Source organism: Musca vetustissima, unplaced genomic scaffold (assembly GCF_032173495.1).
Source record: "Musca vetustissima isolate MV318-11 ecotype Yass unplaced genomic scaffold, APGP_CSIRO_Mvet_v1 utg3943, whole genome shotgun sequence".
NCBI lineage: Eukaryota > Metazoa > Arthropoda > Insecta > Diptera > Muscidae > Musca > Musca vetustissima.
Genome location: NW_026878407.1, coordinates 106,856 through 178,944, shown reverse-complemented (window position 1 = coordinate 178,944; position 72,089 = coordinate 106,856). Strand labels below are relative to the sequence as shown.

At 33.3% G+C, this 72,089-nt stretch overlaps 2 protein-coding genes across 2 annotated transcripts; both read right to left on the bottom strand.

The window, feature by feature from the left end:
* Positions 1-35,684: 35,684 nt before the first annotated feature.
* On the bottom strand, positions 35,685-36,346 carry LOC133323174 (uncharacterized). The gene has a single exon (XM_061532129.1). The coding sequence runs from the start codon at positions 36,336-36,338 to the stop codon at positions 35,685-35,687; it is 654 nt and encodes a 217-aa protein (XP_061388113.1). The 5' UTR covers positions 36,339-36,346.
* Positions 36,347-48,197: 11,851 nt separating this feature from the next.
* LOC133323173 (uncharacterized) lies at positions 48,198-48,851 on the bottom strand. The gene has a single exon (XM_061532128.1). The coding sequence runs from the start codon at positions 48,849-48,851 to the stop codon at positions 48,198-48,200; it is 654 nt and encodes a 217-aa protein (XP_061388112.1).
* Positions 48,852-72,089: the final 23,238 nt, after the last annotated feature.

The window sequence follows — 72,089 nt, the reverse complement described above, 5'->3', positions numbered from 1 at the left end:
GCTGAGGATATATAGGGGAGACTGGGGCACCTTCGCAATCGCGTTTTTGATGTGAAGCTCTCACCGTACATAACTAGTTTCGATACATAGGTATCGAATATCGAAATAAATAACTGACACAAAGTTTGAAATTTTTAGCTTATAAGCTTATTGAGATACGAGGGGTTTTGTATTTTTATAGGTGTTTCTGTAATATTTCAATTCCATTTCGTAAGTATTTCGTGTATAAAACTTTTTAAATTTTTAAGACAATATTATTAAAAAGTAGTTAACTACGATGTGTATTATTATAGAAATATTTAAAAATATAATGTTTTTACAAAACTGATCGAAAAAATGAAAAAAGTCCATTCGGGGTACATTCGGCATTTTAATGTGGGCACATTCGGCCATATACAAATTGTGCAATATTATTTCCTTAAAATGTTTTTGAGTTTGTCTTTAAAACTAATCCTTTAATATAGTTCGAAATTGCATATATAAGATCAAGATAGAAACCCCCTATTTCTGATGGTGTGTGCGACCTTGAGATGTAAACGTCCGCCGCTAGAAAATAAAGCCCTATAATTCAAACATTAGGTGGCGTATTAAAACCAAATAGAACCTTTAGAGGATCAGAATGTCAACCAGACTGATAGCGATGGCAATTACCTGGCTATGACTATGGTGCCGAATGTGTCCCATCAAATGCCGAAGCTACCCCGGGTTGGGGCACATTCGGCGAATTTGACTTTTTTTACAAAACTGTAAAATTTTTTAACTAATACTATTTTTTATATCTTTTTAGTACTATTTTTTATAATAAGGTGTCAGAGGACAATAATCAGCCATAAAGTTGTTATATATGTTGAATAAGTACTGAGATATAGAGCTCTAAAAATAGTGCCGAAGGTGCCCCAGTCTCCCCTATGTATTTGTCGGCAACATCGACCGACACCTTTTTACTTGTTTGAAAAAATGTGTCCTCGTATTCCTTACTTTTATTATGAAAGACCCCTAATCATGCACAATGGGTGACTAGTCAAGACTTTAGAAAATTGGAGTGAATTGAAATTTTTTGTTGGCATATAAAAACTTCTTCACAGAAAATTGTCAGTCGGTGTTGCCGACAGATACATATATACCCTAAGCCTATGTTCTACGGTTTGCCGAGGTCTACGGAATAAGACATAGGTTTTATTATTCGATTTATATTAGGTATATATTCTGAGAGTTGAGAACCTTTGGAGAGATACCAGAAGGGGCAGCCCTGAACAAATTTCCAAAATGTTGACACTTTTTGGGGAAGGTGCCAGAGGGAGTGAACCAACGGATTCCATATTTTATCTTGATCTATGTGCAACGTTTGTATGAATTTAGATATGCTGTTCGCTCTATATGGAATTTACAAGTATTCAAAATGTAAACCCTTTTGTGGGAAGTTCTAGAAGAAGCGTATCGATAAGTCCCACCTTACAAAATTATAGAGACATGGATATACTAGCCGAAAACATATTTGCACAAAAATTTTAATTTAGCTATATATTTTGACATAGCCTATTGTTCAGACCAAATTTACATATTGTGAATGTTATTTGAAAAATAAGCCTACAAAAGAAATTGCTGTAGATTGGAATTCTGACCTTTTAGTACATAACATATTTTTTCACAGAAAAATTTCAATATATCTACATAGGTCCACGTTTTGACAAATACGCCATATAATGGTCGCTCTTCATTCTCCGTATTTTGATGTTAAAATGACAGCGTATGTATATCTTTATGTAATTGTCAATTATGGAAAATTCTCAAAATATGTTAATTTTCTACAATCAATTGGATAGTCATTGACTTGAAAAAAATTGATTTTCGTTACTCTCGCTAAAACTCGAGAACGACTGAACGGAATTTTCTTATCTTAGTCTTCAAATGTTCGTGGAGCTTCAGGAAAGGTTTAAAAGGTGAGAAAAAATTTAACACCGGAAAAAATTTGCGAAAAAATATTATGAAGCATATTTGCATTTCCACGAATTTAGTATCGAGCTATTATGATTGCCCCACGTCGTAATTGTTATTTTGAGATATTTGGGCAAAAATTGATAGCGTATCAATCCTTTAAGCCTTCATTTGTCAATTATTGAAATTTTTGATTTTTTTCAATTTGATTGACATTGTATTGAATTTTTTTTATGAAAATTCAAAAAATAATTCAGAATATATCATTGAATGTACACGCGATCATTGTATGTACACGTTGTCCAGGGATGAAAATCAGAAGATATTCGCAATAGTTTTGATTCTAAGATCCATTCCCTAGATCATTTTTCTTAAAATAAGAATAGTAATAGTTCAATAAAGACACGTTGTTCTTTAAAGTATGTTGCTATAGCACGGGAAATATCAAATCAGGTGGTACCATTATATGGTGGTTATATGCCTAATCGTTGGTCAATGCCTTTGAACTTATAAACACAACACCTCGCATATATCCGATACCACAAATGTGTATCACAGAAAACTAATATACGATGCCATTTTCTCTGCAAAATTCGTATTGAACCTGTGACTATAAAATTTGCAAATACTTTAATATATCAACTAAACTTAAGCATAAATCTAACTTTTCATATCTTCTAATATGTAGATTCCTTAAATCGGTCGGGACATTTATATGGGAACAATGTTACAACACTATGTGATAGTAGGTTGCCCATGCTCTTTAAAAATAATGTACAGACACTCAGGTTGGAAAAAGGTGGTAAGAACTTCAAATATGTATGGCGCCTTTTTAATACGTTAGGCCAACTCTATGATTGGGTACCGTTATATGGGAGCTAACTCAAAGAGTGGACCAATACAGATACTTTTAGTACGATTCATTCTACCAAATAAAACAACCAAACACCAAATTATAGCCGATTAGATTTAAAAATTTTATGAGGAATTTTTGGATGCTTGGGCGAATAAAAAATTTTAGCCAAATACCGAATATTAAGGGATACCGTTATATGGGAGCTATCCGAATACTTGGGTCAATATTAAAATTATTAATTAGGGAGAGTATTCCCCCTATTAAATTAGAAGCAATTCTGTTGAATATAAACATTTTCAATATCAACTACCATATAAGTAGTAGAAATGTATGTGCAAATTTCTAAGTTGTATCTTAAATCGTGGAGGTTACAAAAAACTAGCTTTATATTGCGCTAACGTTATATGGAAGTCTTATAAATATACTGAAAAAAATGAATTATATTCGAGAGCCAAACTTATATGTGCATTTAAATTTACTTTCCACGAATTCAATAATTCATAAACTTTTATCCAACGAAACTGTAGAAGACAAAAATAGCAAAATGACTCGCTCATTAACCTCAAATTGTAGATTTTCAGTACTGTAATGTTACTTTAAGTGTGATCTGATAAATACCAAGGTATTACAAAAATTTGTACAATCCACCTTATGGTGGAGGGTATAAAAACAAACCTAGAACGCCGAAAACGATGCATCAACAATATTGCTAGGCAAGACAACGTTTGCCGGGCCCGCTAGTTAATAATATAGGACTAGCATTCGCTAGAACATAATTCCAAAGCTTCCTAGCTTTCTGGATGGTAAAGTTCAGACATGGCCGAACTCCAAACTGTACTTTTTATTTGCCCTAATTATAAAATATTTAAATATTTATTTATTTGTTTTTAAGATATATTAATATTATTAATGAATCGTATTTTCTTTTCTTTTTTCAGGTGGCTTATTATATCTGACGTGGGTCACTACATTTGGCAATGAATAAAGACCGACAATTTGATATAAGGAGTTGATATTACTAAAATGTCTGGCAAATTATAATTCTGTCATTAGTAATGAGACATGCTAACTAATGAGAGATATGATGTTGTCATAAAAATATCGGCAACAACTAGAGAGAGTTCCACAATTGAGCTGCACTTCTAGATCCAATTTTGTTAAGAAATTTTAGAAAATATGACATTCATAAGAATTATTGTTCTCGGATATAAACTCATATACCATGGATTCTGGATGGATTTGGAGTCTTTGCTTTATAAAAAAAATTCTCAGCAAATGGCAATCCATCCCAATTAGACTTTCTTCCTTATTTGTTCACCATTGTTCTTCAATATCTACAATGTGTTGATTTTAACTTTGAATCAAAGTAAAAACAATTGTCTTTTTAAATACAATTATTCCACTACTATTATATTACATATAAAATTTATTTTTATCTAAACAATTTTTTGCTTACAAAAAAAGAACTTTCTAAAATCTCCACTTATCACTAATCATTTGCATACTTTTTAAAAATGAATTATTCCACTATCAAATTGTTATGTGTCAACATGCACCAGAAGATTTTTTCCGTAACAAAAATACAATTTTCATGCATATGAATTGAATATTTATCATAATTGTACATCCGGGTTCTATTTAAAACCTTTTCTTCGAAAATTGGTAACTGTGAAGAAAAGAGAAATGTCCTGAAAGGACATTTTTTGAAATTTATTGCTTATTATTATATAAAGAAATGTATATCTTTAAAAAATTTAACAAATATTTAAATCATTTTATTTTTTATCGGATTTTGTTATGCTTTTTTAAAATCCGATTTTCTTGTTTTATTATAAAAATAAATAATACAAATTTTTAAGCAATGTGTTTTATTACATTTTATAAATAATAACTTTGGTGGTTTTAATATTTAGTTAATTTTTATCCAATATTTAGTTCCACATTATTTAACGAAATTGCACGATTTTGACATGTTGCTCGGGATATGATTATGGCGTAGAAATTAATGCTCATGATCAAACTGAGGCCAGAAAGAAAGGCCGTCTATACCCTTAGACCCTAAGCAAATGTAGGGTAAGGGTATACAGCCAAAATCGCATATAACAACGGCCAAAGGCGCGGCAAAATCGGTCGCTATAAAAGATATCAAATAAAGGGCAGAACCTTTCTCGAGACTTTGGATACAATCGTTATAAATGGTGTCGTTGTAAACTATTTCGACTTACATACATACAGATGTGCCAGCCCGCAACCTATGGTTTGCGAAGATCTACGGAATAACACATAGGTTGTATAATTCGATTTTTAAAGGTATATGTTCTATCAAAATATTGACCATCATCTTTGGAGAGGAACCAGAAGTGGCTGTCCTATATACCCCATCTTAGAATTTAATGTAAGTGTGGACAAATATTACGATTGGCAAAGTTTGAATCAAATCAAATATTCCATTATCTTGATATTAGATTATATGTTGACACTTTGTTGGAAGAGTACCAGAAGGTGTGTACCAATGGGTCCCATATATTAACACTTGCAAAGTTTAGATGAAATTGTATATTCCGTTCGCTCCATATGGGAATTTCAAAATTTTAACCCTTTTGTTAAAATGGTGCAATGCCATGGTGGCAGGTACCAGAAGGAGTGGGTTGACCTCTCCATCTTCAGACTTAATCTTGATGTGTAAAGATAGCAGGTTGTACAAAGTTTAGCTCAAACCGCATAGTCCGCTCGATTGATATTATAAAACCAGTGAGCGGAGCAGTATAGTCGGACGGGGCCGACCATATGATACCCCACTTGATATAAGTTTGGAAGTCATATTGCGATGTTCAAAGTTTGGAAGAAATCGATTACTCCCTTCGAGAGTTATCGGGTGAAATTAAATGTGTGATCTACATAGATATTTTCACCAATTTAAAAATCTATACACTTACCATTCTGAGTAAAATTATGGGGGCTTAATGAAAACATGGACCGAATTGTGCAACCGTTGCATAATATATATGGGAGCTATATCTAAATCTGAATCGATTTCAACAAAACTCGCATACATAAGTATGGATGTAATTCAGTGCACTGTGCAAAATTTTGTAGCAATCGGGTTTGGTGCACTATTCAGATAAAATCGGACGAAACTATACCTAATCTGAACCGATTTTATTCAATTTCAGTAAGGTTCGTCCCTGGGCCAAATAAGTGACCTATGCCAAATTTTATCCAAATCACATCATAAATGCGACCTGTATTTGTTCACAAAAATACATGGCAGACGAACAAGCGCAAATTGACTCAGAAAGTGATTCTATGCATATTCTCAAAAGGAACCATTTATCTAACTCGTTTCCTGTTGCCTGTTACAAACATATGCACAAAGACATAATACCCAGTACCACAATGTGGTGAAGGGTATAATTAGTCTCTACGGAGCATCTGTTAAAGTTATCTATAGATAGAAAATTTTCAAAACACCAACTGTTGCAACCACTGTGGTTGAGGAATTCTCTTTATCGGCGGCATCGTTGTCTTCTTTCTCCATATCTTCATTCTCCTCATCTTCGGGGTTTAATAATCACGTGTACTTTGGCCATTTAACTTGGATAATTATTGGCATGGCCATATGTTCAAAATCCTCGCCCATAGCTATGGAAATTGCAGGATCTACATAATCCACCTCCTCCATCAGACTCACAGAGGGAACCTTCTATTATCAATTAACTACGGCTAAATTTATTTCCACACTGATTATTCTGTCATATAATTCATATCATCCTAAAAGTATGCTTTATTTTTTAAATATTCTAATAATACAGCCGAATAGTTACTGTTATTCGGTTTACATTGACTACTTTCTTAATGACACGAATTGTTTGGTTGAATGTGAAATAAAAGAAGACAACGAATTGAAAATGTTGAACTTTAGGGAAAATAATAAAAATTAGACGAGTCACCCATCCTTCTGGTCTGTGACAAGAACAGAACAATAATTCCTTTTTACCATTCTATAGGAAGATTTTCTGATATTTTATAAGAAGACCGTCTGGTCTTGTATAAGAAAACCTTCAGAAGACAACGAATTGAAAATGTTGAACTTTAGGGAAAATAATAAAAATTAGACGAGTCACCCATCCTTCTGGTCTGTGACAAGAACAGAACAATAATTCCTTTTTACCATTCTATAGGAAGATTTTCTGATATTTTATAAGAAGACCGTCTGGTCTTGTATAAGAAAACCTTCAGAAGACAACGAATTGAAAATGTTGAACTTTAGGGAAAATAATAAAAATTAGACGAGTCACCCATCCTTCTGGTCTGTGACAAGAACAGAACAATAATTCCTTTTTACCATTCTATAGGAAGATTTTCTGATATTTTATAAGAAGACCATCTGGTCTTGTATAAGAAAACCTTCAGGTCTTCAAAAAGAATACCTTCTGGTCATCTATAAAACGTCCTTCTGGGCTTCTATAAGAAGACCTTCTGGTCTTCTTTAAGTTTCTATAAGAAGACCTTCTGTCTTCAAGAACGTCTTCCTATAGAAGAACACAAGTTCTTATAGAAGAACTGGAGGTCTTCCTATAGAAGAAGGTCTTCTTATATAACTTCAGTTCTTCTATAAGAAGCCCTTCTGTTCTTCTACAAGAAGCCCTTCTGTTCTTCTACAAGAAGACCTTCTGTTCTTCTATATGAAGACCTTCTGCTCCTCTATAAGAAGCCCTTCTGTTCTTCTACAAGAAGACCTTCTGTTCTTCTATAAGAAGACCTTCCGTTCTTCTGTTCTTCTATAAAAAGACTTTCTGTTCTTCTATAAGAAGACCTTCTGTTCTTCTATAAGAAGACCTTCTGTTCTTCTATAAAAAGACCCTCTGGTCTTATCTTGAGGTCTCTTCTCTTATAGAAAAAGGTCTGCTATAAAATGACCTTCAGGTCTCTCTGGTCTTCTATAAGAAGACCTTCTGGTTTTCTATAAGAAGACTTCCTTGTCCTCTATTAGAATACATTTTGGTCTCCTATAAGAAGAAGGTTTTCAAATAAGAAGACTTTCTGGTTTTCTATGAGAGGAAATTCTTGTTCTCTATAAGTAGACCAGATAGTTCTCTATAAAAAAAAGAACTCTGATAAGAATGTCATCTGGTTTTCTATTGAGAGGCCTTATGGGGAGAATCTTCTAGCTTTTTATAAAATAGACTTTTTGTCTTTTATAAGAAAACCTTATTATCTTCTCTTAGACACCCATTCCGCTATAGGGGAGAGGGGGGCACCTTTGAACTCTTTTTTCTTTCAAGCCTTATAAAATTTTTTTTATTTTATAATTTTTGGTTTCTTATAAATTTTAACTAATAGGTACATATGTAGCATTTAAAATGAATATACATATGACATACTTTAAGCTTGATAAATATGTTTTATTACTGTTTTAATGGACGAAGTCAAAGAGTTCAATACTAACCCCCCCCCCCCCCAAGGGGGTCAGCTTTGAACAAGGGTTGGCATTTTTGAACAAAATGGTTTTTTACAGTGTTTATGTTCAAATATGTATGTATTTTATTCATACATATCAGAAATGCATTTATTCATTAAAAAATATATAAAAAATGTTAAAAATTTAAAAAATTTAGATAGACCATTTGAAATTTTGAGAAATCGAAGCCAAAAGATAAAAACTCCGTTTTTTACTCGAGTTTAATAAGCATGTTCAAAGGTGCCCCACCCATGGCATTTTTCGGAAATTTATAATAACTTTTTTTGTAATAAATATATATGAAAGAAATTACATTAGCTATGTTTGAAATGATTGTTGGAATGCAAAAAATTTGTTTGACGAAAGAAAACCATCACAGAATTCTTCCTGCGGCCTTACAACCAAATGAATAAAAGTTTACAATGGCACTGCGAAAACATGGTCACCCATGCACAATTTGTCGACAACTGAAAAAGCAAGCCAAAGTGGTTTACGCAGATAGAGAACAAGATTGCCATATACAAAAATGTGGTTGCGGGTCGGAAAAATTTTAAACCAAGATTTTATGAGCGATGTTAAAAGGTGCCCCCCTCTCCCCTATATATTAATTTATTTCGTTCCAAAAATTATCCCTTAAAAATAATTATTAATCCCAAAATAAAATGCAATATATTTTTCAATTTATTTCAGTAGTTTTTTATTTCAATTTAGTTTGAAATATGAAATAAAACATAAAAAACTTAATACTAATGAGATTATTTTTTATTGCGGCTGTGTGTATAATTTAATGATTAAAGTACACATTTTAATTATGTTGATCTATAATTATAATGTGCACTAAAGAGGTACTAGTTATTCCTGAATACATAATTGTGTGTGTGTGTTTGTAAGTAAGTACATTTGTATACATATTTCTATAAGTACACGTAGTTTTAAGTTAATAGATAATAAATAAGTAATCGATATATATTTTGAAAATCATTTGCTCCATTAATCCAGATTAAGAAATCCAATTATTGAAGGTATCTGCAATGAAAAAGTGAAGGAAAATTGAAACATTAATAATTAGATTTGAAATTTGAAGGTGATATATAAGGCACGTAGTTAGTTAGGGTATTTGTAACAATTTAAAATAAGGGCAATAAAAGCAAAATTAAAATCATTTAAAAATAAGGGAATTAGTTGAAAATACTCTATACAATATGTTACAACAGAGTTTAATAAAAAATATAAAAAAATGTCAGTCACTAAGCGGCTTAGGAAATACTAAACAATATATGGAGTGACCCAACAATAGATGAAGTAACCAAACAATAAATTAAGTGACATAAATAAAAGGGTATGTTTTAAGGGAACCCCACCCATTTTCGATTTTAATTTTTCAAGATTTTCAATGGACTGGTAAATCAATACCAATGCTTTTTAAGGTCTGTAACTTTGCACATATATATTTGAAGATTTAAAAGAGAAGAAAAATAATTTACAAAAAATTTGGTTATTGATTTTTTGTTGTTTTTTGTAATTAAAGGAAAGTCCTTATTTTTGATGGCGGGCATGATAACTCCTCACTGGAACATCGGAATCCGAAGATTCCAACGGTGTTAGAAAGAGTACATGACTGGCTTTCGTATGAACTACGATTATTGACTTCGCTTAAAAATTAACAAAATGGCGGACCTTTGAAAAAATATTTTTGGAAAATCGCCAATCTTTGACCACAAACCATGTTAAAAAATAAAGAAGATCTTCACAGATTGGCTTTATCCTAGTTCATACGATAGCTATATACTCACAGAGAAACGTCCCAAAATTTGAAATCGATTGGGTTAATAGTTTTTCAGTTATCGCAAAACAATGTTTGAAGAAAAACGCGTTTATAGTTTGAGAAGCCCTTCAGTCGTCACTTGATGCTGACACAATAAATCATCCATATCTTCAAGAGTTCTTGAGATTTTCACTTGAAATTTTGTAGGGACATTCTTGAATTAGGGTAGATTCGAATAAAATCAAAAAAAAAAATTTGACACCGAGAATGGGGTGGTCCCCTTAAGTGACATAAATAAAAGGTATGTTTTTAATGTTGTTACCAAATTTTTACAGTTTGACCAATATTTAAAATCTTGTGTTGAGCATCAAAAATTCTGCTGTATGTCAGAAACTCTTACTGGTCAACGTAGTCGTTTATCTCTGTTAATTTTGTTGTGACATATATACTTTTTGATAAAATATATTCTGTACTATTCGAATAACCGATTTGAAATAATAAATGTCAATATTAACCCTTTGAGCCTCGATTTTTTTCACAATCTTAGAACAAATTTCTTTTCACAGATTTAATGCATATATACATAATTTGACATCGCTACATCCTTGCATTCGGGAGATACAGTACATTCTTTCGAAAATATTAAAGTCTAATATCAGAAAAACCAAATGCAAAATCGACAGAAAAATAATTTTAAATTTAAATATCAATAGAAAAATCAAACAAATTCAAAGTTTTGGTAATGTTATGAGCTTTTCAATATAGAGAAGAGAGTAAATTTGTGTACAGTACTAATTTGTGTATACAGTCCAAAATATTTAAATCGCTTCGTATTTAAATTGTACGAATTCTGCCATCAGAATTATTTTCGATTCTGGTAAAAGTGAATATAGAGAATAATTTAAAATGACATTTCTGTCTATTTTGCATTTGGTTTTCTTGATATTGGACTTTAATTTTTCCGAAAGAATGTACTGTATCTCCCGAATGCAAGGATGTAGCGATGTTAATTTTCGTGCATATTCTATTTAGGATAGTTGCATTAAGAGTCTAAACGCAACCATAGAGTCTAGAGTCAGCGACAGTCGTTTGTCGTGTGTTTCTTATTGGCAACGGGAAATAGCGACGGCTGACGTTCGCGTCTAGCGGCTTGACGGTAGAATAGATTTTATTCATTTTTGCTCAGCGTCATACTCAAATTTTCTCTCTTGCTCTCAATTGAGTTGCCATTTTTAGGTAAAAATCAACAGTGCTACCAAATTTCAATGAGAATTTATATCAAAACATATGGCAGTTCTGTTAAAAAAAAAAAACAAATATTTTCAAAGATTGTGGACGTTTTTTTACGAATTAATAATAAAATGGAAGAAAAATTATTTTTTCAATAATTTTCCCCAAGTTCCTTGACATTATTGTTTATTAAATATTGATTTTGGTTTGCACAACGTATAATATTCTGTCAGAAAAGGAAAACAAATAATTGACATTTTGTGCCGCCAGCCGCTAACTCTTTCGTTTGGTTTTCACGCCGGCGAAAACGTATGACGCTGACTCGTGACTCTCTGGTTGCGTTTAAACTCTAAATCTGTGAACAGAAATCTTTTCTAAGATTGCGGAAATTTGGGGCTCAAAGGGTTAAGGATGATGTTTTTTCATAAAAAACCGTTATTTATGGAAAATTGCATACAATAATTTTCTATTTTCACACTAAATCTATTAAGTTCAGTATATCTTAGTGTTCTGAATTAAAAAAAAATAAAAATACTTCCAACGAATCGAGGGCTGATCAGAAAATATTTACCACAGTAAATGTTTTAATTACGGGACCACCACTGTATATATTCATGTCCGATTTTAGGTATATGGTGCACCAAACTCCCATTATTTGTTCAAATGAGACGAAATTTTGCATAAAGTATCAGTTCGGATTTATATATAACACTCCTATATATTTCGTGCGATTTTAACTAAATGGTGCACCGAAGAACGCAAGTGTTTTTGGATTTACATGCAATTTTGCAGAGGGTATTGAATTGAGATTAGAATGATGTGTGTTAGGGTTTGCAACAGGCAAAAATAATCGAGATAGACCCACGGTTCCTTTTGGGAATATGCATAGAATCACTTTCTGAGTCGATTTATGAATGCCCGACCGTCTGTCCATGTTAAATTGTAAACAGGTCGCATTTATGATCCGAATTTGTTGAAATTTGGCACAGCTCATTTGTTTGGCTCAAGGACGAACCCTATTGAAATTGGGAAAAATCGGTTCAGATTTAGATATAGCTCCCATATATATTTTCGTCCGATTTAAGGTAAATGGTATACCAAAGTCCCTATATATCTTTCGATTTGAACGAAATTTGGCATAGCGTACTGAATTAAGTCTAGAATGATGTTTGCAAAGTTTCGTGAAAATCGGTTCAGATTTAGATATAGCTCCCATATATAGTTTAGCCCGATTTTTGGTAAATAGTCCACTAAAGTCCCTATATATCTTTTGACTTGCACGAAATTTGGCACAGCGTAATGAATAAGGTCTGGAATGAAGTGTGTTAAGTTTCGTGAAAATCGGTTCAGATTTAGATATAGCTCCCATATATAGTTTTGCCCGATTTTAGGTAAATAGTCCACTAAAGTCCCTATATATCTTTCGATTTGCACGAAATTTGGCACAGCGTAATGAATAAGGTCTAGAATGAAGTGTGTTAAGTTTCGTGAAAATCGGTTCAGATTTAGGTATAGCTCCCATATATAGCTTCGTCCGATTTTATGTAAATTGTGTACCAATGTCTCTATATATCTTTCTATTTGCACGAAATTTGGCATAGCTTACTGAATTAAGTATAGAATGATGTGTGCAAAGTTTCGCGAAAATCGGTTCAGATTTAGATGTAGCTCCCATACATATTTTCGTCCGATTTTATGTAATTATTACACCAGAATCCCTTTATATCTTTCGATTTGCAAGAATTTTAGTATAGGGTACTGAATTAACTCTAGAATGATGTTGCTAGGCCAATTGACACAACGTACTGAAGTAATATAAATTTGTCTCTGGCAAGTTTCCCTGTTAGGATACATATGTAGAATATACCCAAAGTGGTGAAGGGTATCATATAGTCGGCCCAGTCCGACTTTACTACTTTCCTTACTGGTTTTTATATGAATTATAGGACTTTATTTAACATGCTTCGGAATGTCCGATATGCACCGTTTTGTTGTGTGATTTGTTGTCATTTTAAAGGTAGCTTCATAATGCCTCTCTCGTAGAAGTCCTGCTCTCTATTTGCAAAAAAACTCTAATAGTCGATTTTCACAATCCTCCCTAGATTTCAATTTCTTATCATTAAAGAATTTTTGCAATACAAGAAAAATATGATAATCGCTTGGTGCCAAGTCCAAGTCTGTATGGTGGATGCATTAAAACCTCCCAACCAAGCTCCTGAAATTTCTGGCGAGCCACTGTAGATGTGTAGAGCCTAGCGTTGTCCTGGTGGAACACGACAACTCTCCTGTAAATTAATTCTGGCCGTTTCTGGTCAATTGATATCTTCAAACGGTCCAGTTGTTGACAGTAGAGATCAGAATTTAGCGTTTGGCCATATGGAACCAACTCATAATAAATAATCCCCTTCTAGTCCCATGTATAGCAGAACCTACCAGGTTGTTAGTCCTGGTTTGGCCAACGCTTGAGGTGCTTCACCACTCTTTGACCACGATCGCTTTCGCACAGGGTTATCGTATGTGATCCATTTCTCATCTTCAGTCACCATCGGTTTGGCCAAGACTTCGAAGATGGAAATTCGTTCCATCCAATTTTTTTTCTGTTAATAATAATTTAAATCCTGCCTTGCGTAAATGGTTTAAAATAGTTTTATTTTTAGCTCCTGGGCTATATTACGACTGCTAACATGCCGGTCAACTTTGATAATTTCTCCGATTTTATCGACATTTGATTTTTCCCCAATCTAATATTTTCGCATGAGTTCATCGAGATTGAATTTTTAACATTGCACTGTGCAGCGAGGATTATTTCCATCTTATCATAGTGTACCCCCAATTGATTTGATTATGTCCTATAATATGAATCCAAAGACCCCTTTAGCACCATCCAACTTTGGTCATTTCCACACAGGTGTCAATCACATTCCACTACGTCAACTCAACTTAACATGCAACAAAATTTAATATCAGATACATACAATTTGTATATCTGTACCAATGTATTTCGTGTTTACATTTCCCTGTTTAATGTACATTATAGTCATACTTCAAGTTCAGGTTCAAGTTCAACAAATTTCACTTCAAAGTACATAAACACACATGTTTGTGTATGTGAGTGTGTATGTTTTATTATTCATAATCACAATTATCTATGTATGCCATACAAGTGCTATTGTCTGGTTAATTGCTCTGCGGATTTATGGTATAGCTTAACCGTCCACTTTTTCAATACAATCACTACAACAACATTAATCGTAATACTACATGTAACATTTATCAGCATTTGTTTTTAGTATTGCATTGAACTTGAAAGTTTGGATTAATCGCCGTATTTATTGACAGATGCAAAAGCATTTGATTACAATTTTTATAGGTTTTAAATGCTTGCTAACTGGTTTGTTGAATAATCATCCCAAATATTACATCGTAAAAATCGTCAATTCTTCATAATCAAATATCGGAAGAGAACATTAAAAGAATCAATAAATTAACCAATTCTAATCTATTCAAATTCGATTTGAACCTATTTCCGCATTAACCGGTATGTATTAACAGTTAATAAATAGGGACACACACATATGTACGTAACTTTAAACCAATCGAATTTTGTGTGTATTGTAAAATATTTACCAAACAAATACAATAATTTGAATATTATGATTTTTTTTAAGAAATTTCAATATTTATGGGCAACCGCAACAAATACTTCCGTGTTTCTCTGTTACTTTTTGTCGGTGACTCTTGACTCATGGGTTCAACCATTCATTGAGACTGGTTAATTTATGTTGTTTTGTTTTGATTTTTATTTCTGTTTTTTTCGCCTCTCATTAGATTGCCATGATCTCGATATACTATCATAGTGTGTATGTAATAATTTATTCTTCTTTCATGTTTCTGAATGTTGCGTGAGATATCAGATAAGATGATAGATGTTAAATAATTACCATTACTATTTGTTTTAATAATTTTGAATTTGAATTGAAATGCGGAAGTACTTTTGTAAAAGAAAATTGTGCCAAATTATTAATAATTGATTTTTTTAATAAGCCGAAATATATAATTTTTCTCTTAGAATGAAAGAGACCTACAAAACATATCAGTTATCTTGAGATTCTACAAATTATTATATAAATTTGCGGTGCCAAATAATAACAAAGACCAAATGTAAAAACTTCTTTATACCCTCCACATTCAAAATCCGTCGGAACCTATTGTATGGGGGCTATTTCATTGTAAATTCTCTCTCACGAAATACGAAATTATAGCCACTTCGGATGGAGTTATATATGAGATTGCCTGCTAATATTTTTATACCATTCATCAAAAGGTGGAGTGTTTATTAAATTTGTTAGTACATTTGCCACACTCAATATATTCACCGGAGACCCATAAAGTATAAAATGTCTTGCTCCGAATAAAATTTTATTTCGATTTTGCCATGCTTGTCTGACTGTTAAAATCTCGACAGAGATCGCAATGTTTAAGATACAACTTTGAAATGTTGCAAATTACTCATATGATGTTTGGTATTGAAAATGGGATATATCGGTCCACATTTCCGTATTGCCCCCATATCACCCCTCAAACCCTCAAATATCCAGTATTTTAGGGATTTTCGGTACATTAGGCAACCGAATTGGTTGTAATTAATTCTTTCAGCTTTCATTGTATATCAAATCATCCTACTGAAAGTGTTAAATATCAACCGAATTGGCAGTATTCAATATTGGACCCCTTCTTACGATAGCCTCCATATACCGATACCTCCCAAATTTCGATATTTTGAGGAGTAAAGGTACGTTTTTCAACAGAATTGTATCTTGGTATTTTGACTTCACATTGTGTAGCAAATCTACCTACTACAAATCACCAGTATTGGTCTACTTTGGTCAACGATAGCCTCAATATGACAGAATAATAACTGATATTATTCTGTATTTTTGTGATTATGGGACCGTTTTTAACCGAATAGATTATAAATTGGTTCCTACAAAAAACCGCGATATATAAGGTCGGGGAAAAAGAAATCCATTAGGCCATCGTGGAAATTGTCGATAAAATCGGAGAAAATATCAAAAGTTGACCGACATGTTAGGAGTCGTAACATTGCCCAAGAGCAAAAAATCGACCATAAAACTGTTTTGAACCATTTAAATAAAGCTGGATTCAGAAAGAACCTCGAAGTTTGGGTGCCACACCAATTAAATTAAATTAAAAAAATTGGATGGATCGAATTTCCATCTGCGAAGTCTTGGACAAACGGAATGAAATATGTCAATTTTTTAAACGGACGGTGACTGGAGATGAGAAATGGATCAAAGAGCGGTGAAGCACCTCAAACGGTGACCAAACCAAGATTATCGGCCAGAAAGGTTCTGCTGTGCGTTTTACGGGACTGGAAGGGGATTATTTATTATGAGTTGCTCCCATATGGCCAAACGCTAAATTCTGATCTCTACTGTCAATAACATGACCGTTTGAAGATTGCAATTGACCAGAAACGGCCAGAATTTGTCAACAGGAGAGTTGTCGTGTTCCACCAGGACAACGCTAGGCCACACACATCTACAGTGGCTCGCCAGAAATTTCAGGAGCTTGGTTGGGAAATTTTAATGCATCCGCCATACAGTCCGGACTTGTCACCAAGCGATTATCATATTTTTCTGGCAATGTAAAATTTCTTTAGCCCTTTGTGGCCCAATGTTGCCCACAGGCAACAAAATGGTGTAGAGCTTATATTTTATATGCAGCTAGTAAATATATCGTCACCTAAAATGCAAAAAGGCGTAACTAACAAAATCATAATTGTGTAGGAGAAGCAAGAAACTGTTTTTAATGAAAACTATAAACATGTCATGTGAAATGAAAAGGTATGCCCGGCAGGGTGATATTGCATATGACGAATAATAGACTATAAATTTTTAACAAATTTAGTTATTTAGTTTAATGGCAGTCATAACAATTAAGTAAAACGTGAATTTTTTGTTAGTTACGCCTTTTTGCATTTATCAAATAAACCCACTTGTAGCTACGCCTTTTTGTTTTTTGTTAATATAAGCTCCTTTTTTGACCGCAGACGTGTAAAACTTTGTCAACACATGCAGTTTATTGACATTCACAATATTCATTCAAAAAGTCAATTTTCAATTTTTTGTTAGTTACGCCTTTTTGCATTTTAGCTAACGATATATTACTTGGATTTCATATGTTAAGACCTGATGAAGGAGAACACATATCAAAAGAAAAAACAAAAAAAATCAAAATTTTGGTAAAGTTATGAGCTATTCAATATAGAGAAGAGAGTAAATTTGTGTACAGTACTAATTTTTTATACAGCCCAAATTATATAAATCGCTTCGTATTCAAATTGTACGAATCTTGCCTTCAGAATTATTTTTGATTCTTGTAAAAATGAATTTAAAATGATATTTCTGTCGATTTTGCATTTGGTTTTCTTGATATTGGACTTTAATTTTTCCGAAAGAATGCACTGTATTTTCCGAATGCAAGGGTGTAGCGATGTAAACTTTTGTGTATATCCTATTTAGGATAGTTGCATTAAATCTGTGAACAGAAATTTGTTCTAAGATTGCGGAAAAAAAATTCGGGGCTCAAAGGGTTAATGATAAAAAATTGGTATCTAGGGAGAATTGTGAAAATCGAATACTAGCGTTTTTTTATGCAAATAGAGAACAGGACATCTATGAGAGAGACAGTGTTTTAAATGTCGACCTCATGGTGGATGGTATACAAAGTTCGGACGGATCGACGTTTTTACTTATATGGACCAATGACAAAAAAATAAACCAATATTGGGAAAATTAAATTTAAAAACATCTTTCACCCTTTCAAGAACCCGAAACCCGGCTAAATTATTCAAAATACAGAAAAATGTAGCGGTACTAATATAGGAGGCCAAGGTTGTATAGTTGATATATTATTGAAATGTTATCAATCAAGAACCTGGCATACGCAATTACAGGCACTTGTAGTCAAGGCACCGACTATATTCCAAAGGAACCGCGTTGATATCTTAGTTGCCAAGTCCTTATGTTGTGGATACCTAGGAGCCCCAACAAGTTTTCAGGCTACTATGGCTGACATCAAATCCCTACACGTATGGAACCCTTTTTATCGTCATTCTTCTAAAAACATCAACAACTGCATTATTGTGGAAACTCCATTATTTACATACTGACTTCAATTTCATGCGTTCATCACTGTTATTATTGATTTTGACATAATTTCAATTGTTTCAATTCTTTATTATTAAGAGCACTCCATATGTAAATTTACTTTAAAGTCACCGCTCAGAAGTTAATGACATGTTCACAAATAAATATTCAACAACAACCATTTGCAACATCAAATGATTTGTTTGTTTTTTTTTTTAACTTTTTTAAGTTCATTTACCTCTTTTTTTGGTTGGAGAACGCTTCACTTGAGTTTAACTTCAAGTGTTTGAAGTTCCAACCGCATTTAGGTTCTCAAATATGTCTCGTCTTAAATTTTGACTGTGTCAACAGCATTTATGCTCGTGATTGCAATAATGGGGTGTAATTTAGTTCCAACCAAGCATAGAAATAATGAAAGGTTCTAAACGGTCTAAAATTGTGTAAAATTCGAAAACTATTTTTTATTCAAAATAATGACAAAACAAGTATGATTTTTGATTTGCCAATATTGTAGACAGTATTATTTTTTCCTGAGAATAAATAATGATAGGCGATAACCTCCGAGCCAAAATATATTTAAAATAACTACTTCTTAACAAATTAACATAAAATAAAAATTTCCGCACTATAAACAAAGTATATTAGGCATAGAACCAGTTAAAGAAGTTAGGTGCGTATCTATGCAGTGTATCTAATTTGAATTTTTAATTTGTTCTGTTCGTGGAATCATCGCTATTCGATTGTTCTGCAATGATTTATCGATCAAAAATTTTAACTGCCTATGATTTTGTTTTTTATTTTTTTTTATTATTACGTCATATAATATGCGTATGAAATAAACAACTCAAAAAGTTTCGAAAATGCTAAATTTTGTTTTTTAATTCCAAAAAGAAAAGTCCCCATAATTATTATTTTTATTTGTTTATTATTAGCCACCTCTGTTATTACAAAAATTAAATTGTTTTTCATCTGCCAACGTTGTTAGTTCAATGAACGATAACACAAAGCATTTAATTTTATTTCGTATTTATTTATTTTTTTATCATCAAAACAAAATACACTTGAGTAAACACCTTTAGCCCAGTGTGGAAATATGCCGACTCTTGGATTGTGCTCCCTCAAAATTTAATAACAGGGTACAAGATAATACATTTATATTTTAGTAACTGCCAATATTTTGAAATCTAATAAACGTTAACATTGTTGTAACACAATTTTTTTCATTTTGGAGAAAATTACAAATATTACAGTATTTCGCTAGGTAATAGAGATTTTGTAAGTAACACTGTGTCAAAAAACCGATGTAATGGTATGGGTGTGGAAAATTGCTTATGAAGATGAAAGCCATATATATATATATATATTAAAAACCCAAAAGAAAAAAATCACAAAAAAATGTCCATACGAAAAAAAAATTGCTTTTGGCCCTATAATTTTTTCTATACGCACAAATAGTCCCTACGGACATAATTATACCCATCACCACACTGTCGTACAGGGTATTATGTCTTTGTGCATATGTTTGTAACAGGTAAAAGGAAACAAGATAAACACATGGTTCCTTTTGAGAATATACAAAGAATCACTTTCTGAGTCGATTTATGTATGTCCGTCCGTCCGTCTGTCCGTCTGTAGATGTTAAATTGTTAACAAAGTACAGGTCGCATTTATGACCCGATTTGGATGAAATTTGGTACAAGCCACTTACTAGGCCCAAGGACGAAACGAATTCAAGAAAATCGGTTCAGATTTAGATATAGCTCCCATATATATTTTCGCCCGATATAAGCTAAAGGGGGAGCCAAAGTTCCTATATATCTTTCGATTTGTACGAAATTTGGCATAAAGTACTCAATTAGGTCCAGAATGATGTGTGCTAAGTTTCGTGAAAATGGGTACAGATTTAGATATAGCTCCCACATATAGTTTCGTCCGATTTTATGTGAATGATGCACCCAACTCCCAATATTTGTCCGATTGGCACACAATTTTGCACAGAATACTGAATTAGGTCCAGACTAATGTATGCGAAGTTTTGTTAAAATCGGCTCAGGTTTAGATATACCTTCCATATATAGTTTCTTCCGATTTTATGTGAATGATGAACCAAACTCCCAATATTTGTCCGATTGAGTATTGTTTTGCAGGAATTAAATTCAATATAGTGATTAAAAAAAAAAAAAAATAGTGTATACAACGGTTACTCAATTAGGTCTATGTGTTTATATATGGCTCCCATACATAATTTGACTCGATTTCATACAAATAGTACACCAAAGAATCCAAGTCTGTCCGTTTGACATGCAATTTTTCATTAATTTCAGAATGGTATGTGTATGGTTTTTTTCAATTGGTTCAAATATTTATCTTTCTAATTTCGACCGATTACATCTAAATCGTCCTCCAAAGATTCTAGGGCCGTTCTATCTACAGGATTTTGAAAATATTAACATGTCTTGCATGTACCCAAAGTGGTGAAGGGTATCATATAGTCGGCCCCGTCCGACATTTGATCTTTCCTTACTGGTTTTTCTATACAAAAAAAAATTGTCGTTTGGCTTTGTGAATTTTTTTCTATACGAAAATCATAGTCTCTACATCCCTGTGATTTTTCTATACGAAAAATAGTCCATACGGTGCTGTGATTTTTTTTCAAAAAATTTGGGACCTAATTTTTTTAGAAAAATTTAAGGGACGCTAGTCCTATTTTTTCGGAAATTGTTCTAAAAAATTGGGACATATTGAAGTTCTTGAAGTTCTATGAATTCAAATAAATCCAGTTCCAAAAAATTCTATTTCTAAGTTTGCTAGTTTTTATATTAAAAAAATGGATTATTCAAAAATATTTTTGGTCAAGGACTAAATTTATTAATTATACCCTACACAACTATGTTGTCAGGGTATTATAGCTTTGTGCAGCCCCAAAAGTTTGTAACGCCGCGAAATATTGGTCCTAGACCCACCTTTAAGTATACCGATCGTCATATCTCGACTAGCTGAGTTGATCTAGACATGTGTGTCCGTCCGTCCGTCTGTCCATTATAATTTGTAAACACGATACAGGCCACAGTTATGGACCAATCTTCACGAAATTTTGCATGTAGGATGGGTTCTGGCCAATGAAGACCCCTATTGATTTTGGAAAAGATCGGTTAATATTTAGGGGATGAAATGGACCAAAAACTAAATTTTTGTCTGATTTTCTGGTCGCTCCAGACGCCACAATTATGGCCCAAACATCGCGAATTTTTGCATGGAGAAGGGGATCGGGTCAAAGAATAAGCATGCGTGTTTTGATAAAGATCGGTCAATATTTAGCGGGTCAAATGGACCCTAACTTTTGTGTGAAAAATTACAAAATTTGTATTATATAGCGTATATATTTACGACTGAAGGACATAGATCCGAGAAGTTGATAGTATATCCAAGAGGAGTGGTTGACCTTTAAATTGATACCAATTATGTTGTCGTAGGTACACGGATGCGGGAGTTACACTTAAATATTTACAGGTGCTTACGTATTCATATATTATTTAGTAACCTATTACCACACTGGAGGGCGGAAATATAGCGCTGATCGCTTTGAAATGTTCCATGAGGTTCCAGTTATGGTCAAGGACAACGCCTAAAATGTTAGGTGATGATCAGATAATAACTTTTCGGATGAAGTGGACCGAAAATTTAATTATTTGTACTTTTCGAGTCGAAAGCCGAACATCACAACACAACCCACGGCGAAGGGAATCTGGACAAGTAATTACAGGGGCTGTACTGATTATTAGTAACATTTGCTGACCTCTAGCCAGTCAAAAGTGTGCAAAGATCGCGAAATATTGCCAAATCTCAGAATATAGAACCACAAAAAGTTAGATTTTCATGGAAGTTGTGTAGGGTATCGTATGGTCGGCCCCGTCCGACTATACTGCTCCGCTCACTGGTTTTAATATTTACATTCGTCTTTTTTTGCACACCTTACAGATGATCCTCTCTTCTCCGTTATCGCCGGCATGTTGAAGGTATTCCTGTAATGTTTTCTTCGTCCACTTCTACCTTATCCATGCCAAGAAAACTCTGTTATCTACGAACACGATTAAATTTTCAATAATGTGTACATTATGAAAAACTGTCCGATTAGACTGAAATATTTACTATGACCCCTATAAATTGGTACTAACCTAATTTCGATATTTTGGGGAATTCGGACTATTTTTTAAGCTAATGGACTATAATTTAAATTTTTTAATTAAATAGAAAATCTACATACAAAATATTATCACTATTGGCCTTATAACGGTACCTCCATTATTCTGTATTTTATGGGTTTTGAGTAAACATCCGCAACATTTCTAATTTTATATTTAGCGTTCTTAATGCATAAAAACTAATTTTATTTTTTGAAGAACCGACCGATAAGTCCCACTTTTGGCATAAGCATTTTATGGGGGACTTTTTAAAATCTACATCTGGTAAAAAATAAATATAATAAAAAATAAATCGGTAAAATCTACAGTAAATAATCGAAAGATATGTTTATGGACCTTATATGTTATAATGTCCACAAACATATCTCTCTGGTAGAAAAACTTCCACAATTCAGGATACCTCTCAAATTAGCTAACCTCTGCCATTATTGGAATTTGTATTTATACATAGCAACCGAAAAGATAATATTTATGTTGTGTATACCAAAAGCAATATTTTAATCATTTTTAGTTCAACCCATTTAACCGTTATTTATTATTTCATTCATTTGTATTCTAATTTCAATGATGCACAGACAAGTTCTTTTCCGGATTCTTGGTCTAGAATAAATCTAATAGAATATTTTTCTCTTTTTCACTCTACGAAAATGATTAGCAACGTCACGCTAATGATCCAAAATGGCTAGTCAAAATTAATATTCACCCAACGAAAAATCAAGTTCACAGTCTATTCGATTATCACAAAAAATTAAAAAAAAAAATAAATGAAATATTATACAAAGTTGTACAAGAAAAAACTGGAACAAAACAGAGGTGAAAATAATAAACAAGGTGAACTGATAACGTGGTTGTTTGTTTACTTGACCGTTTTGGCGAAAATAAAATTAATTCATAATAAACAATACAAATTTTTAACAAATTTATTGTGTATTAAATTGTCAGAAATTTGTGAGAGAGAGGCAATCTGTGATAGTTTTTAAAAATAATTTAAAACATTGACCCTTTGAAAAAAACCTCTTAAAATGCCTGAAAATATTCTTTAAAAATCCACTATAAAATGTTTTATTTTTAAGTCGGAAAGTGGGTTAACAAATATGGGCATAAAGATCGCAGGGCTGTTAAAGAAATAGTTTTAAAAAATCCGATAGGCGATAGAATTATTTTCTTTTACATCCTCACCCAAGACTCTATGACCAAGGGGCTACAAATCTCAAGGGGCATCAGAGTCATGATATTTGATTGTATTTGAACAAAAACATTTTTTAACTAATATAAATATTATTAAGAACCCAAAGCTTAAAAACTCGAAAATCCTCGCTTAGAAGCCCGAAAGTTCTTCGAAACATATTTTTTTAAAATTCAACCTTATAAGCCTTGGGGTTCTTCGAAAAATATTCTTTAAAAAGCTTATTCTTTCAATCTTATAATCCTTAGGGTTCTTCGAAAAATATTCTTTAAAAATCCACGCTTAGAATCCTGAAGGTTCTTCGAAAAATATTCTTTAAAAATCCACGCTTAAAAGCCTGAAGGTTCTTCGAAAATATTCTTTAAAAATCCAGGCCTAATTGTCGGATAGGTGTCTCCGCAAAATATTCTTTAAAAATCCACGCTTAGAAGCCTGAAGGTTCTTCGAAAAATATTCTTTAAAAATCCACGCTTAGAAGCCTGAAGGTTCTTCGAAAAATATTCTTTAAAAATCCACGCTTAGAAGCCTGAAGGTTCTTCGAAAAATATTCTTTAAAAATCCATGCTTAGAAGCCTGAAGGTTCTTAAAACATTTTTCTTGAAAAATCCATTCTTAGAATCCTGAAGGTTCTTAAAACATTTGTCTTTAAAAATCCACGCTTAGAAGCCTGGAGGTTCTTAAAACATTTGTCTTTAAAAATCCACGCTTAGAAGCCTGGAGGTTCTTAAAACATTTGTCTTTAAAAATCCACGCTTAGAAGCCTGAAGGTTCTTCGAAAAATATTCTTTAAAAATCCATGCTTAGAAGCCTGAAGGTTCTTAAAACATTTTTCTTTAAAAATCCATGCTTAGAAGCCTGAAGGTTCTTAAAACATTTGTCTTTAAAAATCCACGCTTAGAAGCCTGGAGGTTCTTAAAACATTTGTCTTTAAAAATCCACGCTTAGACCTCAGATGATGCTTAAAAAATCGTCTTTAAAAATCCAAGCTTAGAAGCCTGAAGGTTCTTAAAACATTCTTCTTAAAAAATCCACGCTTAGCCTGAAGGTTCTTAAAACATTTTTCTTGAAAAATCCATTCTTAGAATCCTGAAGGTTCTTAAAACATTTTTCTTTAAAAATACATGCTTAGAAGCCTGAAGGTTCTTAAAACATTTTTCTTTAAAAATCCGACTATTCTCCCAAGATGTTGTCAAAATGTATTCCTTGTTGTTGTAAAAATTGTCCTCACCTTATTTTCAAAATCATCCTCTGGATCCTTCAGCTGGAAGCTGATGCCTTCATTCAAAATCGTTGATATCCGTTTCGAAAACATGTTTTGTTTTTTAATTTTATTTTGAATTAAAAGTCAATTGAAAATTGTAGTTTTTATTAGTTTGTTGCTGTTATTTTGTTTGAGCGAATTTTTCAAATTATTCAAACATGAAAGCCAACTCGACAATGTCATTCGTTCTAGGCATTCACTTAATTACAGACTAAAATAATTTGTACAATTATGGCGTAAATGGTCATGATTAAAATGTTTTACAATGCGCTTGGATTTTTATTCAATTTTTTTAGATTTAAGCTGCAATTTCAAATCGATGCCCGTTTAGAATCGAATCAGAAATATTTTTTATTTTCAAGAAAACCGTCAAATCTCTACGATACGCTCACGTGTAATGAACAACGTCAGAACAATGACTAAATTTTGCGACTTCGTAAACATTGGTATTAACCACCACCCAGCAGATAGATAGATGTTCAAACATACAGACAAACATACCCACAAACAGATAAACGAAACTCAAGTTATTGTTCGAAAAGAAAAGCAAAATAACAATATTCGCTAGCCAAACACCACAAGGTAATGTGGGTATGTATGAACGTTTGTGTGTGTGTGCCAAGTTCTATGTGAGCTTAATATTCGCCAACTTCACTCAATCTAGTCATTGAGAACCGGCATCCGTCGCATAGACCGACCAAGTTTAAGAATTCTGAGTTAGTTTTGTTTTCTACCCTTGTATTCTGATATACTTCAATGAATTTTATTTTGCCACCCAGCATACATTTTGAAATACGAAAGTAAATTTAGATATCAAATTTATGTATTGACATTCCGTGTTGTTTTTATTGACCTTATAGGGAGTATGAAATGATTTCGTAGGAAGCTTAAAATTGAACGTGTTCGAATTTGTTAATTAGTTAAACAAAATTATCGAACATTGACTGGCATATTTGCTGTATACACGTTCAACATGGTGAAGAGGGGGGTGGAGAGTAGACGCAGTATACATAACTTTGTTATGGTGGCTAGGATAGAAAAAGAAAAATATATAACTTTTGATAAAACATTATCGGATATTAAAAATATTAATAATTACATATCCTATCCATATTTGATTTAAAAATTTGACGATTTTCAATATCTTGCTTATAAATTTCATGTATTTATTTAAAAATGTAAAAGAAAAAAAATGTTGTTGTATTGAAATACCATACTTTCATCTGCGCATGTCAATTGCCCTTCAAACACTTGAAATTATAAAGACAAATGTTATTAAAAATCGTACCAAGATTTTAAAAAATTATAAAATTTTTGGCCTTGGAAAACCTATAATTTTGAAGCCTACATGTTCGTCAAAAATACCTTTAAAAATCCCCGTTTAAAAGCCCGACGGTTCTCAAAGAAAAATTCTTTAAAAATCAACGTTTATAAATCCACACCTATAAGGTTGCGGGTGCTTCAAAAGATAATATTTAAAAATCCATTCTTTTAAAATCCACGCTTAGAAGCCTTCTGGGTCTTCCAAAGATATTATTTAAAAATCCACTCTTAGAAGGCTTCTGGGTCTTCGAAAGACATTCTTTAAAAATCCACGCTTAGAAAGATATTCTTTAAAAATCCACGCTTAGAAAGATATTCTTTAAAAATCCACGCTTAGAAAGATATTCTTTAAAAATCCACGCTTAGAAGCCGGCTAGGTCTTCAAAAGATATTCTTTTAAAATCCACGCTTAGAAGCCTGCTGAGTCTTCGAAAGATATTCTTTAAAATCCACGCTTAGAAGCATGCTGGGTCTTCGAAAGATATTCTTTAGAAATACATGCTTAGAAAGATATTCTTTAGAAATCCATGCTTAGAAAGATATTCTTTAGAAATCCATGCTTAGAAAGATATTCTTTAAAAATCCACGCTTAGAAGCCGGCTAGGTCTTAAAAAGATATTCTTTCAAAATCCACGCTTAGAAGCCTGCTGAGTCTTCGAAAGATATTCTTTAAAATCCACGCTTAGAAGCATGCTGGATCTTCGAAAGATATTCTTTAGAAATCCATGATTAGAAAGATATTCTTTAGAAATCCATGCTTAGAAAGATATTCTTTAAAAATCCACGCTTAGAAAGATATTTTTTAAAAATGCACGCTTAGAATGATATTCTTTAAAAATCCACGCTTAGAGAGATATTCTTTAAAAATGCACGCTTAGAATGATATTCTTTAAAAAACCACGCTTAGAAAGATATTCTTTAAAAATCCACGCTTAGAAGCCTGCTGGGTCTTCGAAAAATATTCTTTAAAAACCACGCTTAGAAAGATATTCTTTAAAAATCCATGCTTAGAAGCCTGCTGGGTCTTCGAAAGATATTCTTTAAAAATCCACGCTTGGTGGGTCTTCGAAAGATATTCTTTAAAAATCCACGCTTGGTGGGTCTTCGAAAGATATTCTTTAAAAATCCACGCTTGGTGGGTCTTCGAAAGATATTCTTTAAAAATCCACGCTTGGTGGGTCTTCGAAAGATATTCTTTAAAAATCCACGCTTGGTGGGTCTTCGAAAGATATTCTTTAAAAATCCACGCTTGGTGGGTCTTCGAAAGATATTCTTTAAAAATCCACGCTTGGTGGGTCTTCGAAAGATATTCTTTAAAAATCCACGCTTAGAAGCCTGCTGGGTCTTCGAAAGATATTCTTTAAAATCTACGCTTAGAAGCCTGCAGGCTCTTCGTAAGATATTCTTTAAAAATCCACGCTTATCTTTACAAAAAAATCTTTAAAAATCCACGCTTATCAGTCTGCAAGTACTTTGCAAAGTAAAACATTGGATTTTTAAAGAACATATTTTCAATAAATGTTCTTTAAAAACCCTTGTTTCGAAGCCTGGAGGTTCTTCGAAATTTATTCTTTAAAAATCCACGCTTCTATGCCTGTAGGTTCTCCAAGAAAAATCTTCAAAAATCCCCTTTTCTAATCCTTGTAGGGTCTCCAAAAAAATCTTTAAAAATCCACGATTCTATGCCTGTAGGTTCTCCAAAAAAAAATTCTTCAAAAATCCCCTTTGATAAACCTTGTAGGGTCTCCAAAAAAAATTACAAAATACTCTTTAAAAATCCACGCTTATCAGTCTGCAGGTTCTTTGCAAAGTAGTGCAAAGTAAAATATTATCTAAAAATCCATGCTTAGAAGTATGAAGATTCTTCGAAAAAAAAAATCTTAAAAAAATCTACTCTTAGAACCTATAGGGTTTTCAATAAATGTTCTTTAAAAATCCATATTTCTAAGCCTGGAGGTTCTTCGAAAATTATTCTTCTATCCATGCTTCTATGCCTGTAGGTTCTCCAAAAAAAATCTTCAAGAATCCCCTTTTCTAAACCTTGTAAGGTCTCAAAAAAATCTTTAAAAATCCACGCATAAAAGAATGAAGGTTTTTCAAAAAATTTTCTTTAAAAATCCACTGTTAGAAGACTGACTTTGAAGAATATTTGAAAATACACAATCAGAAGTCTGAAAGTTTTCACAAAAATATCCTTCAAACCAGTAAGGATATTAGTAAAGTCAGACTGGGCCGACTATCATATACTCTTTACCACTTTGGTATACTCTACTCTAACTTAATACACGCAAATATTTGGAGTTTGGTACATCATTTACCTAAAATCGGACGAAAATGAGAGCTATATCTAAATCAGATTTTCATGAAACATAGCTCACATCATCCTAGTATCAATTCAGACCGCTATGCCAAATTTCGTGCAAATCTATGTATATATAGGGTCTTTGGTGCACCATTTAGATTAAATCGGACGAAAATATATATGGGAGCTATATCTAACTTTGAACCGATTTTCACGAAACTTAACACACATCATTCTACTCTTAATTCAGTATATAATGTAAAATTTCGTGCAAATCGAAAGATATATTCGGACTGGTGCATCATTGCATTTATCTTAAATCGGACCAAAATATATATGGGAGCTATATCTAAATCTGAACCGATTTTCACGAAAATTAACACACATCATTCTAGGCTTAATTCAGTACGTTGTGCCAAATTTCGTAGAAATCGAGAGAAATATAAGGACTTTGGTGCACCATTTACATTAAATCGGTCGAAAATATGTATGGGAGCTATATCTAAATCTGAACCTATTTTTCCCAATTTCAGTAGGATTCATCCTTAGGCCAAATAAGTGATCTATGCCGAATTTCATCCAATTCGGATCATAAATACGACCTGTACTTTGTTTACAATTTAACATGGACAGACAGACGGACGGACATGAATAAATCTACTTAGAAAGAGATTCTATGCATATTCGCAAAAGGAACCATGTGTCTATCTCGTTTCCTTTTGTCTGTTACAAACATATGCACAAAGACATAATACCCTGTACCACAGTGTGGTGAAGGGTATACAAATCCACTCTTAGAAACCTTAAGTTTCTCTACATTTTTTAATCGACTCTTCTATGCTTGAAGGTTCTTCATTTAAAATCCACTCTTGGAAGACTGGAGGGTTTTCAAAAAATATTCTTATCAAATTTATGCTTAGAAGCCTAAATGTTCTTAAAAAATATTCCTAGTAGGGGAGACTGGGGCACCTTCGGCACATTTTTTTTAGAGCTCTATATCTCAGGACTTATTCAACACATATAACAACTTTATTGCTGATTATTGTCCTCTGACACTTAATTATAAAAAATAGTACCAAAAAGATATAAAAAAATAGTATTAGTTAAAAAATTTTACAGTTTTGTAAAAAAAGTCAAATTCGCCGAATGTGCCCCAACCCGGGGTAGCTTCAGCATTTGATGGGGCACATTCGGCACCATAGTTATAGCCGGGTAATTGTCATCGCTTTCAGTCTGGTTGAAATTCTGATCCTCTAAAGGCACTATTTGGCTTTAATACGCGACACAATGTTTGAATTTTAGGGCTATATTTTCTAGCGGCGGACGTTGAAATCTCAAAGTCGCACACACCACCAGAAATAGGGGTTTTCTATCGCATTTTCGTTAATACAAGCACGTTTAGTCTTATATATGTAATTTCGAACCATATTAAAGGATTATTTTTAAAGCCAAACTCAAAAACATTTTAAGGAAATAATATTGCACTATCTGTATATGGCCGAATGTGCCCCACTTTAAGATGCCGAATGTACCCCGAATGTACTTTTTATAGTTTTTTTCATTTTTTTCGATCAGTTTTGTAAAAACATTATATTTTTAAATATTTCTACAATAATACACATCGTAGTTAACAACTTTTATATAATATTGTCTTAAAAATTTCAAAAGTTTTATACACGAAATACTTACGAAATGAAATTGAAATATTACAGAAACATTTATAAAAATACAAAAACCCATGTATCTAAAAAAGCTTATTAGCTAGAAATTTCAAACTTTGTGTCAGTTATTTATTTCGATACTCGATACCTATATATCGAAACTAGTGATGTACGGTGAGAGCTTCATATCGAAAACGCGAATGCCGAAGGTGCCCCGATGCCGAAGGTGCCCCAGTCTCCCCTACTGTGTGAACGAATAGTGTTGGAAAATTGCAAAAAAATCGAGTTCATTGACTTTGGGATACAAACATGGAAGCTCTTCGATGGAGGTCTCGAATTACAATGGACTTTGATAAAATTCGTATATTAATTTCTTGTAATTGAGGACACTAACTAAAATTGAATGAGCCACATTTTTTGCAGATTATTTGGAGGTCAAAATATCTCCTCTGTGGTATTTAAGGGAGAAGAAAATAGGGACTAAAATAAGGGATCGATATAGGATGACAATTTTAAAAAAAAATATTTCTCATTCAGTTTGACAGATTTATGCCATCTCAAAAAAAAAATTGTGAAGTTATAACTCAAAAGCTTCCTTGTGGCGAATTTACCCTTTAGGGTTCTTAATATACTCTCCAAGGGCTTTTATCCCCATAAGAAACTTTTGGATTTGAAATCGGTCTGATGATATCTATAGGCTATATTGAATGTTATTCACGAAGAAGATATGACCAAATAAGATAAGGAATATGTTAAAAATGGATTTATTGCGGGAAAATTTTGAACTAGTAATGTGGAAAATGTTTCAAAAAGTTCAGAAAAAGTTTCACCATTTAATTTCAGTCGTGATAAACTACAGATTAGTTATACTCGAAATTTTGAGTGTTTATAAATTTCGAATAGTAAGTAATTGTTCACACCTCTTAATTCCACATACTTTAATATTTTCTTCAAATATTTTACTTGGGTTATTTGCCATTGATGACGTCGAACGTTGCCAGCAACATTCACAACTGACTCGCCCGCCTGAGGTTCATCAAACTGGTTTCGCACACAACAAGGTATATTTTTTAAGCCATAATTATTTATGAGTTGTATTCAACTTAACCACTTGTCGTGAATTAAAAAAAAAAAATAAATAAATCGCTCAGAATTTTAACTCAGAACATTTTACATTTAACTTGAGCGAATAACACATGACAGTTGTCTGTGTTTGTGTGGCGTTTCCATTATGTTCGCCTTTTTGTTGTGCATTTCAGTGTAGCTTTTGCCGAATTTGTCCAATGTTTTTTTTTCAATTTTGTTTTTTTTTTCTTTCGTTTAAGAGATAAAGTTTATGGTCAAGGTGATTTGTCTGAATAAATGCAGCAAAAGCAAAACAGATGCATGGTTAGATGTCACTACTTTGGAGGAGTGTACAAATCATCTAAGCGACCTTGATCATATTTGGTACAAGTCAAAAGATTAATAACAGGTATTATGGTTTAGTTAGGGTTAATACTGGTTTAATTAAAATGTTAGAGATGGATCAATTTAATTGAGTGATGTAGTCATGTTTTTAATAAAAAAACACATTTCTTTGGGAAAAAAATATTCTTTAAGAAATCGACATTTAAAAACAGTAAGGAAAGTTGTAAAGTCGGACTAGGCCGATTGTATGATGTCGTTCACCATTTTGGTTATAATCTACATATGTATCCTAACAGACGTCGCCTTTTCGAAGGAACATTTATATGACATTTGACGAACTTAAATGTGTGATCTTAATCTATAAGTAAACCGACTAACATCATTCCATGCACATGCATATCAACAGCTTATGACAAATTCAATTTCATTCGGGCTGATTCAGTGTCGTTTGCGTACAATGGGACAAATTTATGTCAATTGATTTATATAGCAAACTTGATAAACGTTATTTGGTACGATCCTCTGTTCGGCATTTAATCTCAATCAGACCCGTTTGAAATATATGTGGATGTTATGCCAATTTCAACAAAACGCAATAACGCCATTCTAGTCTCAATTTGTTGTGAAAAATTCCGTCTCAATCGGACAAACATTGCGAATTTGTTGCACCGTTTACCTAAAATCTGACGAATATGTATATATAAATATATATATATATATATGGGAGCTATATCTAAATCTAAACCGATTTCAACGAATCTTGCCAAAGATTAATTTATATTAGCTTCAGGACATTGTACAAAATTGTGTGCCAATCGTACAAAATATGGGTCGTTAATGCACAACTTTGGTGCAGCATTTACATTAAATCGGACGAAAATATATATGTGAGCTATATCTAAATCATAACCGATTTTCACAAAACTAAACACAAATCACTCAAGACTTCATTCAGTAAGCTATGCCAAATTTCCAGCAAATCCAAGGATATATAGGGACATTGGTGCACTATTTACCTAAAATCGGACAAAAATATATATGGGAGCTATATGTAAATCTGAACAGATTTTCACGAAACTTACCAGTTATTATTCCAGACTCAATTAAATGCGCTATGCCAAAATTCGTGCAAATCGAAGGGTGCATAGGGAATTTTGTGCAGTATTTTAATTAAATCGGGCAAATATATATATATATATATATCTAAATCGGAACCGATTTTCAAGAAACTTAGCAAATTTCATTGTAGACTTAATTCAGTACGCTATGCCAAATTTCATGCAAATCGAAAGATATATGGGGACTTTGGTGCATATAATATATATGGCAGCTATATCTAAATCTGAACAGATTTTTACGAATTTCAGCACACATCATTCTAGCTTTATTTCAGTACGCTATGCCAAATTTCGCGCAAATCGAAGCATATGTAGGGACTTTGGTGCACCATTTATCTAAAAACGGACGAAAATATATATGGGAGCTATGTCTAAATCTGAACCGATTTTTACGAAATTTAACACACATCATTCTAGACTTAGTTCAGTAAGCTATGCCAAATTTCGTGCAAATCGAAGCATATTTAGGGGCTTTGGTGCACTATTTACCTAAAATCGGACGAAAATATATATGGGGCTATATAAAAATCTGAACCGATTTTTCCCAATTTCAATAGGGTTCGTCCTTGGACCAAATAAGTGACCTATGCCAAATTTCACCCAATCCGGATCATAAATGCGACATGTACTTTGTTTACAATTTAACATGGGCAGACAGACGGACGGACATGCGTAAATCTACTTAAAAAGTGATTGTATGCATATTCTCAAACGGAACCATGTGTCTATCTCGTTTCCTTTTGCCTGTTACAAACATATGCATAAAGACATAATACCCCTATACCAGAGTGTGGTGAAGGGTATACAAATTCAATGCTTCTATTGGTCCTAAAACGACCCTTGAAAAAATATTCTTTAAAAATCCACACCTAAATTGGCCCTTTAGAAAACTTTAATTAAAACACACTTTAAAAAATTCGCGCTTTAATGTTCCCATAAAAATCTACGCCTTATTGGTCCCTGAAAGAATATTCTTTAAAAAATCTACGCCTTACTGTTCCCAGAAAAATATTCTTCTAAAAATCTACGTGTTACTGATCCCTGAAAAAATATTCTCTAGAAAATATACATCTTACTGGTCCCTGAAAAAATATTCTTTAAAAAAACCTCTCCCAGAAAAATATAATCTTTAAACCAGTGAGCGGAGCAGTATAGTCGGAAGGGGCCGACCATACGATACCCTACACAACTACCACGGAACTCTTACTTTCTGCGAATCTTTATTTCGAGCCTGGGCAATATTTCAGTGAGCGGAGCAGTATAGTCGGAAGGGGCCGACCATACGATACCCTACACAACTACCACGGAACTCTTACTTTCTGCGAATCTTTATTTCGAGCCTGGGCAATATTTCGTGATATTTGCACCCTCTTGACCGATTAGAGATCAACAGCATCTCTTCCTTACACTGACATATTTTCCGAATATTCCCAATATTTATTACAGCACTGCTATTTACTTAAGAAGAATCTCTTCACCGTGGGTTGTGTTCTGTTGTTCGGCTTGTAAGCTATAGATCGACTCGAAAAATAACACAAAAAATAAGTTTTCGGTTCACTTCATCCCAATATTATTATCTGATAACCACCGAAAATTATTGTCGTTGTCCTTGACCATACCAGGATCCTCATAGGAAATTTCAAAGCGTTCCGCGCTATATTTTCGCCCTCTAGTGTGGTAATGGGTTACTAAATGATATATTAATACGTAAGCACCTGTAAATATTTAAGTGTAACTCCCACATCCGAGTACATACGACAATATAATTGGTATCAATTTGAAGGCCAACCACTTCTCTTGGATATACTAACAACTACTCGGGTCTATGTCCTCCAGGGGTAAATATATACGCCATAGAATACAAATTTTGTCATTTTTCACACAAAAGTCAGCGTCCATTTGACCCGCTAAATATTGACAGATCTTTATCAAAACAGGCACGCTTATTCTTTGACCTGATCCCCTTCTCCATGTAAAAATTTGCGATGTTTGGGCCATAATTGCGACCTGTGGAACGATCAGAAAAACCGACAAAAATTAAGTATTTGGTCCATTACATCCCCTAAATATTAACCGATTTTTACCAAAAACAATGGCCATTGGCCAGAACAGGTCCTACACGCAAAATTTCGTAAAGATTGGTCCATAACTGTGACCTGTATCGTGTTTACAAAATATAATGGACAGACGGACTGACGGACGGACACACATGTCTAGATCGACTCAGCTAATCGAGATATGACGATCGGTATACTCTTGGGGCTGCACAAAGCTATAATACCCTGACAACATAGTTGTGTAGGGTATAAAAATCCGCGCATTAAAGATGCCTTATTTAAATATTCCATAAAATATTCACGCCATAAAGGTCTTGGAAAATTTTATTAAAAAAAAATCTACAACTTACGGGTCCCTGAAAAAATATTCTTTGAGAAACCACGCCTTGTTGTGGTCCCTGAAAAAATATTCTTTGAAATCCACGCTTTAATGGTCACTAATAATTTTTTTATCTCCGATTGTATTAGTCCCTAAAACAATATTCTTCGAAGAGTTCACACGTTGTTTTGGTCTCTGAATTAACTAGTCTTTAAAAACCAACGCCTTAATGGTACTTGAATTGAATATTTTTTGACATATCCCCCTCATAATGGTCCTTAATTTAATGTCCTCCCAAATATTATTTCGAAATCCACAATCTTAAACAAACCCTTCCTAATGCCTTTTAAAAAATATCTCCAAAAAAACTACAAAACTTTAAATCTTATATAGTCGGATATTTATTCACATATTTCGCAAGAAAATTTAGTATTTGCCAATGCAAGCATTAACGGTGGCCTCAATGGTGTTCAATTGTTGGATGGCGACATCAGCAGCGCCATGAGTACAGAGATCAGCATCATTAGCCATAGCTGGAATACGGACACTAGTGCTTTCACGAATGGTTCTGATGGATTTGCGAGAGCTGTTCAAGTACAAAGTAGCCTTGACGGTCAAATTGGCATAGCATGTCTTCTTCAAGATTTGATTTTTGTATTTTTGACACTTCTGATAGGTGCTGATGACATCATAACCACCGAAGATCAATTGTTGGGTGGCAGCACTGATGTCGGTCATGATATCAGCCGATTCCTTGGCAGCATTAACACCACAGACACCCATATCACGGTGCATGGCATCAACGGTGGCGGTGACCTTATCCTCCTCAGCAGCAACACATTCCTCGCTTTCGACACGGAGAGCTTCAATGCTTTCAACGGCTTCTTCGACTTGTTGCAAAGGATCCAAAACGATTTCTTCAACGGCATGTTGCAAGGCAACAGCAGTATCCTTGGCAAGTTGGGCCATTTCGTTCAAGACATCATCAACCATGCCTTCATAGTTGACGGGAGGTTGGGCGATGGTACCGGCATTGGCGGCAACCAAGCACAAGGCGAAAATTGCGAAAATAGCTTTCATTTTGATTTAGTTAGGAGAGAGTACTGATGTCTACTGGCAAATGTTGGTAGTTTTTATACCAATTTCACTATCAGATGAAATGGAGTTCAGGAAAGGGTTGTATTGTTATTTTTTTGAAAGATAAGCACATAACTGTAGACGCGTATTATGATGAGATTATCGTAAGCTGATAAGTAATCAAATTTTAAAATTTGAATACATTTAACTGATTTACAAGCGTTTTAAGTTCTTTAATCGTATTTTCAATATGTTCGATTAATATTAACGCAAATCAAAATATTTTGAAACAATACATATTTGTAACAAAAACTATACAAAACATTCAAACATATAGGGCCTATTATCCTTAAAATATATATTTTTAAAAAAATCCAAGCTTATAGGATATGGGGATCCTAAAAATATATTTTTAGAAATCACCGCTTTGATAAAAATATTTTTTTAAATCCCCTCAATGCTCCTTTTAATAAATAAATTACTTAAAAAACCACGCTTATATGGTATGTCCCTTAATTTTCGATCCTTTAAAACCCGCCACTTAAAGGATCCACAAAAAAACATGTCGGAAAATTCTGACGACCCTTGGAACCTAATCTTTAGAAATCCGTCGTATAAAATTAGACTTTATATTTATTGATGCCGCATCTTCAGGTGGCTTGGTCTTTAGACATACAGTCATTAAAAGCCAGTAAGGAAAGTAGTATAGTCGGACTGGGCCGACTATATGATATCCTTAACCACTTTGGGTATATTCGAAGGAACATTGACATGAAATTGAAGGAAGGAACATTGACATGATCTTTATCTATAAGTAAACCGACTAACATCAATCCCAACACATGCCATTCTGCAACTTATCCTAATTTTGTAAATAGACTTGCCAGAGATTAATTTATACTAATTTCAGTACGTTGTGTCAATCGGCCTAGCTTTGGGTCTTAAGTGCATCATTTACTTAAAACGAAAGTATATATAGGAGCAATATGTAAATCTGAACCGATTTCAAGAAAACTTGATACACGAAAGGTTATAGTAACTTCAGTACATTGTACATTGTGTGGCAGACGGCCAAACTTTTAGTCTTTAGTGCACAATTTACATTAAATCGGACGAAAATATATTAATGGACGAAGTCAAAGTGTTCAAAACAGATTTTCACAAAATTTAACACACATCGTTCCGGACTCACTACAGTACGCTATGTAAAATTTCGTGCAAATTGAAGGTTATATAGGGACTTTGGTACACTATTTACCTAAAATCGGACGAAAATATATATGGGAGCTATATCTAAATCTGAACAGATTTTCACGAAATTTAAACCGAATCGTTCTAGACTTAATTCAGTACGCTGTGCCAAATTTCGTGTAAATCGAATGATATATAGGGACTTTGGTGCACCATTTACATAAAATCGGGCTATATCTGAATCTGAACCGATTTCCACGAAACTTAACACACGTCATTCTACACTCAATTCAGTAGGCTGTACCAAATTTCGTGTAAATCGAATGATATATAGGGACATTGGTGCACCATTTACATAAAATCGGACGAAACTATATATCGGACAAAACAAATCTGAACCGATTTTCACGAATCTTAACACACATCATTCTATACCTAATTCATTACGCTGTGCCACCAATGCCCCTGATATATAGGGGCATTGGTGCACCATTTACATAAAATCGGACGAAAATATATATGGGAGCTATATCCTAATCTAAACCGATTTGTGCGAAACTTCGCACATATCATTATATACTCAATTTAGTTCGCTATACCAAATTTCGTGTAAATCGAATGATATAAAGGGACATTGGTGCACCATTTACATAAAATCGAACGAAAATATATATGGGAGCTATATCTAAATCTGAACCGTTTTTTCTCCAATTTCAATAGGGTTCGTCCTTGGGCCAATCAATTTCATCCAAATCGGATCATAAATGCGACCTGCACTTTGTTAACAAAAATACATGGAAGGACAGACGGACATACATAAATCGACTCAGAAAGTGATTCTATACATATTCTCAAAAGGAACCATGGGTCTATCTCAATTATTTTTGCCTGTTACACACATATGTACAAAGACATAATACCCTGTACCACAGAGTGGTGAAGGGTATAAACATCGAGTCAAAAATATCAAAATGAATTGATTGATACGTTTATATATCAGTTAAAAATAATCAAAATTTTCGATTATCGCTACAAAATGCAGCTGCATAGCATAGAAACCCTAAAATAACGTCCTACATTAAGATAGGAATGCAAAAATAATAACAAAATGACACATTCCGCTCCTTCATAAAAAACGGCCCACATTGCTAAAGAGCCACTGACCAAACAATTCAAAATGAAAGCTACTTGGTTGCCGTCAATGCCTGTACAATTAATCAACCACCCATTAACTATGAAGGTATGGTTGATGATGTCCTGAATGAAATGGCCCAAATTGACAAGTATACTGCTGTTTCTTTAAAAATCCACGCCTTGATGTGGTCCTTGAAAAAATATTCTTTAACAATCCACGCTTTGATGTGGTCCTTGAAAAAATATTCTTTAACAATCCACGCTTTGATGTGGTCCTTGAAAAAATATTCTTTAAAAATCCACGCCTTGATGTGGTCCTTGAAAAAATATTCTTTAAAAATCCACGCCTTGATGTGGTCCTTGAAAAAATATTCTTTAAAAATCCACGCCTTGATGTGGTCCTTGAAAAAATATTCTTTAAAAATCCACGCCTTGATGTGGTCCTTGAAAAAATATTCTTTAAAAATCCACGCCTTGATGTGGTCCTTGAAAAAATATTCTTTAAAAATCCACGCCTTGATGTGGTCCTTGAAAAAATATTCTTTAAAAATCCACGCCTTGATGTGGTCCTTGAAAAAATATTCTTTAAAAATCCACGCCTTGATGTGGTCCTTGAAAAAATATTCTTTAAAAATCCACGCCTTGATGTGGTCCTTGAAAAAATATTCTTTAAAAATCCACGCCTTGATGTGGTCCTTGAAAAAATATTCTTTAAAAATCCACGCCTTGATGTGGTCCTTGAAAAAATATTCTTTAAAAATCCACGCCTTGATGTGGTCCTTGAAAAAATATTCTTTAAAAATCCACGCCTTGATGTGGTCCTTGAAAAAATATTCTTTAAAAATCCACGCCTTGATGTGGTCCTTGAAAAAAATATTCTTTAAAAATCCACGCCTTGATGTGGTCCTTGAAAAAATATTCTTTAAAAATCCACGCCTTGATGTGGTCCTTGAAAAAATATTCTTTAAAAATCCACGCCTTGATGTGGTCCTTGAAAAAATATTCTTTAAAAATCCACGCCTTGATGTGGTCCTTGAAAAAATATTCTTTAAAAATCCACGCCTTGAAAAAAATCCACGCCTTGATGTTAATGAAAAAATATTTTTTTTAAAAATCCACGCCTTGATGTGGTTCTTGAAAAAATATTCTTTAAAAATCCACGCCTTGATGTGGTCTATGAAAAAAATATTCTTTAAAAATCTACGCCTTCATGTGGTTCTTGAAAAAATATTCCTTAAAAATCCACGCCTTGTTCTGGTCCTTGAAAAAATATTCTTTAAATTGTTATTACGCAATAACAACACTCTATTTAAGGTATTAACAAATAAATCAAAAAAATTACTCAGTAAATTCCTTATTGAAATTATCTCAAACTGATAGCAAACAAAATATATAGAAAATATGCCGATCCAATATATATTTAACCCAAAATAAATTAAAAATGAAGTGCCACTTATTTTCTAATTAATATAAATTTCTCAAATGTCAAATAATATTTATTTTTTGGATTAGCTAAATTAGAAGTTATTGGCCGTTATAGACAATCCGTCAGCCAATGTCCAACTAAAAAGGTTTACACAAACAACAAAGTCAGTTCTCACCGCCACCGTATCAAAGTCTTATCGTTTGATGAAATCTATTTTTGTTCAATGGTCGGTCAATCAGCTGCGTTCGAGGGCTATTAATTGTTTATATGGCTGGTCATTTATTTGTTTGTTTTAACAACAACAACAACAACAAACAGAGATTGTAAATCATAGCCCGATTTCTGTTTGAGTGGTTTTATGTTTGGCGTGCAAAATGCAAAAGTAAACAAAAAGAAAGATAATCGAATCCACAAAACAATGATTAGTAAAGGAAATTAAAAAAATGTATTGATATTGTTAATGTTGTTGTAATGAAGTGTGTCCAAAATAAAAATTCTTCATTAAAATTATCTTGAGAATCTAATTTAATATGTCTTACAATTCGTCCATATTTGTAATCTATATTTTGATAAGTTCTTTTGGTTTGTAGTGAAAATTTCATAGACTTGGGCTCAAAGGTGACCATAAGGAGAATATGGTGTGGGAACAATTCAAAAAATGTGTGAACAATAAGGAACTATGCCCATTTTCAAGAGCCATATATATACGTGGATATATTAAAGAAAAAATTTCCAAGGCCCATATAGGATTGCATTTCTTTAAACAAAATTTTTCCAAGGCGTAGCTTTTTTAAAGAATATTTTTCCAAGGCGTGGATTTTTTTAAAGAATGTTTGTCCAAAGCGTGAATTTTTTTATGAATATTTTCAAAGGCTTGGATTTTTTAAGAATATTTTTTCAAGGCGTGGATTTTTTAAAGAATATTTTTCCAGCGCCTGGATTTTTTTAAGAATATTTTTCCAAGGCCTGGATTACTTTAATGAATATTTTTCCAAGGCGTGGACTTTTTTAAAGAATTTGTTTCCCAGGTCCATATATGTGTGTATATTTTTCCATGGGCCATATAGGCGTGAATTTAATGGATATTTCAAAGAATACTTCTCCATATAGGCGTAACTTTTTATACCCTTCACCACACTTTGGTACAGGGTATTATATTTTTATACCCTACGCAACTATATTGTCAGAGTATTATATCATTGTGCAGCCCCAAATGTTTGTAACGCCGCGAAATATTGGTCCTAGACCCACCTTTAAGTATACCGATCATATCTCGACTAGCTGAGTCGATCTAGACATATGTGTCCGTCCGTCTGTCCATTATAATTTGTAAACACGATACTGGCCACAGTTATGGACATATCTTCACCAAATTTTGCATGTAGGATGGGTTCTGTCCAATGAAGACCCCTATTGTTTTTGGTAAAGATCGGTTAATATTTAGGGGATGAAATGGACCAAATACCTAATTTTTGTCGGGTTTTCTGGTCGCTCCAGAGGCCGCAATTATCGCCCAAACATCGCGAATTTTTGCATGGAGAAGGGGATCGAGCCAAAGAATAAGCATGCCAGTTTTGGTCAATATTTACCGGGTCAAATGGACCCATACTTTTGTGTGAAAAATGACAAAATTTGTATTCTATGTTTGTTTGAAACAGGCAAAAGAATATGTCCATCCGTCTGTCCTTGTTAAATTGTAAACAAGCTACAGGTCACATTTTTTGTTCGAATTGGATGAAATTTGGCGCAGCTCATTTATTTGACCCAAAGACAAACCCTATTGAAATTGGTAAAAATCGGTTCAGATTTGGATATAGCTCCCATATATATTTTCGTCCGATTTAATGTATAGGGTGCATCAATGTACCGATATATCTTTCGATTTCCTCGAAATTGGTCATACCGTACTGAATTGAGTCCAGAATGATGAGTAGTAAGTTTCGGAAAAACTGGTTCAGATTTAGATGTAGCCCCCATATATATTTTCTTCCGATTTATGAGGACCCCCAATCTCGGGGTCAAAAATTGTTTTGATTTAATTACCAGCCCATTAAAAATCTTGAAAAATTAAAATCGAGAATGGGGGGATTCCCTTAAGGTAAATTGTGCACCAATTCTTTCCTTCGATTTGCACGAAGTGTGGCATAGCGTACTGAATTGAGTCTAGAATGATGATTGGTGAGTTTCGGGAAATTGGTTCAGATTTATATATAGCTCACATATATATTTCCGTCCGATTTTAGGTAAATAGTCTACTAAAGTCCCTGGAAATTTTTGATTTGCACGAATTTTAGCATAGCGTACTGAATTTCCTCTATAATGCGCTAAGTGCGCTAAGTTTTATGAAAATTGGTTCAGATTTAGATATAGCTCCCATATATATTTTCGTCCAATTTAAGGTAAATTTGCACACAATTTGGCACAGCGTAATGAATAAGGTGTGTGTTAAGTTTCGTAAAATCGGTTCAGATTTAGATATTGCTCCTATATATATATCTTCGTTTGATTTAAGGTAAATTGTGTACCAAAGTCCCTATATATCTATATCTTTTGCACGAAATTTAACATAGCGAAATTTGTGTCGAAAATAATGTGTGCTAAGTTTCATGAAAATCGGTTCAGATTTAGTTGTAGTTCCCATATTTATTTTCGTCCGATTTTATGTAATTGATGCACCAAAGTTCCTAGTTATAAGTCTAGAATGATGTTGCTAAGCTTCGTGAAAAAAAATCCATAGCAAGGCCGATTGACACAACGTACTGAAATAATATAAATTAGTCTCTGGCAAGTTTCCCTGAAATCGGTACAGATATATATATATATATATATATAACAAAAACGCGTCGTATGTTAGGGTACATATCTAGAATATACCCAAAGTGGTGAAGGGTATCATATAGTCGGAATTTACTACTTTCCTTATTGGTTTAAAGATTTTTTTCCAATGGCCACATAGGTGTGAATTTTTTAAAGAATATTTTCCAAAGGCCATATAGGCGTGGATTTTTTAAAGAATATTTTCCTAAGGGACATGTAGACGTGAATTTTTTAAAGCATATTTTCGTAAGGGACATATAGGTGTGGATTTTTTAAAGCATATTTTTCCAAGGTCCATATAGGCGTCGATTTTTTAAAGAATATTTTTCCAAGGTCCATATAGGCGTGAATCATTTTTAAAATTGATATTTGATATTGATATTTTTATATTTTTTCGTCCTTAGACTAAATAACACGACAAATATTTTTTGACCTTTGGGTTCTTAAGCCTTTGAGCCCCGAATTTTTTCACCAATCTTAGAACAAATTTCTGTTCACAGATTTAATACAACTATCCTAAATAGGATATGCAAAAATTTGACATCGCTACATCCTTGCATTCGGGAGATACAGTACATTCTTTCAGAAAAATTAAAGTCCAATATCATGAAAACCAAATATAAAATGGACAGAAAAATCATTTTTAATTATTCTTTATATTAATTTTTACAAGAATCAAAAATAGTTCTGATGGAAGAATTCGTACAATTTAAATACAAAGAGATTTAAAAAATTTGGACTGTATACACAAATTTACCCTCTTCTCTATATTGAAAAGCTCATAACTTTATAAAAATTTGGAATTTTGTTTGATTTTTCTTTTGATATGTGTCGTCCATAACCTGGTCTTGACATATGAAATCCAAATAATAAATATATATACTCTAAGACATTTTGTTGCCTGTGGGCAACATTGGGCCACAAAGGGTTAATATTCTCGCCAATGGCTTTCAGTCCTTAAAACATTTTAATGTGTACCTCATGGTGGAGAAAATGAAATGTTCGATTGGGCCAATCTAAATTACGTTTTCCGTGTTTAGAAACATCCCAGCTATTATCTTAGATTATTAAAAGTTCTCTTAAAAAAAACTATAAGCTGTGAAATATTGAGTATCACTCGTAATAATTCTTACATTTATTTTGTTTTTTCTAATTTTATTCTTCGATTTAATTCTTGGCATAATTTTGTAATCTACTTCAACCACAAATATATCAATATTATTATTATATACAACAACTATTTCTCCATCATTAGGAAAACAACAAAATCTACAAAAACAACTGTAACTATTAATCATAACACTACAATAAGTATACGTTTGCACTTCTATTTATCGAATTCTAAAACCTTGATTTAAACTCTTAACCAAAGAAAATATTTGATAATTACTGGAGTATGACCCCAAGTGGAATAATGAATGTAAGATACTGTTAATACTTGAGATATATTAATCAAGGCTTATGAAAGCTGTCATTTGGTTAAGACGAACTGCAAACACACCTACATACCAAAAAGGAGGTGTCATTACATTTTTATTTTTTAGGGATGTGTTTGGGCATAATAGGGTATATAAAGTTCGTAAGGTTCGAAAGACCCTCTGAGAAAAATTCATATTTTTGAATATTTCCCATAATTGGATTTTCGGGTATTCAATTAGTTTATAAAATTGAATAAGAATAAATTCCCGCTTCCAATAGTATAACTGTGTTACAAATACCCCAATAACCTTAGCATACCTTCAAAAATAGACCATTAAAGTTTTTTTCCAAACTACCAATATTAGATTTCATAACTTCGCTAACTGCATGCTTGAATTATAGGTATTACATGCAACAACAACAACAACCACAACAAGTGGCAAGTTCTTATTGTGTTATGTTGTGCTCTCTGTATGTGTGAATGTGCGATTGTTGTTTCATGTTGCAATAAACAATTACAAACGATCTTCCAATGAACTTAAACAATATTCATTGTTGGCTATTGCAAAGAAAAATTAACACTGCACCAACAACAAATTGCTAGTTTGTTGTTCTTGTTGTTGTTAAAATTGTAACAAAAACCGAACACACATTTGGCTTTTGTCGACAACGAAGTATGCGTTACGGTAATGGAACACAAAAAAAAATAATAGCAGCCACTAGTCTATGAAACCAACAATTCTTCAATCGTGTTTTCAATCAATCAATTCGTCAGCAATAAAGTCATATTTAGAGAGCTACCGTCAGTAATTTTGTTCTCCACACAAAACAAAAAACAGAAGCGAAAATACACTGAGAAGTTCAAGGACCTATCATGATAATTTCTAGAAAGAAGTTTCATAAACACCAGGAATACGGAATTACAGCCACCTCAGTTAGCGCGTTTTTGAATAATATTTTTCCAAAGGCCATATAGGCGTGAATTTTTTGAAGAATATTTTTCCAAGGGTCTTATAGGCGTAGAGAATATTTTTCCAAGCCCCTTATAAGCGTGGATTTTTATACCCTTTACTACACTGTGGTACAGGGTATTATGTCTTTGTGCAAAAGGAAACGAGAAAGACCCATGGTTCCTTGTGAGAATATGCATAGAATCACTTTCTGAGCCGATTTATGCAAGTCCGTTCGTCCGTCTATCCGTCTGTCTGTCCATGTTAAATTGTAAACGAAGTACAGGTCGCATTTATAATCCGAATTGTATGAAATTTGGCACAACCTGGACGAACCCTATTGAAATTGGAAAAAATCGGTTCAGATTTAGATATAGCTCCCATATATATTTTCGTCCGATTTCATGTAAATGGTGCGCCAAAGTCCCTATATATCTTCTGTTTTGCACGAAATTTGGCATAGCACACTGAATTGAGTCTACAATGATGTGTGTAAAAATTTTTGAAAATCGGTTCCGATTTAGATATAGCTCCCATATATATTTTCGTCCGATTTCATGTAAATGGTGTACCAAACTCCCTATATATCTTCCGTTTTGCACGAAATTTGGCATAACGTACTAAAGTATGTGTAATATAATATGTGACAAATTTTGCTGAAATCAGTTAGGATTCAGATATAAATGGTACACCATAGTCTCAAAGTAAGGCCGATTGACACAAAATTTTGCACAACGTACTTAAGATAGTATAGTTTTAGATATAGCTCCCAATAGTTTCGTCCGATTTTAAGTGGGACGCAAGGATCCAAAATATGTCCATTAGGAACAAAACGTTCACCAAACTCTTCAGGTTTTTCAGAATAGAATGACGTAATTGTGTGTTACTTGGGCTCTAATTATTCAACGGGTGCGCGATTGATATTTGCTTTAAATCGGTTTACAGAATTTGGTCCCATTGTAACAAACGAATCACATGTTTATGGATTGATCTAAGTCGGCTCACATTTAGATAATATGACCTTTATCTTATTTCATATTAATGACCTTTTTAATATACCCATAGTGGTGAAGGGTATCATATAGTCGGCCCCGTCCGACTTACTGGTTTAAACAATATTTTTCCTAAGGCCATATAGCAAGTCCCTGTTCCAAGTTTTATTGAAATCGGTTTTGATTTAGATATAGCTCCCATATATATAGTTTCGTCCGATTTTAACTAAATAGTACACCAAAGAGTCAAATTTAGGCCGATTGATACCTAATTTTGCACAACGTACTGAAGTTAGGATAGCCCAACGTCTGCCAGTTTTTATTGAAATCGGTTCAGATTTAGATAAAGCTCCCATATATAGTTTCGAAAAGCGCGCTCAAGCACCTAAAAATACCGAAAATCGGGGGATACCGTTATATGGGGGCTATCAGAAAAAGTGGGTCAATATTTATAAATTTTAGTCGATAAATTTGGAACCCAATAAGAACCCATTGTACCAAATTTCAGCAAATTTGTATGAAGGTATGGGGTACCCTTTATGGGGGCAATGCCTAAGCCTGGGCTGTTGTAGGTCATCTTCGAACTTCACCTGCTTGTACACAAAATACAACTCTATGCAAAATTTTAGAGATTTATCTCAATTCGTTTAGAGTCTAGAGTGATTACAACAGACGGACTGAAATGCTTGATTTACGCTGATCAAGAACATATACGTTATAGGATCGGAATTATGATTTCCATGAGTTATAAACGGAAAAACAAACTCAATATACTCTCCATACTATGGTGGAGGGTATTAACAGATACAAATGTACCCGGTTATTGATCTTAGTGTTAATTACGCTCACACATAGACACATATCACATATTTAATTTAGTCCGATTTCATGTCAATTGTCCTTCATAAATGCGAGGTCTGTTAGGATCTATCTTTTGAATATAGCCAAAGTTGTAAAAGGTATCATATATCATATATTCGGCCCCGTCCGACTTTACTACTTTCCTTACTGGTTTAAATAATATTTTTTCAAGTACTACAGTGGCATGGATTTTTTAGTCTCAATTTAGAGTGGGCGAGTTTACTTGCGGCAAGTCTTTGTTGCAGGAGAGAGGGGCAAGGGGTATAGAATTTGAAAAAAAAATGCCCGTACCGACAATTTTCTCGCCGATGCTGCTACCTTATATACCTTGGTTTCGTGTATTTTGTTTGTAGTGTCAGTAATTTAAAAAACCAATCCAGAACATTGTCACAAAATGTAAAAAAAAAATATTTTTTGAAACCGAATTGCCTTGTATAGACGCATGAATCAAGTTCAAAACAGAACGATAATAATTGCCGCAAGTAAACTCGCCTAATCTAAATCAGGACTTAAAGAATGTTTTTCCAAGTGCCACATAGTTGTGGATTTTTTAAGAATATTTTTCCAAGAGCCATATAGGCGTCGATTTTTTTCAGAATATTTTTTCGAGGGTTATATATACGTCGATTTTTCGAAGAATATTTTTCGAGTGTCATATTGGCGTGGATTTTCCAAATAATATTTTTCCGAGGGCTATATAGACGTCGATTTTTCAAAGAATATTTTCGAATGTCATATAGGTGTGGATTTTATAAAGAATATTTCTCCAAAGGTCGAATAGGCACTGATTTTTTAAAGAATATTTTTCCGAGGATCGTATTGGCGTGGGTTTTATAAATACTATTTTCCAGTGGTCGTATATACATGGATTTTGTAAGGAATATGTTTCCAAGGGCCATATAGGTGTGGATTTTTTAAAGAATATTTTTCCAAGGGCCATTTAGACGTAGATTTACTAAAGAATATTTTTTCAAAACCCCATATGGGCGTGATTTTTTTTAAGAATACAAAAAATTAGATTAGTTGTTCAACATTTTTTATTCGTTCATAATAATTTTGCAATAAATATCACTTAGTATTTGCCAATGCAAGCATTGACGGTAGCTTCAATGGTGTTCAATTGTTGGATGGCAACTTCAGCAGCACCATGAGTGCAGACATCAGCATCATTAGCCATAGCTGGGATACGGACACTGGTGCTTTCACGAATGGTTCTGATGGATTTGCGAGAGCTGTTCAAGTACAAAGTAGCCTTGATGGTCAAATTGGCATAGCAGGTCTTCTTCAAGACTTGATTTTTGTATTTTTGGCACTTTTGGTAGGTGGTGATGACATCATAACCACCGAAGATCAATTGTTGTGTGGCAGCACTGATGTCAGTCATGATATCAGCCGATTCCTTGGCAGCAGCAACACCACAGACACCCATATCACGGTGCATGGCATCAACGGTGGCAGTGACCTTATCCTCCTCAGCAGCAACACATTCCTCGCTTTCGACACGGAGAGCTTCAATGCTTTCGACGGCTTCTTCGACTTGTTGCAAAGGATCCAAAACGATTTCTTCGACGGCATGTTGCAAGGCAACAGCAGTATCCTTGGCAAGTTGGGCCATTTCGTTCAAGACATCATCAACCATGCCTTCATAGTTGACTGGTGGCTGGGCAATGGTACCAGCATTGACGGCAACCAAGCACAAGGCGAAAATTGCGAAAATAGCTTTCATTTTGATTTACTTCGGAGTGAGTACTGATTTCTAATGGCAAATTGTGGTAGTTTTTATACCTAATTCATTATCTATTGTAATCGGATTAAGAAATGGAAATGGGTCGTATTGATAAGCGAAATAGCTTTATCCGTGAAATTCTTTGCGATTATCGTTAGTTGATAAGTAATCAAAATTTGAATAGATTTAACTGATTCGCAAGTGTTTCAAAATATATTCAGAAAAACAGTTTAATAATAATATGACGCAGATTTGTTTTTCAGAGTACCCACAAACTTGAAAATAATATTCTTCTAAAAATCGACGCTTTAGAGGTCCTTGAAAAAAATCTAAAAAAAGTTACACCTTGTTAGTCCCCTGAAAAAAAACCTTTCAAAAATCAATGGATTGTTTTGGATTTTTTTAAATCGGCGATTTGTTGATCTCTAGAAAACAATATTATTATTTAAATCCGCATATAGCTTTCCCTTAAAATATTAAAAAAAAATCCACGCAATGCTGGGTTATTTAAATTGCCGCTTTGTAAATACCTTGGCAAATTATTCTTTAAAAAATGTTTTTTTTAACAAATAAGAATATCATTGGTGCATCCACGCTTTGTTAATCCCTTGAAAAATATTCTTTAAAAAATCGACACTTATGGGTCCTTTCAAAAAATATTCATTCCATGATTTGTTGGTCTCTTGAATAAATATTCTTAAATCTTTCTTTTATTTAAATTTCCATATGTAATTTCTCCAAGTGTTTTGATTTCCGAATAAAGCTCACTCGCTATTAACTTTGAGCTTGATTTTGCGTGTTTTTTTCCAATTCAATTTGGCTTGATTGCAGATTGCATTTTACAACATAACTTCATTGGCAATTCGCTGAATCTGTCTTCGCCACTTGCTTGATTGACTTGCATACGTCGACGAAATGACTTTGGCCGATGTGCATTGATTACGCGACCGGTGATTGTGCGCCTCTAATGTCAAACACAAAGTTTGGCAAACCAATACATTAGTCAAGGGTATTAGAACGCGGTTAAGTGCTTGAAAACAATGGAAGCCATAACCTGCCTGTAGATGTCAGTCAGAACGCGACTAGTGCCCACACCTTCGTACACAAAGTGTAATTTGCAACCTCATGGCTTTTGCATATCGATCATGAAGAAGTGTCAAGTTATTAATATTACAATGTTTCGAGAGGTTTCCATTGTTGGCAGGTATTGTATTCAAGTGAATGAATAAAGGAGATCAATGTCATAGAGAAACAAATAAGTGACCATAAAGGGGTCCGCTACAGCTGGCTTTGTAAAAGCTTTAAAGAAGCTTGAATTAACTCATATTTTTCAAAGGTACTCCATAATATTTTTTTAAGGCATGAATTCATAAAGGTGTGAATTTTTTAAAGAATTTTTTTTCAAGAGCCTATTAAGATGTGATTAAGGCATGGATTTTTTGAAGGATAATTATTCTAGGATCTATGAATGCGTCCATTTTTAAAAGAACATTTTTCGAGGTTTTTATTCTTTTAAGGGGTTTAAAGCATATTTTTGAGGAGTTTATTATTTTCAAAGGATATATCTACTAGGATATATTAAGGCGTTGTATTTTTTAAACACATTTTTTTCAAAGCATGGATTTTCTTAAGAATATTTTTCCAAGAGGATATTTTTTATGTAGTAATCTGAATCTATATACGAAATGGTATTTTTTTAATTTTTTTTTTTTTTTTTTTTTTTTTTTTTTTTGAAGGGTGAAATTGTGAATTTGTTTATTCTTTTCATTCTTTTGTTAAAGAACTACAAAAGCCTGGATTTTAATACCCTACACATCTATCGTTTAAGGGTATTATAGCTTAGTGCGGTCCCAAGAGGTTCTGACGCCACGAAATATTGGCATTGGAACCACTTAATTAAAATCGGTAAATTTCGTGAAATTTAACAGAGAAAGGGATATGAACATGAAATAAGCATGACTGTTTCGGTGACTCAAAAGACTCAAAAGTCTGGGTCCATAGATGGTAAATATTTACCGGGTCTAATGGTGCTGCAGAGGAGCTGTTGATTTTTAAGAACACATTTTAATTCTTCGATTTGTTTAAAAAAATATTTTTCTAGTATGAATTTAAAAAAATATATATAATTCTATATGTCTAAACCGCAAATAAAACCAATAAGGAAAGAAGTAAAGTCGGACTGGGCCGACTATATGATACCCTTCACCACTTTGTGCATACATATTCTACATATGTATCCTAAGGGAATTATTTGGTGTACAGTCAACATGAATAGGTCGAAATTATATATGGAAGCTAATCTGCACCGATTTCAAGGAAACTTGCTAGATATTAATTTTTATTCATTTCTGAACGTGTATGGGTCTATATGGGCCTTTAGTGTACCATTTACTTAAAATCGAACGAAAATATATATAGAAGGTATATGTAAATCTGAACCAATTTCAAGAAAACTTGACACACGAAAGGTTATACTAACAGTACATTGTACAAAATTGTGTGCCGATCAGCCAATCTTTAGTCTTTAGTGCACAATTTGAATTAAATCGGTCGAAAATATATATTGAAGCTATATCTAAATCTGAACCGATTTTCAGGAAACTTAGCACGCATCATTCTGGACCTAATTCAGTATCATATGCCAAATTTCGTGTAAATCGAAAGATATATAGGGACTTTGGTGCACCATTTATCTTAAATCGGACGAAGCTATATATGGGAGTTATATATAAATCTGACCCGATTTTCTCGAAACTTGGCACACATCATTCTGGACCTAATTCAGTACTCTATGCTAAATTTCGTGCTAATCGAAAGATATATAGGGACTTTGGTGCACCATTTACCTTAATTCGGATGAAACTATATATGGGAGCTACATCTAAATCTGACTCGATTTTATCGGCACTTGGCACACATCATTATGGACCTAATTCAGTACTCATTGCCAAATTTCGTGCAAATCGAAAGATATATAGGGACTTTGGTGCACCATTTACGTTAAATCTGACGAAACTATATATGGGAGCTATATCTAAATCTGAACCGATTTTCTCGAAACTTGGCACACATCATTCATTCAGTACTATATGCCACATTTCGTGCAAATCGAAAGATATGTATATAGGGACTTTGGACTCGGACGAAAATATATATGGGAGCTATATCTAAATCTGAACCGATTTTCCCATTTTCAATAGGGTTCATCCTTGGGCCAATTAAGTGGCCTGTGCCAAATTTCATCCAAATCTGATCATAAATGCGACCTGTACTTTGTTAACAAATATCAATGGACGGACGGACATGCATAAATCGACTCAGAAAGTAATTCTGTGCATATTCCCAAAAGGAACCATGGGTCTATCTCGATTATTATGCCTGTTACAAACATATGCACAAAGACATAATACCCTGTACCACACTGTGGTGAAGGATATAAAAATTGATTTATAAAAATGTCAATCTTTGATATAAACAATTTATTTCTCCAATCGATCAATAAAGTAAGGCGTAGTATGTTCTAGTTGACCATTACTCGTGAATCTATTGAAATATTTTCCGTTGTTAAAGTTTGAGTATTTTTATATTTATTCGTCGAGATCAAGGGAAATATTATATTTCAATACTATTTCTCCAGAATTAAAAAGGAAAAAATCTAAGGAACTAGCTAAACAGTTTTTTAAACACCAGTATTCTAAAAATAAATTTTTCAAAAATTTCGAGAGATGTGGACGTCTAATATATTGCATTTGCAGTACCAAACTAAATCTTCTAACATCCACATTACACGCATTCGTCATTACATGAAGATAATGTAATAATTGTAGACTAGTTTAAATTTTACATTAATGAATACTTCAGTTGCAAAGTTACCAAAAGCTTCATATATCAAAAGCATAATATACAATTAATAACGTCTTTAGTATACCATTAAATAAGTTATTAAAACATAGCATACTGTTAGGCTGGTCTTAATAAAGATGTACTAAAAATAAACTGAATTTTAGAATTAAACTGTTATTTACATGTTGTTGTTAACATAATAAATAAAATTAAAATAATGCAACCCACTTGTCAAAAATGTACAATATTCAAAATGACCTAAAAATAGGAATTACAAATGAAAAAAATAATTCAATATTCCTTTTGTGAATAAATTTGTAATTTTCGGAGACTACACGACCCACACAAATGTAAAGAAATTGCAAATATTCATATGACTGCAGAAACCTGTGCCGAATCTCCTCTACACGCACAGCACTGTTTATTGAGTATTCCCCAACTAAACTATTAAATTAATTGTCATAAAATACCAAGTGTTGGAACTGGTACTGAATACGTAATTCACATGTTCAATATGAATTTACTCCGATTGAAATGGATATCTTTAATTGAGCTGTTTCACACACTTATATAAGACACGTGAATGGTATCAGGTCAAAAAAATTGTAAATAAAAAAAATTATGTAAATAAAAACTAAAACACCATTGGTGGTTAGTTATTAGTCTCCTCAAACATTCTGAAAGGTCTAATTCTATAAACGCATTATACCAATCTACACAATGTGATACAGGGTATTATGTATTCATGCATGTGTTTGTTTGTAGCAGACAAAAGGGAACGAGATAGACCCATGGTTCCTTTTGTCCATGTTAAATTGTAAACAAAGTACAGGTCGCTTTTATAACCCGAACCATTGAGCATACTGCTCCGCTCAATGGTTCGGGTTATAAAAGCGACCTGTACTATGTTTACGGTGACGGACGAGGCCGACCATGTGATACACAAATTCCACGAAAAAATTATAACTTTCTGTGGTTCTATATTCTGATTTTGGGCAATATTTCGCGATATTTGCACCCACTTGACCGTCTAGAGGTCAACAAATATTACTAATATTCAGTACAGTCTTTCTAATTACTTGTCGTGATTTGTGATCGACTCGAAAAAAACACAAAAAATAAGTTTTCGGTCCACTTCATCCCAATATTATTATATGATCATCAGCGAAAATTATAGGCGTCGTCCTTTACCATAACCGGAACTTCATGTAAAATTTCAAAGTGATTAGCGCAACATTTCCGACCTCTAGTAGGGTAATAAAAATACTAAACTATATTACAACACATAGACTCCTTTAAATATTTACGTATAACTCCCACATCCGAGTGCATACACCAATACAATTGGTATCAATTTACTCCTTCAGGAGTAAATGTATACGCCATAGAATACAAATTTTGTCATTTTCCACACAAAAGTCAAGATCCATTTGAACCCGTTAATATTCACCGATCTTTATCAAAACAACCATGCTTATTATTTGGCCCGATTCCATTCTCCATGAAAAAATAGCGAAGTTTTGGCAATAATTGCGGCCTCTGCAGCGACCAGAACATTAGACAAAAATAAAGTTTTTGGTCCACTTCATCCCCTAAATATTAACCGATCTTTACCAAAAACAATAGGGGTCTTCATTGGCTAGTAGCCATCCTACGTGCAAAATTTCGTGAAGATTGGTCCATAACTGTGGCCTGTATCGTGTTAACAAATTATAATCGACAGACGGACGGACACACATGTCTAGATCGACTCAGCTAGTCCATATATGACGATCGGTATACTTTAAGATTGGTCTAGGGCCAATATTTCGCGGGGTTACAAACTCTTGGGGCTGCATATAGGTAGGGCTCAGAGACGAACCCTATTGGAATTGGAAAGAATCGGTTCAGATTTAGATATAGCTCCCATATATAGTTTCCCCAGATTTTTAGTAAATGGCCCACCAAAGAACCAAAATTAGGCCAATTGGCACAACGTGGTAAAATTACTACAAGTTTTTTGAAATCGATTTCGATTTAGATATAGCTATCATATATAGTTTCCTCCGACTTTAAGTAAATGGTGTGCCAAAGACCCAAAGTGAGGCCGATTGGCCCAACGTACTGAAGTTAATGTGGTCTAACGTGTGTCAAGTTTTGTTATATATTTTAGTCCGATTTTAAGTAAGCGATGTACTAAAGACCCAAAAAATGGACGATAGGCACAAAACGTAAATTAACCTGTGACATATTTTGTTGAGCATAGAATGACGTAATTGGATTTTGTTGAAATGCAGACATATATGGGCTATGTATACAAAATGCAATTACACTTTCGACCGACTTCATGTTGGTCACACGTCATTTCAATTATATTAATCGATATAGTTTTATTTTCCATTTAATATGGCTAAACGTAGACCCATCTCCCAGACTAAGTGGTTGTAATTTTGTGTTTCGTTTAACTGAGTACAAATGCAGACTGCTTACAATATAGGGGTGTAAATTGTAATTGTATTTCCCAAGAATCACGAATTATCGTTCTTTTAAAATAACCTCCCTGACTACTAACTGCAATTTTTATAATAATCATCTTTTTTTATAAATGTAATTTTTATTTAATTAGAACTACTATAATGTCTCTTTTAAATTTCAAAAATCTTCTTACCAGCAACTCGTCCTAAACCCCATATTTTCTACATCTCAGGATTAAAATAATGCTCAGATGACTCCTAAGGTGAGGATCTTTCTTTTTTCTTGTCTCATATTAGTCAATAATGCCTTTTTAAACCATGAAGAATAAAATTCGATTTTGGACTATCCACGTTTTGGTAGCCGCATTTTCCCGGTTGGAGGGTTACGTACATTTATGTTGAAAATAATTAATAGGTCCGTATTTTCTCCAGCCTCTTTTTATACCCTGAACCAAAAACTAGGGTGTATATTAAAATTCTCAATCCGTTTGCAACATCTCGAAATATTTAGCGAAGAATAAAATTCTGCTGACATACCGGTAGAGTTCTCAATATTAAATTGGAATATTAAATTTTGCACCACTATTTCCCATATAACGCTACCCCCCAATATTCGGTATGTTGAAACTTTTAACCATGTTTTCAAAGTAATTGGCTGTAATTGGGTGTTAGATTTTTCACTGGCTAATAAATTATACTAAAATCAATGAATTTGGTCAAGAGTTTGCACATAGCCCTGCACTATTCGATATTTGGCGGGTTTTGGCATGTTTTCAAACCTAATCAGCTGTAATTTTAAATTTTAATCTTCGTTTCTGTAAACACCCTTTTATGTCCATGTTTTGATATAAACCTAAAGGCTATAATTTTGTGAATAAATGAATCATTGGCGAGATTTGAAACTACAGTCTTCCCTCCCTTACCCCTTGGTGGACATTTTACAAAAACAAAAAAACATATATCCCATTTAATTGTCCGTACTTTGTTCCAACCCAGATTTCCAACCGGATGGTTTGTAAATTGGAACTATATTTTTCAGAAATAGTGTCCATATTAAGATCCCGACCAAGTGATTTATGAACATCAGTTCAGCTGATATTTACCCTACCATTACCATTTCCACATAGAATTTGTTTCCCTCAAATAAAAAACTTCATAATTGAAATTTGTTCCACGGTGCCAATGGTTATCATGACAACTATATAATCTCATAAACATAAAACTATTCTATAATTATACATATGCGTCAAAATGATGTGGTTGGTCATTAACAAGAAAAAGTAAAATTTCTTAATTAACTCACCCATATTAAATGTGCATAAGCACATACGTACAAACATACATTCACCTGTCCATATACATTACATGATAGATAATTAGTAAAGAATGCTTCAAAAAACTACACATAAAAGTGAATAACAATGGCAATGAGAGGATGACTTTTCAAATAACTTCTAACATAACCCAAAATAACAACAACAAACCTAACATACAAAAAACTTAGCTATTCTAGCATAAACAAATAAAAGAAAAGAAAGAAATTGCAAAGAGAAAGACTTGTCTTTGGAACACATACACACATTATCTCTCTTTCTCTCATCATCTCTCGAACCGGTGCCGGAAAAACAAAAGGCAACACAAAAATACAAACCCAAAAAAATGTAAACAAAATATCTAATGGTTAACCACACTAGTTAGCCGCCTTACCGTTCCGAGAGATACTTGGGAGAAAAGCTCTGCAGCAACAGTTGTTTCTGTTTGTTGTTGTTGGTGGTTGCTTTGCTGCTGCAAATCCATTATTGAAAAGAAAAACACGAAAGACACACACAACCACCACCACCACCATGGAGAGATAGGCAGGCTCCCATACAACCGAACAGATGGTGAAACATTCAACCAAGTCACAACAGTTTCTGAAACGGTCGTGATAACATCGTCGTCGTCGTCATCGTCACCGCCGCCACCACCATAATTTCTTCTGTCGCATTGTATCAGTCTTGGTCTTTGTTGGCCTTCACTTCAATTGCAAACGAACACCAAATTTCAAACTCAAAACTCACAGTCAAAATGCCTTACTCGAACTTCAAACAGACACAACATTTATGGTCATACCTTGCAAACATTTAGCGGTCTTTTCAGGATAACTTTATATTTTCCTTAATTTTTGTTTTTGTTATGAAATTTCAAAATTGTGGCAAAAATCTGTTAAACTATTTCTTCCACGACAATCAATAAAAGCCGTATGGAATTAAATGGTAATGGTTACATTTTTGTTTGTGAATTGAAAAGAAAATAACAACAACAACAAAATAAATAAATAAAATCAGTTATATTTGCAATTGCAGTTGCAGGTGTATGAGTGTGTGTGATTGTGAATTACATGAAAAAGAAAATACAAATAAAAAATATTTGCTCGAAAACGTGTTTCCAATTATTCACTGTCTTTGTTTTTAGAGAGACGTCAAATGTCCTCAACATGAAAACAAAAATCATTTGTGTAATAACAACAAAATTTATAACAACAACGACCAGTGGTTGCAACCTGTCATAACAGCTAATCTATAACCTGAAGTGATTTATTGTTTTCAATAAAGCAGAGAAAAAAATGTCAAATTGTTTATTATTTAAAAAAATTATTATAAATTAATAATTTTCTAAAAATAAAAATAATTCGGAGTGAAAAGTGTCAGAAAAAATAATAAAAATTGCCCAACAACAATAATAGTAAAGGGTATCATTTATGTTCGCTGTTAAGGTAATGTATTAATCAAAAGACTTAAGAAACAAACATGAATGTCATTCCCATAAGTAATTTGAAAAAATATATAAAAAATTGAACCCACAATTCCCAAATATAGCAACGAAATCATTTTAAAGGATACCTTGTGCGTGTATATTTTACGTGCATTAATCAAAAGACTTAAGACACAAACATGAATGGAATTTTAATGCATTAGTAAAAGACTTAAGACACGAGTGCTAATTGTGGTATAAGTAAATTCAGCAAATTGCAGATTCCGCGGATTAAAAAAAGAAGTTAGCAGGTAAAAACGATGTTAAGTTCGGCCCGGCTAAACTTTTTATACCCTCCGCCATGAGGATGATATTCAAAATATCTAAAACTAACGGGGCCTCCTAGGAGAAAACGCATGTTATGATTGGACCTTGAGCATACTGAAAAAGAAGTGAAAACGATGATTTAATTTCTCAAACCGTTTTATGGGGCTATACCTAAACGGCGATCGATATTGATAATTTTTGGTAGTTAAATTTACCAACCAATGAGGACCCAAAATACTAAATAACAGCATATTTGATTGAATAGCGTGTCAAAAATCCCCAAAATACCGTCTTAAACAATGAGACCCCAAAAAATGAGAACGGTTGTGCAACGTTCGCAAAATCACAAAAAATCCGAATATTGGGGTGTGCCATAATATGGGGGCTACCCTAAAACTTGGATCAATATGAGAATACAAAGTACCAATTTACAGCCAATTAGGTTGAGAAACGAAAAATACCGAAAATTGGGGGGGGTCACCGTTATAAGGCGGCTGCCCTGGAACTTGGGTCAATATTAATAAGTTTTTGTACGGAGACAGCCAATTCGGTTGGAAAACGGGCCCAAAATACTCAATATTGAGGAGTACCGTTATATGGGGGGCACCCTGAAACTTGGGTCAATATTGGTATGGAAAATGCAAAATTATAGCCAATTCGGTTGGAAAACATTTCCAAAATTCCCAAAATACCGAATATTGGGGGCGGGGTCCGTTATATGGGGTCTAAACATAGGTCAGCATTAATAATTTTTAGCACGAGTATGTGTTATTCAATGTGAACCCAAAATACCAATTTACAGCCAATCCGGTGGAAAACGTGTTAAAAATTCCTAGATTAGCAAATACTGGGGTGTATCGTTGTATGGGTGATGTCCTGGATCTTGGTTCAATATTAATCACTTTTGGTACAGAGATGTTTTATACAATGAGAACCCAAAAAACCAAGTTATAGCCCGTGCGATTGGAAAACCTAACCAAAATCCCCAAAAATACCGAGTATTGGAAAGTACCGTTATAAGGGGCCTACACCAAAACATGAATTGATATATCCCATTTGAAATACCAAACATCATTGGAGTACGAGCAATGTCTGTGCAAAATCTTTGACCTTTATCTTAAATATTGCGATCTCTATCGTGAAAAACTGAAGTAGGAATTTCAATATTAAACATGGCGAATATTAAACATGGCATTTATATGGGGACTATGTTAAATCCGATGTGCCAAATTGTAACCACTTCGATAAGAGAATTCGGTTAGAAAAATGTAATAATACCGCAAATGGGAGGACCTTTATGTGGAAGCTATATCCAAACTTCGTTCTATATAGATAATAATTTTCTGCAAAAATATCCGGGAATGTCAAATTACAGCCACTACAATGGAGACATGTTGCTAAAGCCTTAAAAATACCGAAATTGGTCGGTATGGTTATATTGGAGCTATACCGAACCGTAAACCATAAAAAATTCCCCTAAAATACCGAATAATATCATAATACGGTACTATATTTACAATATTGAAACTTTTTAGTTGGGAGAGGTTCAACGCAATGAGAATAAAAAGATTGAAATTACAGTCAATTTGTTTGAAACACGTGCCCCAGAATTCCGAAATATGAGATATAGCGTTATATTGGGGCTATCCTCATAAATGGGCCATTATTGAAAAGGTTTTCTACTCAATTTGAGTCGTTATTATCACATTAGAACCATTAGAAGACTTTTTTTCAGTATAGTATAGCAGCATCGATTTAAAGCATGCTTCGATTTTTTTTCTTGAGGCTGGTTTTGCTGGATGTCTGTGAAATTCTCTGTCGTCCGAATGATAGTCTCCCTTAATTTAGCCTATACATTACATCCGTTTCTGTACGATAGTGATCATCCCATTTAATTACTTGACCTCGTTACATGTTACATGTCCTTAATTTTAAGGGGCTTATTGGATATTTTGCGAGAGGGAAGACAGATATCATTTAAGCCTTCGAATTACTGTGAGAGACATCGTGTTATGGTTCTTCACTGAAAGCAGTTCTTCCAGTAAAATTGTGAATTGTAGTGGGTGACAGATATCCTCCCTTCTTTACAATAGCGTTGATGAAATAATTGCCTTATGAAGAACATAGATTTATGTATCCTTCAATGTCGCAATTATAATTCGGATTGGCGATAACTCAAAAACAATTAATACAAATGGTTCCAAATGTTAACAATTTATTCTGGGCCTACATAGCTTCGTATGAACTAAGATAAATTCAATCAGTCAAGATCTTCACTATTGTGAAGACCTGTACCCTGTGGTACAGGGTATTATGTCTTTGTGCATATGTTTGTAAGAGCCAAAAGGAAACGAGATAGACACATGGTTCCTTTTGAGAATATGCATAGAATCACTTTATGAGTCGATTTATGCATGTCCGTCCGTCCGTCTGTAGATGGTAAATTGTAAACAAAGTACAGGTCGCATTTATGATCCGATTTGCATGAAATCTGGCACAAGTCACTTATTTGGCCCAAGGACGAATCCTATTGAAATTGAAGAAAATCGGTTCAGATTTAGATATAGCTCCCATATATATTTTCGTCCGATTTAAGGTAAATGGTGCACCAAAGTCCCATATATCTTTCGATTTGCACGAAATTTTGCATAGAGTACTGAATTGAGTCAAGAATGACGTGTGCTAAGTTTCGTGAAAATCGGTTCAGATATAGATATAGCACCCATATATATTTTCGTCCGATTTAAGGTAAATGGTGCACCAAAGCACCTATTTATCTTTCGATTAGCACGAAATTTAGCACAGCCTACTGCACAGATTTAGATATAGCTAAATGGTGCACCAAAGACCCTATATATTCTTCGATTTGCTCGAAATTTGGCATACCGTACTGCATTGAGTCTACAATGATGTGTGATAAGTTTCGTAAATATCGTCTCTGATTTAGATATAGCTCCCATATATATTTTCGTTTGATTTAAGGTAAATGGTGCACCAAAGTCCCTACATATCTTTCGATTAACATAAAATTCGGCACAGCGTACAGAATAAAGCCTAGAATGATGTGTGCAAAGTTTCGTGAAAATCGGGTCAGATTTAGAAATATCTCCCATATATATTTTCGTCCGATATAAGGTAAATGGAGCACCGAAGTTCCTACATATCTCTCGATTTGCACGAAATTTGGCAGAGCACACTGAATTCTGTCTAGAACGATGTATGCTAAGTTTCGTAAAAATCTGTTCGGATTTAGATATAGCTCCTATATATTTTTTCGTCCGATTCAATGTAAATGGTGTACCAAAGTCCCTACATATCTTTCGATTTCCACGAAATTCAGCGCAGCGTACCGAATTAAGCCTAGAATGATGTGTGCTAAGTTTCGTGAAGATCTGTTCAGATTTAAATATAGCTCCCATATATATTTTCGTCCGATTTAAATGGTGCACCAAAGAACGTATCAAATTGAGACTTGAATGACGTTATTAGGTTTTGTTGAAATTCATGCAGATGCAGCCATAGCTTCCATATGTATTTTGAACGGGTGTCTGATTGAGATTAAATTTTTAACAGTGTACAATAGTGGTGAAGGCTATCATATAGTCGGTCCAGTCCGACATTACTACGTTCGTTACTGGTTTTCATTCAAGTCTTTGAAAACATATATGCACAATTACAACCGTCAAAATAATATATGTACATTTGACATGTGACTAATATTTCGTAATTATAATGTCCTTACTTCATTTAAGTGTGATATAAAATTATGGGTCAATAATCACAAAGATTGTACTGTATTCGTATACAGCTCATATACAACATGTCTTCAAATTTAATTTCACATAGCCTACCATAAACCAATAATTTTGTCAGTTCCTCTACCAGATTCCCTTCCATACTAATCTGCAACATTAAAAATTCCTTTAGCGATAATAAAAACACACAATCTATGACCTAAATTTATATTACAGATAATCAATTCTATCTCCTCTCCAAACTGCAAATAGTTTCAATCGATAATTAATGGTTTTGTTTGTACTTATTTCGTATATGGATCACATCAAGTTCATAGCCAAAGGCAGAGACGAAGAAAAAAAAACAAATTAAATATATAACCCAGATTTTGTTTCAATTTAAGTAAAAAAATCGAATTGCTGTTATGGACATATCTATGTCAAGAAACGCCTTTAATTGTTGGCTGTTGTTTTAGAAACAATACCTAGTCAAAAAAAACACAAAAACAAAGCTATACAATTAAAATCGTGGAAACTTGAAAAGTTTGTTAGGAAATTTTAACAACAACAGCAACACAAATCAATTGATTTATAATATTGGCGATTGTTTGTTATTGAGAAATTAAAAACAAAAGACTTAAGACACAAACGCTTGATCGAGGATATGCGCCATTCATAATTTGTTGACTTACAGCCAGCAACAAATTGTTGTCCATATTACATATCAATACTGTGGTACACACATACACATCCACGAAAATTAGCTAACCTCTTAAGTAATGAACTTGTTTTGGTGATACAAAAAAAAAACTTCCTTGCAGCCTTTCCAAAGTTCGCAAATATAGACACAGCAATACAATTACCATTCCTTGTGCTTAATATGAAGCTGCAGAGCAACACCAACCCATACCACTACACCCCACTCCATACCATATATAAAGTTGTCGTCGCCGTCGTTGCTGTTATGGTTACTCACTGGAAATCACTTTTCTTTTAATTTACTTTGATGTCTGCCAAGTGTTTTGCTTTTGTTGTTATTTGTGGTACATTGTCTTTGCTGCGACTACTCGCTTTTATGATCATAATTTTTATATTTTTGTTTTATTATTATTTTCTTTATTTGTTATTTCGCGTCTTTCTATATTAATAATAAAGTAATATATTCTCTTCAGGGTCTATTAATTTTGTACTCTATTTATAAATATGAATTTGTTGTTGGTCTTTTTCGGTTTTTGCTAGCCTATCATAATTTTCTATTTTTTGCGCGCACACTTTTTTCAATGCTCTGTACATTAAGAAAACATTGAAAATATATATTTCATATATTTTTTGTAAGTTAGGAGAAAATTTATGGAATTTTTGGGTATTTGAAAATTGTTTGCAAAAAAATGAATTATCATTCAAGAATTAAAAATTTAGATTATTTATTACTTTCGCTTAATTTTGGAAATAATTTTATTCTAACAGGGCTGTGGAGTTTAACTTTCTACTTCGAAATAAGTAAACCGTTTCTGGAATGTAATCTATATTTCAGGAATGTTGCAAGAGTTGATTCCTTTGAAGCAAATTTCGACAAATATTAGGCGGTGTCTCAGTCATAACTTGACGAATGTTGGCTTTCAAGTTTTCACCAAACAGTAATTTTTTCAGGATGTAATGGACTCACACTAAATACGACAATTGTGTAGGAGGAGCGTAGGAGCTATGCACAAATACCACCTCCACTAAGTATTGTTCTTCTACTAAACTGCCCATATACATATATACGGCCCATTTTAGGTATTTATACCCTTCACTGTGGTACAGGCTATTATATCTTTGTGCATATGATTGTAACTGGCAAAAGGAAACGAGATAGACCCATAGTTCCTTTTGGGAATATGCATAGAATCACTTTCTGAGTCAATTTATGAATGTCCATCTTTCCATCTGTTGGTGTTAAATTGTAAACAAAGTACAGGTCGCATTTATAATCCGATTTGGATGAAATTTTGCACAGATCATTTGTTTGGCCCAGGGACAACCCTATTGAAATTGGGAAAAAATCGGTTCAGATTTAGATATTGCTTCCATATATATATTCGTCCGATTTTAGGTAAATAGTGCACCAAAGTCCCTAAATATCCTTCGATTTGCATGAAATTTGGCATAGCGTAATGAATTGAGTCTAGAATAATAATTTGTAAGTTTCGGGAAAATCGGTTCAGATTTCGATATAGCTCCCATATGTATTTTCGTTCTATTTTATGTAAATGGTGCACCAATGTCCCTATATAACTTTTGATTTACACGATATTTGTCATAGCGTACTGAATTAAGTCTAGAACGATGAGTGTTAAGTTTCGTGAAAATCGTTTCAAAGTTAGATATAGCTCCCACATAAACATATATATTCGTCAGAATTTACATAAATTGTACATCAAATTCCTATTGTTTGTCCGATTAACAGAAATTTTGCACAACGTATGAAATTGAGACTTGAAAGACCTTATTGCTTCTTGTTGAAATTGTTGCAGATGCAGCCATAGCTTCCATATGTACTTCGAACGGGTTAAATTAAAATGGAAATTAAATTTTTAACAGTGCGGCGCACCGAATAGCGTGTATCAATTTTGCTACAAATCGTTTTCCATAAATTTGTCCCATGGTACGAAGACGACTCCAAATCTGCCGGAATGAAATTAAATTTATCATAGGTTGCAGATAGACATGAGTATATTCATTCGAGGAACATAGACATGCAATTGTAAGGATACATATGTACAATATACCCAAAGTGGTGAAGGGTATCATATAGTCAGCCCAGTCCGACTTTACTACTTTCCTTACTGGTTTTTATGCGACTTTGAATATTAAAACATTTAAGGGAGATATATCCGATTGGATGTTCTAGTGATCAGATATCATGCCGTCGAATAGTAGAACTTTTCATTAATTGCAAAAAAGACTCCAAAAAAATCAACAACAAAATTATGTCAATTCATTTTCTTATCCTTTAAGCCTTCAAGTACTACAAAGTTACAAGTCTTGACCTCTTACCAATTTCCAATAATCCAGTCAAAGTTATTGCAATGTTCAACATTCTGTCGTTTCGTCTTAATGTCAGCCGATCACCATTCAAGTATAAAGTGGACACACAATATCGAATATTTATACTCCTCGGAAAAAAACGATATACCACATTACAAGCAACATATATTAAAAATATTGCTAAATCTTTCAAAATTTAATGGTATTCTATGAAAGTATGATATCTTATTAGGACAGTATTGATTTTCATATTACAACCGCTTATAGTTATTACCCTGGTATAGTAAAAATCTCTTAATAACTATGTTTTCCATCGATTACTCCGAAGCCAAATTTATTGTCTCTCATTTTATAGCAACTGGAAACTTAAGAACTTTTTTTATAGTTACGCACGATGTGTTTCCTATCTTTCTGAACGCATGTATTCATAAACACACATTGTTGAAAAAAGTACTTTTTTATCACTTGCTTGTAGCATAATTACACCTAGTATGGACAATTAGCGAATATAATTTCTTTATTACTGTTTTGCCTCATATCCAGTTGCATTCATGTAAATATGCATTAAATGCACAGCGCAGTGACATGCGACAGTGTGCAATGGTACATAATATAATAGAGTGGGTATGGAATACAAATTAAAAAAAAATTAAAACATAAATCATATAATATAGTCGGAAAACAGAAGTTGACAGACGGATCGACAAATGATTGGGTTATAGAAAATATTATTTATAAAGAAATTATATTGTGTGATAATGGGGAAGTAATTTGTTATATGAAAATTGATTATAGTTGTCGTTCTTCCATTTATATTACATATTTATAATATTTTTAGAAATGTTCTATTAATTCAAAACCAAAATTAACCCACTCTATTGTACATACATTCCATTGATGTTCTACATTCATCTACAAATTGAAAACAAACAAATAAAAAAATAATTATCTAATTATTTGTTATAATTTGTAATAAAATGTTTTAATTATAAATTATATTTAATATTGTAACAGATTTATGTCACAATATCTGTATGTTTGTTTATAATTTGAAACTATATAAAAATTACAGAGTTGTTATTATATGGGTTATTATAACAAATCAACAGTTAATTATAATTTTAATTTCACTGACAATATGGTAAATTTGCGAATTAGTTGTAATTACATTTCATTCATTAAAAGTTCAATACGAGACACATAAAATACTTAAATTTATATGCTTGATGATATAATTAAATTCTCGACTTGGGATTACAACAAAATTGTTGTAAAACCAGTAGTTTTTATACCTTCTATTTAATATCGGTCGGGATTGCGTAAATAAAGTTTATTATCCACTGAGAAAACTATATAACAAATTACAGCTACTCAGGTTTTAAACCTCCAATGAATACTTTCAGGAAGCTATAATGGAACGGGGGGGCCTTATTACGGAGGTAATGTCAAAACTAGAACCTATATTAAAACGTATCTGCGAAGAAGTTACATACCCAACAATTACTCCGAAATGCCTAATTACAGCCACTTCGTTTGAATATCTATTTAGGGTAAATGGTGTACCAAAGTCTCTATATATCTTTTGATTTGCACCAATTTTGGCATAGCGTAATGAATTAGGTCTAGAATGATGTGTGTCAAGTTCCCTGAAAATCGGTTCAGATTTGGATATAGCTCCCATATATATTTTCGTCCGATTTAATGTATATATATATATATATATTTGGCAATAGCGTAATGAATAATAATGTGTTTTAAGTGTCGTGAAAATCGGTTCATATTTAGATATAGCTTCTACATATATATTTTCACCCGATTTTACACATAATTGACACAAAATTTTGCACAACGTACTGAAGTTAGTATAACCTATAAGTTAGATATAAATTCTGCACCAAACTCCCCAGGTGGGTCCGATTGGCACAAAATTTTGCACAACTTACTAAAGATACTCTAACATAACGAGTGGCAAGTTTTGTTGAAATCAGTTCAGTTTAGATATAGCCCCTAGATGTAGTTTCAGCCGTTTTATTTATATTGCCTAACGCTTTCCCAATTTTGTAGTAATCGGTTTCAATTTAGATATAGCTCCCATATATTGTTTCGTCCGATTTTAGGTTAATGGTACACAAAAGATCCAACGTTAGGCCGATTGACACAACATTTTGCAAAACATACTAAAGTAATTGTATTTTGTTCAAGTACAGCCATAGCCCATATATATTTGACCGACTTCGTGTTAATTTACATAATTTTGTCCCATTGTAACAAACGAATGACATTTTTATGGATTGATTTAAGTCAGTTCTCATTTAAATATCACACATTTTAGTCCGTCTGTTAGGACGCATCGGTTTAATATACCCATAGTGGTAAAGAGTATCATATAGTCCACCCCATCCGACTTTACTATTTTCCTTACTGCTTTTATATTGAAAAATTTACTGGTTTGGGTTTGATTTGTTTCAAAAATAGTGTTATGTGGTATTAATTTAATATATGGTTTGTGCCCTAAAACATGTTAAAAAAATAAATAACTTAATATGCTTCGTAAAATTTTCTAGAAACCAAAATTTTTATCAAAATACTATTGGCCCTAAAAAATGGACCAATGTTGACACGTTTTTTTTACTTGCTACCCAGAAAGAACTCAAAATACAAAATTACAGCCCCAAATAACGGACATTTTGGGATGTAGCGTAATATGGATGCTACCCTACAAAGTGAAGCAATGCAGATAATTTGTAGGAGGAAGATACGGTACCCTATGAGAACCCTTAATACAATTACAAATGATTATGTTAAAAACGTGCCAAAAGTCCTAAACATATCGAAATTTTGGGGGTACCGTTATATGAGGTTTAAATTTGATTTAAACAGACTGACAGAGAGATGGGCTAAATAGACTTAGAATTTTATTCTAATCAAAAATATATGGTGTCCCATGTGAATATTTCGAAGTGTTACAAACGCAATTACAAATTTAATATACACTCCTCCTTGTGGTGTAGCGTATACAGATTCCCATTTTTTGAAGTAAATCTCTTATTACGCCCTAAACTTTGTACCAGCATTTCAAATTAGACCTTTCACTTTTTTCTCACTACAGTTAACAAATATAAAACCAACAATTTTCCATACTCTTCGAATTATAAGTTGTAAATTATTGTATTTAAATAAGAAAATGTGTGATAACAATAACAACATATGCCCATAAAAAACAACAACTAATCAGTATTCAAACAAAAAACTAAAAATACTTTTTCTTCATGGCCATAAAGTATTTATTTGAAAAGCATCATCATTATTATGTTAATAGTCGTCGTGGTGACACAATGACCTTTACATCAAATCGACACACACACATTCATACATACATCACCTTTACATCAAATCGACACACACAGATACCTACATCATCATTATTTAAATGTATGTCTCACCCGGGGAATATCTAACACAACGAAAATCTACATCGTCCTCATTGAAAGAGAAGTTTATTTTTTACGAAGAAGTTTATTTTTTACGAACTCTTAAAAAAATTTACATTTTCTTTTATCCATTTAGACGATCTTGCCATCAAAAAGTCGACTATTGTCTACATTTTCTAGGAAGAAAGAAAGAAAAACACTTCAAACACTAGGCTTTTGTTTGTGAGCTTGATCCCATCTCACACCTTTCTTTTGATAAATCTCAGATTTCTTTGTTTTGTATCGATCGTTCTGTATCACTATTATTAGTATGCATTCTATTTGGACATAATGAATGGATATTTGGTATGATAGTTTACATTGAAATATCGATTTTAAGAATGTGTGTGTGTCAGTGTTACGATCGTGAAGTGTAAATAAAGTTCATCATAAATATTACATAGAAATGGTGGACAAGGTATATTTAGGTTTATATGCTTATGAGTTGGGGTCAATTCCGATGTGATTACGAACGTGAAAGTTTGTTAGCCGATATCGTTTTATGAAAATATTTTCATATCAGATAAAAACAATGAGGCGTTCTATAAGTAATGCAATTCTCCTATGGAAGAGTTCATCTTAATACCATCAGCATAATGGCTTTAGAGGCCTCATCGGAACAATGGGTTTAGACCCATGTCCCATTCAGACAAAATGGAGTTCGTGTGGCTTGTGCGCACGATAACTCTCGAATGATGTAACCGATTTCATCCAAACTTTGCACATCGAACTTCAAGTTCGAAAATGTGGAATACAGGTCCACTCCTTCAGATACCTCCCCCAGAGAATATTCAAAATTGAGCTAGAAATTAATTTTATATTATCATGCGAACGTACTATACGATTTGACCTAAATTTTGCACTACCTATTATCTTTACCATGTTCATATCAATTCTAAAGTCCACTCCATCTGGTTCCTCCTCCACAAAGGGTCAATATTTTCAATATTTCTAAATGCAATATTAGGCGAAATGAGTCTCCTATTTAAACCAAGATTTCTTTACCAAGCCTAGATCAAGCTCAAAAATCGAACACATGAGTCCACTCCTTCTAGTACCTCCCCCGCAAACGTATCAAAGTTTTGAAAAATTGTTAATTCAATATCAAATGAACGGAATGTCCGATTTGATTATAACATTTGCCTTATATTAAGTTGAGGAAAAAGAAATCCATTATGAAAATGTCAATAAAATCGGAGAAATTATCGAAGTTGACCGGCATGTTAGCAGTCATAACATCGCCCAGTAGTTAAAAATCGACCATAAACTGTTTTAAACTTTTTACACAAAGCTGGATTCAAAAAGAACCTCGATGTTTGGGTGACATACCAATTAACAGAAAAAATAGGATGGATCGAATTTCCATCGGCGAAGCCTTGGCCAAACGGAATGAGATAGACCCATTTCTTAAACGGATGGTGACAGGAGATGAGAAATGGATCACATACGATAACCATGTGCGAAAACGTCCGTGGTCAAAGAGCGGTGAAGCACCTCAAACGTTGGCCAAACCTGGACTAACGGTCAGGAAGGTTCTGATATGCATTTGGTGGTACTAAATTCTGATCTCTACTGTCAACAACTGGACCGTTTGAAGAGAGCAATTGACCAGAAACTGGCAGAATTGACCAACAGGAGAGGTGTAGTGTTCCACAAGGACAACGCTAGTCCACACACATCTATAGTGACTCGCCAAAAACTTCGGGAGCTTGGTTGGGAAGTTTTAATACATTCGACATACAGTCTGGACTTGGACCAAACGATTATCATATTTTTTTATACCCTTCACCACACTGTGGTACAGGGCATGATGTCTTTGCGCATATGTTTGTAACAGACAAAAATAATCGAGATAGACTCATGGTTCCTTTTGAGAATATGCATAGAATCACTTTCTGAGTCGATTAACGCATGTCCGTCTGTCCGTCTGTCTGTCCATGTATTTTTGTGAACAAAGTTCATGTCGCATTTATGATCATAATTGGATGAAATTTGGCACAGCTCATTTGTTTGGCCCAAGGACGAATCCTATTGAAATTGGGAAACATCGGTTCAGATTTAGATATTGTTCCATATATATCTCGTCCGATTTAAGGTAAATGGTGTACCAAAGTCCCTATATTTCTTTCGATTTGCACGAAATTTGGAATAGCGTACTGAATTAAGTCTAGAATAATGTGTGCAATGTTTCGTGAAAATCGGTTCAGATTTAGATACAGCTCCCATATATAGTTTCGCCTGATTTTAGGTAAATAGCCCACTAAAGTACATGGAAATCTTTTGATTTGCACGAATTTTGGAACGGCGTACTGAATTAGATCTAGAATGATGTGTGCATAGTTTCGTTTAAATCGGTTCAGATTTAGATATAGCTCCCATATATATTTTCATCCGATTTAAGGTAATTGGTGCACCAAAGACCATACAAATCTTTCGATTTGCACGAAATTTGGCATAGCGTACTGAATTGCTTATATAATAATGTGTGCTAAATTTCATGAAAATCGGTTCAGATTTAGATATAGCTCCCATATATAGTTTCGTCCGATTTAATGTAAATTGTGCACCATAGTCCCTTAATATATTTCGATTTGCACGAAATTTGGCATAGCGTAATGAATTAGCTCTAGAATGTTGTGTGTTTAGCTTCCTGCAAATCGGTTCAGATTTAGATATAGCTTCCATATATATTTTCGTCGGATTTAAGGTAAATGGTGTACAAAAGCCCTAAATTCTTTCGATTTGCACGAAATTTGGCACAACGTAATGAATTAGGTCTAGAATGATGTGTGTTAAGATTTCTGAAAATCTGTTCAGATTTACATATAGCTCCCATATATATTTTCGTCCAATTTTGCGCACAGTTCATTGTATTCAGATTTAAATATAGCTTCTATATCTGACCAAAGGAAAAATTTAGTATAGGTTGCAGAATGACATCTTAATGGATTAAATTTAATTTTACTGGTCCTTTAAAAATGCGACGTCTGTTAGGATTCATCTGTTGAATATACACAAAGTTTTGAAGGGTATCATATAGTCGGCCCCGTCCGACTTTCCTTATTGGTTTTTTACTAATTTATTTATAATTTATTTATAACAAAAACAGCTATTATCTACTACGAAAGTTGCTTGGAAATCACGGCATCGAAACAGTAACAACAAGAAGAAACTCAACTTTCATTCTTAGTTAACGTTTTTGTTCTATTGCCGCTCTACATTCAGTCCATCAGAATGGCAACAGTCATTCATTGTTGACACTCTGCCATTTTTTTGCAATACTTGGGTGCGTTGCGCATGATACAAACTTACATACATATTCTACTATATATTTATATAGCAAATACGACAGAAACGATAGACATGATAAACAAAGAATGATGCCTGCGTTTTTTTTTCTTCCCTGGTGGTTATGTCGATTATAACTGTCACAAAATCACCAAAGCGCACAAAAGAATCTAAAATCAGAAATAAAATTGTATCATACATATATCGCATACAATGAAAATGAAATAAAAAAGAAACCTTATCTAATATACGCAATAAATTATACTTATGGTAGTAAAATAAATTTATAAACAATAGCTGACAACGAATTGGAATTACTCTAATGCAGAATTGGAGAAAATTTAACACATTGGAGCATAT

Coding starts and splice junctions, on each gene's coding strand:
- LOC133323173 (XM_061532128.1), bottom strand. CDS start 48,851: ATGAAAGCTATTTTCGCAATTTTCGCCTTGTGCTTGGTTGCCGTCAAT.
- LOC133323174 (XM_061532129.1), bottom strand. CDS start 36,338: ATGAAAGCTATTTTCGCAATTTTCGCCTTGTGCTTGGTTGCCGCCAAT.